This window comes from Phaenicophaeus curvirostris, chromosome 11 (assembly GCF_032191515.1).
Source record: "Phaenicophaeus curvirostris isolate KB17595 chromosome 11, BPBGC_Pcur_1.0, whole genome shotgun sequence".
NCBI classification, from domain to species: domain Eukaryota; kingdom Metazoa; phylum Chordata; class Aves; order Cuculiformes; family Cuculidae; genus Phaenicophaeus; species Phaenicophaeus curvirostris.
Genome location: NC_091402.1, coordinates 23,678,141 through 23,750,229, shown reverse-complemented (window position 1 = coordinate 23,750,229; position 72,089 = coordinate 23,678,141). Strand labels below are relative to the sequence as shown.

The window sequence follows — 72,089 nt, the reverse complement described above, 5'->3', positions numbered from 1 at the left end:
TCACCCCCACCCGCACATCAAGCATAACAAGAACGGAACCGAGTGTAGGTTTGAGGCTGAGCAGCCACACAAAAGCAACCGCTCCCACTCCTCTCTGCCTGTCAAGAGAGTGGAGAGCAATGAGACCTCCCTCCTATGATCACATGCAAGCCCATCCACGCCAGCAACTACCTGAGACGTCGGGAGACTTTGGCACGGTCAGTGGCTGGTTGCCAGATTCACTCCTACGCTGCGGTATTTATTCACGCACCGGGTTTGCCACACGAACCTGTGAAAACAGCAATCAAAGCCAAAAGGAAGAAAACGCTTGCAGTTTTGACGAGGGTGAAACTGGCAGCAGAGGAGTGGGGTTGGGGGGGATCATCGGTGCAAAGAAGGCAGGAGGCACCTGTCTGTAAGTGCGCTCGCTGCCTCGGGCACTGGAGTGAGCCACCAGGAAGACGCGAGGCACGCTTCGAGGTTGTGGATTTTACAGAGATCATTCCGCTTCCACAACCACGCTTGTAGAGCTTGGAAACCCAGCCAGCTTGGCAGAGCTGCCTCTGTCGTTTGCGGGGCTGGCTTTGGGAGCCTCTTTTCAGAGCAGCTGTAAAGTTAACGAGGAGTCAGTTTGCAACAGGGAAACTGGAAAAGACAGTCTGAAGGCAGCTCAACAGCGACACTGGCTACTTTAGTATGCTCTTGCATAATCCCTCTTGGGGTTACTTCACAGCTACCTTTTTGTTGCCGGCACAAGGAACAATTTTGTTCCTCACGTTGAAAGCAACGCTTCCCTTCGCACAGGTTCGCCTGGCGAAGCACATCGCACCCTAGTACTGTCATCTCGATCTGGCACAGACTCAAATGTGATGCCGTCACACGCTAACTCGACGTAGAGAACACTCCAGCTCGCGCTGTCAACTCGATCGACAGTGATTAGCAAAGAGGAGTGAGTCCCGAGAAAGCCATGTACCTGAATGCTGCTGGCCTGGAGGGCACCGCCATGTCGCTTCCCCCCATCTCCCTGAGGAGGGCTCGGGATCCCGCAGGGGCTCTCTCATCGCCAACACTTCTGCCAGGTTCTCTCTGCTGACAGAGCAAAAGGAAGGAGCTGTTACAGCAAAGTACTCCAAGTAAGCGTGCTTGAAATGAACCACCTCCTACCCCTGCAGCTCTTGCCACCACACACGACACCCCAGCAGCCGGTATCCTCTGAGCTGTGCCAGACGGGCCCGAGCCCACCACGCTCCTCTAGCTCTTCCTGCCACTCCGATGCAGCCGGACGGAGGACAAGCGACCGAGTTTTCCAAACAGAGGCTCTCCTCAAAGGAGGCAGGCGTACTGCGGTTGACCCAGGTACAGCAGCCTCTGAAAGGCCGCGCTTCCATCTCATCGCCCCGAGCTCAGCGCCATGGGATACCTTAGCCCTTGAGCTAACAGGAAAAATATTTTAGCAGCCGCTCTTTCTCACCTGGCAACCTCCTGAGGCACCGGTTCAGCCACACTTAGAGAAGAGGACAGATGCTGAGGGGGCAGCAATAAGCACGAGAAAATCACCGTTACTCCTCGCAACGGGACAGAAGAATACCGGGCTTTGAAAAAGCAGGGCTGTTCTGCGAGACTTTTGCCAGGTTTTCTGCAACAAGGGCATTCTCTGGACTGGCTTTTTGGGCTGTCAGGAAAGAGACAGAATCACAGAATCATTAGGTTGTAAAAGACCTCAGGATCATTAAATCCATACCTCTCAGCACCTCACCCACCCGTCCTTTAAACACCTTCAGGGAAGGCGACTCAACCACCTCCCTGGGCTGCCTGTTCCCTACGGACCCTTTCCGTAAAAAAAAAAACTCGCTCTAGAGCCTCAACATCCTTCTTGTGACGAGGGGCCCAGAACTGAACACAGGATTCAAGGTGAGGTCTCACCTGTGCCGAGCACAGATGGAGAATAACCTCCCTAGACCTGCTGGACACGCCGTTTCTGATCCAAGCCAAGATGCCATTGGCCTTCTTGGCCACGCGGGCCACTGCTGGCTCAGGTTCAGTCGCTGTCAACCAACACACCCAGGTCCCTCTCCTCCAGGCAGCTTTCTAGACAGACTTCTCCTAGTCTGTAGCACTGCATAGAGTTATTGCGCCCCAAGTGCAAGACCCGGCATTTGGCCTTGATAAACCTCATGCCATTGGACTCTGCCCAGCGGTCCAGCCTGTTCAGATCCCTTTGGAGCCTCCCTACCTCCCAGCAGATCCACACTTCCACCCAGCTTAGCATCATCCTCAAAAGTTGCTAAGGGTGAACTCAATGCCTTCATCCAGGTCATTGATAAAGACACTGAACAGGGCTGGGCCCTGGGAAACCCCACTTGTCCCTGGCCTCCAGCTGGAGTTAACTCCATTTCCCACCACTCTCTGGGCCCGGCCATCCAACCAGTTTTCCACCCAGGAGAGTGCGCACCTGTCCAAGCCAGAGGTGACAGTTTCTCAAGCAGAATGCTGTGAGAAACCGTGTCAAAGGCTTTACTGAAGTCCAGGAAGACCACATCCACAGCCTTTCCCTCATCCAGTAAGCAAGTCACTTCGTCATAGAAGGCGATCAGATTAGTTTGGCGAGACCTGCCTTTCATGAACCTGTGCTGACTGGATGTTTCTCCTCTCACCTGAATGTCAATCGCTTCTGTTTCACCATGGGCGCCCTCCTCTTCTTCCACCGCGAGCGTACAAGAGAGATGGGAAGGCTCCATAGCGCTCTGCAAGGACGAGGGACATCTAAGAGGTGCATCTGCATTTCCCCAAAACACTCGAGGTACCTTAACTCTACAGTTACCATTAAGAATGCGACAACTCCCCTTACATGCCGCTGTTACCAGACGTATTTTAACACAATTACTAAAAAGAAGTCTAAAAAGACGTTAAGCTTCAAAACAGACAAGAAGGCTAAACAAGTATTCAGTGTAACTGGAAACAGAGAAATGTCTGAACCGAGAGGATCTGCAGCAAGCGTTACGGATGTTGCACCGTTGCAAAACTCTGTGACACAGAAGAGTTTTAAATGCAAAGAAGCTTGGTTACAGAAGGGAATCAAAGAAGCGACCTCCCTCCTGGCTCTCTCTACACTGACAACATAAAAGCGCTTTCCAAAGCTCCCCTTCTCCTCCTTCCCCTCTTGGCACGCGTGCAGCGTGCTTGCAGTGTGTCTGGTGTGTGCACGGTGTGTGTGTGGCATGTACATAACACGTGCATGGCATGCGTGGCATGTTGCTTGTGTGTGCAGGGCGTGTGCAGGCTGATGTTTCATCTTCATGGTGTGTGCTAGCGTATGCACTGCCTGTGGATGGCACGTACACTTCAAGCACAAAACACGTGCATGGCCTGTGTGACATGTTGCTTGCACGTTCAAAGCACACGCGTGGAGTGTGCGTGGGGTGGTTGTGGCGCTAGCCTGGCACGTGCACGGCGTGTGCGTGGGGGCAATGGCTTGTGCGTGGTGTGCGCAGGTTCGGCTGGCTTAGCCCACGGCACCCTGGTATTGTCACCTCAATCCGGCATTCACCAAACATGATGCCAGCACTTGCTAACCCAAAGCAGAGAACACTCTGGCTTGCACCGTCAACTCGATCGACAGTGATTAGCAAAGAGGAGTGAGCCCCGAGAAAGCCACGTACCTGAACGCTGCTGCCCTGGAGGGCACCGCCACGTCGCTTCCCCCCTCTCCCTGAGGAGATGTCGGGATCCCGCAGGGGCTCTCTCATCCTCAGTCGTCAGACTCTCTCTGCTGACAGAGCAATAGGAAGGAGCTGTTACAGCAAAATACTCCAAGTAACCGTGCATGAAATGAACCCCCCCTGCCCCTGCAGCTCTCGCCACCGCACACGACACCCCAAAAAAGCGACATCCCCCCCCGCTCTCTCTAGACCGACAACACAAAAGTGCTTTCCAAACCTCCCTTTCCGCTCCTTCCCCTCTTCCCCTCCTCCCCACCTCCTTCTCTCCCCTCTTCTCCTCCCATTGTGCCCCATCCTCCCCTCCTGCTTTCCCCCTCTCTCCCCTCCTTCCCTTCCCCCCCTCCCTCCCTCCTCCCCCTCCCGAGCGGGGATCTCCCCCGCGGGGCCGCACGCCGAGCGCAGACGCAGCCCCGAAGGCCCCGACCGCCCCTGAGCCCGAGCCGGCCCCGGGAGGGCCGCGGCTCACGGACAGCGAGCCCGGAGCGGCGCCGCCGGCCACAGAGCGCTCCCCCGCGCCTCTCCGGGCGCCTCTGACTCACCCGAGCCCGGCCCCGTTCGAGCCGCTCCCGAGCGGTGCCGCTGCGGCCGCGGGCCCCGGCGGGCAGCGAGGGCGGGCGGCGCCCGGGCCCCGCGCGGAGCTCGAACCACCCTCCCGCGCTCCGCCTCGGCCCGCCCCCCGGGCGCTCTCCCGGCGCTGATTGGCCGCCGCTCGCTGAGTGACGCGCGGCGCAGCCAATGGGAGCGCTCTGTGCGGGGCCCTGCCCAGGGGCAGCCGAGCGCCGCCGCACCGAGCCGAGCGCTGCAGAAACACGCGGAGCCGGGGCACGCGGGGCTGTCAGGGCACACAGGGGACGCGGGCACCCCGGGCAGGGACAGGGGGCACGCGGGGCTTGGGGAGGACGGGGTGGGGGCACGGGGGCCCTGGGGGCGCTGTCCCTCCCCCAGCCCCAGCCCGCACCCCGTTGGCCGCAGCCGGCGGCGGGCGGAAGAGCCGAGCCGTCCCGAACGGCGCCGCGCGGAGCCGACAGCAGCCGAGCGGATCCGAGCCGCTCTGCGAACCGCCCCGCTCCCCGCCCGGCTCTCCGCTCCCCGCCCCGCCCCGCCCGGCTCGCCCGCCCCTGGGGGCCGTCCCGTTCCCCCGCCCCGGGCTGCAGTACCGCTCCGCGGCCACGGCGCGGCAGCACTTGGCACACCCTATTCATTTCCCAGGGCATCGAAAGGCTGTGAGTTCCACGCTCTGATTGGTTCTTTCTGGATTCTTCTTTGCCTGTGCCATGTTCTCATTGGCTGTAGATTCCGCGCTCTGATTGGTCACTTCTCGACACCACTTTGCCAGCGCTATCTTCTGGCTGGCTGAGAGAACCGCACTCTGATTGGTCTTTTCTTGTTTCCACTTTGCCTGTACCATGTTCTGATTGGCTGTGCGTTCCATGATCTGACTGGTCACTTCTCAATCCCAATTCGCCAGCGCTGTCTTCTGATTGGCTGCATGAACCGCGCTCTGATTGGTCGTATCTTGATCCCACTTTGCTTGTGCCGTGATCTGATAGGCTGAAGATTCCACGCTCTGATTGGTCGCCTCTCGAGGCCGCTTAGACAGCGCTGTCTTCTGATTGGCTGTGCCCTCCGCGCTCTGATTGGTCGCTTCTCGATCCTACTCTGTCTGTGCCGCGTTCTGATTGGTTTGGGCCCTTTTATGGTCATATTGCCCTGTGACGGCAATTGTCCGGGTTTGCCCCTATAGTCTCAATTTCCTTTTTAACGGTCAATCTATCCTTTTATGGCAATTGGACAAGTTTGCCCTTGTATGATCAATTCGCCCTTTTATTTTCAATTTGCCCTTTTATTACAATTTGCCCTGTTTGTCTTATATGGTAAATTTGCCATTTTGTGAGCAATTTTCCCAGTTTGCCTTATATGCTCAACTTGCCCTTATACTGTTAATGTCACCTTTTATGCCAATTGGCCCAGTTTTCCCTTATATGGTCAATTTGCTCTTTTATGGCAATTGAAGTAGTTTGCCCTTACACGGTCAATGACAGGGACCCTGTGCGCCCGCCCAATCCCCCCGGCTGCAATACCGCTCCACGGCCACGGCGCGGCAGCACTGAGTCCCCCCCGTTCTCCCCGAGCGCAGGGATCCCGCCCCCGGCCGCGCTGCCGCCGCTGATTGGCCGCCGCGCTCCGAGTGACGAGCGGCTCAGCCAACGGGGGGAGGAAGCCGGCAGGAGGCGCGGCCTTTGAAAGCCGACGGGGCGGGGAGGGGGGAGGATCTTGAACCCCTCGCTGTGTTTTGCGGAATCAAACTCTATAACTCAGGGTTCCGGGGGGGGTTGGGGCACGAGTGTCGTTCCGTGTTGTGTTGTTCCGTGTTTCCATGTCGTTCCGTGTCGCTCCTTACCGCCTTATATGGCGAATTTGCCCTTTTATGCTGAATTTGCCCTTTTATAGTCAAGTTGCCTTTTTCTGGATATTGGCCCCGTTTGCCTTTATACGGTCAATTTTCCCTCCTATGGTCCCTTTGCCCTGTTCTGGTCAATTGGCGGTTACCTCACTCAAGATGGCGGCGGGCCCATCCGCCTTCCTCCCAGTGTCCTCACTCAAGATGGCGTCGTGCCTTCCTGTTTCCCTCGTCGTGCCCTCACTGAAGATGGCGGCGACACCGACACGCCATGCCCTCACTCAGGATGGCGGCGAGAACCCTAACCTCCCGCCCCCGTGCCCTCACTAAAGATGGCGGCGAAACCGACACGCCGCTACCTCACTCAAGATTGCGGCGGGCCTGCCCGTCTCCCTCCTCGCGCCCTCACTCCATATAGGGGCGATACTGACACGCCGCGCCCTCACTCAAGATTGCGGCGACACCGACACGCCATGCCCTCACTCAAGATGGCGGCGGACCCGCCAGAGTCCCTCGCCGTGCCCTCACTCAAGATGGCGGCGACACCGACACGCCGTGCCCTCACTCAAGATGGCGGCGACACCGACAGCCTGTGCCCCCACTCAAGATGGCGGCGACACCGACACGCCGTGCCCACACTCAAGATGGCGGCGACACCGACACGCCAGGCCCTCACTCCAGATGGCGGCGACACCGACACGCCAGGCCCTTACTCCAGATGGCGGCGGGCCCACCCCGAGTCTCTCACCGTCTCTTCACTCAGGAGTTTTCGGTAATTTGCCCAGTTCGCCCTTTTAAGGCGTTTTCCCGGTTTGCCTTATATGGTCGATTTGCCCTTAGAGGGTCAGTTCGCCCTTCTATTGTTTTGGGGAATCACCCTCTCTCACTCTGTTAAGGGTTAGGAAGCAGGTGTGTGTGATGTGCGGCCATATGAGACAGGGGAAAAGCTCGAAAAACTTAGAGGGCTTAGCTCACTGAAATAGGCACTGTCTGCTAGCAAAGGCCTCCAAGACCCTGGATGGTGATAAGGGAGGAGCTCAGTCACTGATAAGGGGAAGCCGACTGCCTCCTGCTCTGCGGACTCGGAGCTCGACCAGGACGAGAAGGCGCCTGCGCACAGACTGGGCTCACGGACGATTCACGAGGAAGATGGAGGCAACTTCAGCCCTGAGCCCCAGACCACGACACTGCGCCTGCGCAAGTACGGGAGAAGCTTCTCCAATCTAATTATAATTGCAAGGGTTCAGGATGCTAGGAGATGAGTCGGAGTTGCCAGCAACATAAATGTTTATTAAATGTGCAGAGGAAATCAGGTAACTGACCGGCCAGGGTCGCCCCAGACAATGGAGGACGACCCCGAATCGGTGCACTAAGGGATGTATTTATACTCACACAGACACATGCAGTTTCCATACAGGCTTTTGCAAGCCAGATAATAAATCAGCTGAGTTTACAGAGTTGTTTAGTTTGGCAGTCTTCAAGGTTGCAGTGCTGTTCTGCGCCAAACAGTTTCTAAATCCCCCCTTTTCCTCCCTTCCGCCTTATCTCTGGTCAACTTGTTCCTTACTTGCACAGTGCTGCATTCTTTGAGCTGGCTAATTAACTCCTGCAGGGGCCCAAGGTGATTTGTGATCCTAACAATAAGAAACAGGGAAAGGTCATGAATATGTAATAGGCGCTTATGAATAGGCCTGTCTTTACACTATAACTATCTGCTTGTCAGACCATACGGTGCGCAAGTTAGGAGGATTAGCCCCTCGCACCCGCCGGCGAATAAACACATACCTACTTTATAACCCTTAACGGAGTTATAGAGTATGATTCCACAAAACAACTTAGGGAGAAAGACAAAAGCAAGTCATAGTGGGGGCTTTGCTTACCTAAGCCAGAGGCGGATGGCATTCCAGGGACAGCGAAGCACCATCAGAGTAACTGCCTTGTACAGCATTCATCACTCAGATAACTATTACTTTGAGCTGCACTGCACTTACAGGACTAGGGGATGCCCTACACTAAGCTTCCAAAAGAGAACTTCCGGCCTAAGCCCTTTAATGCCTGCAATTTAAGCCAAGCTGACAAATGCTCAAACTGTAAAAAGCTGCACCGATAAAAGGGTACAGCTAGAAACGTTATGAAATGCACAGAGCCTTTATGCACTTTGGGTGGAAAAGGAGTTTGAAACATGCCTAGATCATGCAGATGCATATATTTGGTCAGACAGAGGGCTCCTTCCCCTCCCAACTGTTTGTATGGATTCCAGAAGCTTTGCCTTAAAATTCAATGAAGAAAAAAAGATGCACTTGATATTAATACAGCCACTGAATTCCACATTTCACAATTTGTCATCATTACGGAGAAAATATTCTTCTTCCTATGGACCGGCAAGTAGGAATTTTTGGAAATCTGGAAATCTTATTTAGGCTGAGCCTAAATCCTTAGGGCCCCAATAGATTAAAAAAAAAAAAAAGCTAAAAAAAATAATCCCTACTTCTACTAATAAAACAAGAACAAAGAAAGACGACATTGACTGCAAACGTTTGTGGTAACATTTCTCTGAAGCTGCCACATTGCAAACCAGTTTTACTCTAAGACTAAAAAGCAAACCCACAAGCAAAAGCATTACCTGAAACTCACAGAAGAAACGATGACAGTAGGCTCAAATGCACCACGAAGAAAACCACATGACTGTTCAAAACCCAGCAAAGAAAGGAAGAAAGGCAGGCTTCTGTAGCCCCTTCCTTCACTGAATGCTCGAGCTGCAGGTGAGAGCCAGCTCTAAATCAAGAGGCCTTTTAAGGGGCAAACTCTTCACCTGTACCTAATTGCTGACCACAGGTGTGGCACAGACTTAACCAACCCAACTATGACCTTCAGAGGTTTTGAACAAGACCCACCCTTTTAACAGCAAAACTATAGCATCCCACTTAGGATGGGTAATAAGAAATTACTCCTAAGTATAAAATGTTGGTGGTTTACTGAAAGTTCAATGTATGACAGCCAGGCTTGACTGAAATGACATAAAATTATAGATGTTATTAAGCCACCAAACATCAATTATCATTGTTAAAAAACTGTACAGATTAAAAGATTCCTTCCATGTTCTAGCTGCTGAGATACAGTGCGTGGAAGCGTATTGGTTACAGTTACATACAATATGCTTTACATAAGCACAGTCCCATCTACCATTTAGATAGAACTGAACTTCTATTAAAATTCTTCAATCTGTCTCATGCAGTAGCAAATTCAGGGACACTCCCATTTCTCAGCAGCGGGACAAGCAGCAAACTCTAAAGGGCGTGTTCCACTGTTTCTTGTCAATCCTCTTCTTGCCATTTTCCCAGCAGTCTTCCCGTCACATTCAGCCACGTCTTATGCGTAATCATGAGGCTAAAACTCAAGTCCAATAGAGCTGTCTTAGAGAAACTAAAAAAGAGAGCAGACATAAGAGGAAAGGCTGTGTATCCCCGCCCTCCCCCCGGCCCCATGCAGCACCCTGGGCAGGGACAGGAGGGTTTCAGGGGGACGGGAGGGACACAGGGCACTGTCCCTCTCCCAGGCCCAGCCTGCATCCCATTGGCCGCAGCCAGCGGGAGGGCAGCGTGCTGCTGTGTCTGTGGTGCGTGTGAGCATGTACGAGGCATAAACATAACAAGCACATGGCATGTGTGGTGTGTGTGACATGGTGCTTGCGTGTGCAAGGCGTGTGTGTGTCATGTGGATGGGGTGGTTGTGGCATGAGCCTGGCATGTGCACAGCGTGTGCATGGGCGCAGTGGCGTACGCAAGGCTTGTGCATGGCGTATGCATAGGGTGAGCATAGCGTGAGCCTAGAATGTGTATGGCGTGTGCATGGGGCACTCACCTTTGCCTCAAAGCAGAGCCCTGCCTTCAGGTCTCACAGCCCTTTCTTCTCCTTCACCAAGCCAGGATTGGGAATCGGGTTTCAGTCACCTCCCATGACAGAACCCCCCGGCCATGTGCAAGTTCTCCCCAGAGAAACGGTCCTAGTTCCCTTGCCGGCCCCCAACAGAAGGACGCTCACGACGTCTGTTCTCATCCGTTTCAGCAGCGGAAACTCCTTTGTTCACCAGGCATCAGCGTTTCTCCCCACTTTGAGTCTAGCTGGCTGCTTGCCGCACTCTGGTTTTCTCGGCCTTGCAGCCCATCATCGGCCCGCTCTAGAGGGGAAGAGGAAGCGGAGATCGGCTTTCACATGGCTCCGAGGAGACACACCACCCGCAGGACACTCTTTACGTAAGCGCGTCACCCATCTCCCATGTGCCCCCTCCCTGCACGAAGGGTGTCTTTGGCACAACAATCCACAGGCAGCAGCAGGGGTTACTGCAGTCGGGGAATCCACAAACTTCCCTTTCTATGGGACCTGGGAGCATACGGAGCCTTCTGCGTTCCCTTGAAGGATGAGATCTGCCCAATCTGTGCAGAGAGAGGCAAAAGAAGCCACTTCAGCTGCAGACACCCTCATGCTAAGGAGGCTCCCGGTGCTGCCAGCTCTCGTGTGGCAAGGATGGCCAACACCGCGTCACCTTTCCACCCCTAGAGCTGGTCCCTCTGGCTTAGCAACAGATCGGTGGTCCCAGCACACGGCCTCCGCACGGGAAAAATTCAGACCCACGGGACGACCCCACAACAGCTTCCAGCTGCAGATCCCAACAGCGAAGCTACCCGCTTAGTTACACCACCATCCATCTCCATGCCAAGTGAACATGAACATTCCAGCCTTGCGGGGCCCTGAAGCGCCTCTGCAGGCTCGTCAGGGATCCAACTGCCTTCTGAACCACGTCGGCCGGCCTGCGCACATTCTGCTCGGCCATCGCCTTCCCCGGGGTTTTCACCCGACAGCCGTGACACAACATCAACTCGTGCATAAGCGCACACATACACACGTGCAAAGGAACGCTAAAGGGCAACAACACGAGGCCTCGCTGGGCAATGATGCCGTGAAGATGGTCCCACAGCCCTTTCGTTTAGCCGGCGGAGAGCAGGTAAAGTTCATCCTCCTCCTCCCCCCGTGCCACGCCAGCTCACTCACCATTACTCCTGAGGATAGGATGGAAGATGGAAGAATACTGGGCTTTGAAAAAGCGGGGCTATTCTGCAAGACTTTTGCCAGGTTTTCTGCAGTAAGGACATTCTCCAGACTGGCTTTTTGGGCTGTGAAGAGAGAGAGACGTGCATGATATGTTAAGGAATTTTTAATGCCACCTCGGAATACCATCATGATGCTAACAGAGTCATTTCACAGAATCACAGAATCACAGAATAACCAGGTTGGAAGAGACCCACCGGATCACCGAGTCCAACCGTTCCTACCAAACACTAAACCATATCCCTCAGCACCTCGTCCACCCGTGCCTTAAACACCTCCAGGGAAGGTGACTCAACCACCTCCCTGGGCAGCCTGTTCCAGTGCCCAATGACCCTTAATTTGTCGAGTTACAGGTGACAATCGGAACTTAAGTACGAAAACAGACAAAGCACCCACCCCCACGTACGATGAATGACGATGTGGTCAATGACATGACCACGCCACTGGCACAGAAGCCGGGCCGATACACCGAGCCCTCATCCACAGAGAAACAAATGGAGGAGCCGGAAGCCACTTCCCGAACCAGGAGTCAGCATCACGAATGTCACCCTTGCTCAGAGCTGCAAAGCGAACGTTTCTCCTCTCACCTGAATGGCAACCGCTTCCATTTCAAACATAGGCGCCCTCCTCTTCTTCCGCCGCGAGCGTATGAGAGAGATGAGAAGGCTCCATAGCGCTCTGCAAAGATGAGGGACGTCTAAGAGGTGCGTCTGCATTTCCCCAAGGTACTTGAGGTACCTTAACTCTACAGTTACCATTAAGAACGCAACAATTCCCCTTCTGTACCACTGTTATGGGAGATAGTTTAACACAAATACTAAAAAGAAGTCTAAAAAGGATGTTAAGCCTCAAAATAGGTGAGAAGGCTGAACAGGTATTCTGTGTAACTGGAAAGAGAGAAATGTCTGAACCGAGAGGATCTGCAGCAAGCATAACAGATGTTGCACCGTTGTAAAACGCTGTGACACAGAAGGGTTTTAAATGCAAAGAAGCCTGGTTATAGAAGAGAATCAAAGAAGTGACCTCCCTCCTGGCACTCTCTACACTAACAACATAAAAGCGCGTTCCAAAGCTCCCCTTCTCCTCCTTTCCCTCTTCACGTGTGTGGGGCGTGCTTGCAGTGCGTCTGGCATGTGCGTGCTGTGTGGCTGGCTGGTGTGTCATCTTCATGGTATGTGCTAGCGTGTGCATGGTGCGTGTATGGTATGTACATGGCCTGTACATAACATACGCATGAGTGCGTGGCATGGGTGGCATGTTGCCTGCATGTGGAAGGCGTGTGTGTGACATCTGCTTGACTGTTGTGGCATGAGCCTGGAATGTGCATGGAAGCAGTGGCGTGTGTGTGGCATGTGTAGCATGTACATAACACATGCATGGCATGCATGGCATGTTGCCTGCGTGTGCAATACATGTGTGTGGTATGTTGCTTGCGTGTGCAAGGTGTGTGCATGGCGTGTACCTGGTTGGTGTGTCATCTTCATGGTCTGTGCTAGCGTATGCATTGCCTGTGGATGGCATGTACACAGCATTCACATAACATGCACATGGCCTGTGTGACATTTTGCGATGTGTACAAGGGCTCTGTGGCGTGTATGGCATGCTGCTTGCATGTTCAAAGCATGTGCATGGGGTGGTTGTGGTGCTAGCCTGGCATGTGCATGGCATGTGCATGGGGGCAGCACAATGTGCATGGAGGGTGAATTGCATGTGTGTGGCGTGGGCCTGTAGTGTGTGTGGCATGTTTATGGTGTGTGGCATACACAGGTTCGGCTGGTGAAGCCCCTGGCACCCTAGTATTGTTGTCTCGATCCAGCGTTCACTAAACGCAATGCCATCACATACTAACCCAAAGTGGAGAACACTCCAGCTAGTGCCGTCAACTTCATCGACGGTGATTAGCAAAGAGGAATGAGTCCCGAGAAAGCCACATACCCAAAAGCTGCTGGCCTGGAGGGCACCGCCACGTCACTGCTCCCCCTCTCCCTGAGGAGGCGTCGGGATCCTGTAGGGGCTCTTTCATCATCAATACTTGTCAGATTGTCTTTGCTGACAAAGCAAAAAGAATCATAGAATCACTAGGTTGGAAAGGACCCACTGGACCATCGAGTCCAACCATTCCCATCAATCACTAAACCATGTCCCTCAGCACCTCCTTCACCGGTCCCTTAAACCCCTCCAGGGAAGGTGACTCAACCCCCTTCCTGGGCAGCCTCTGCCAGTGCCTAATGACCCTTTCTGTGAAAAAATTTTTCCTGATGTTCATCCTGAACCTCCCCTGGTGGAGATTGAGGCCATTCCCTCTCGTCCTGTCCCCTGACCCCTGGGAGAAGAGGCCAGCTCCCTCCTCTCCACAACTTCCTTTCAGGTAGTTGTAGAGAGCAATGAGGTCTCCCCTCAGCCTCCCCTTCTCCAGGCTAAACAACCCCAGCCCTCTCAGCCGCTCCTCTTCTTCTCCAGCCCCTTCCCCAGCTTCGTTGCTCTTCTCTGGACTCACTCCAGAGCCTCAACATCCTTCTTGTGGTGAGGGGCCCAGAACTGAACACAGGATTCGAGGAGTGGTCTCACCAGTGTCGACTAGAGAGGGAGAAGAACCTCCCCAGACCTGCTGGTCACACCATTTCTGATCCAAGCCAAGATGCCATTGGCCTTCTTGGCCACTTGGGCACACTGCTGGCTCATGTTCAGTCGCTGTCAACCAAGCATCCCAAGGTCCTTCTCCTCCAGGCAGCTTTCCAGCCAGACTTCTCCTAGTCTGTAGCTGCACAGGGTTGTTGTGCCCCAAGTGCAGGGCCTGGCACTTGGCCTTGTTAAACCTCATGCCATTGGACTCAGCTCAGCGGTCCAGCCTGTTCAGATCCCTTTGGAGCCTCCCGACCCTCCAGGACATCAACACTTCCACCCAGCTTAGTGTCATCCGCAAACTTGCTAAGGATGCACTCAACCCCTTCATCCAGGTCATTGATAAAGACATTGAACAGGGCTGGACCCAGCACTGAGCCCTAGGGAACACCACTTGTAACTAGGCTCCAGCTGGAGTTAACTCCATTTACCACCACTCTCTGGGCCCAGCCATCCAACCAGTTTTCCACCCAGGAGAGTGTGCACCTGTCCAGTCCAGAGGCTGACAGTTTCTCAAGCAGGATGCTGTGAGAAACTGTATCAAAGGCTTTACTGAAGTCCAAAAAGGCAACATCCACAGCCTTTCCCTCATCCAGTACACGGGTCACTTTGTCATAGAAGGCGATCAGGTTAGTTTGGTAAGACCTGCCTTTCATGAACCCGTGTTGACTGGGCCTGATCATCTGGTTGTCTTGCATGTGCTTCATGATAGCACTCAAGATCACCTGTTCCATGACTTTTCTCAGCACTGAGGTCAGACTGACAGGCCTGTAGTTCCCTGGATCCTCCCTGCGACCCTTCTTGTAGATGGGCACAACATCAGCCAGCCTCCAGTGCAGTGGAACTGTCCCAGTCAGCCAGGACTGCTGGAAGATGATGGAAAGGGGTTTGGCCAGCACATCTGCCAGCTCCTTTAATACTCTTGGGTGGATCCCATCTGGCCCCATAGACCTGTGGGTGTCTAGCTGAGCAAGCAAGGCTCTGACCACCTCCTCTTGGATCATGAGAGCTTCATTCTGCTCCTCTAACTCCTGGGTTTGTACACAGAGGGAGCAACCTTCCTTACTATTAAAGACTGAGGCAAAGAAGGCATTAAGTACCTCAGCCTTGCCCTCATCCCCTGTCACTGTTGTTCCTTCCGCATCCAATAGGAACTGAAGATTCTCCCTAGTCCTCCTTTTATTATTAATGTATTTATAGAAAGACATTTTTTATCTTGCGCAGACTCAGCCAATTTGATTTCTAGTTGGGCCTCAGCCCTCCTCATTTTTTCTCTGCACGATCTCACTTCCTCCCTGTAGTTCACCCAAGATGCCTGTCCCTTCTTACAAAGCTCATAGACCCTCCTCTTCTTTTTGATGTCTCTCAAGATCTCCCTACTCAACCAAGCTGGTTTTCTACCCTGCCGGCTCCTTTTCCGGAGCATGGCGATGGCTTGCTGCTGAGCTGCTAGGATTTCCTTTTTGAAGAGCTCCCAGCCCTCGTGGGCTCTCTTGCCCTTAAGGACTGTCTCCCATAGGACTTTGCCAACCAGCCTTCCGAATAGTCCAAAGTCTGCCCTCTGGAAGTTTAATGTGACTGTTGTGCTAATCTCCCTCTTCACCTCACCTAGAGGTGAAAAACCTATAATCTCGTGACCACTTTGTCCCAGGCGTCCTCCTACCACATCCCCCACAGGCCTTCTCTGTTCATGAACAGCAGGTCCAGGAGGGCACCTTCCCTTGTTGGTTCACTCACCAGTTTTGTAAGGAAGTTGTCTTCCACGCACTCCAGGAACCTCCTAGACTGCTTCCTCTCCGCTGTATTGTACTTCCAGCAGATATCCAGAAGATTGAAGTTGCCCACGAGGACAAGAGGCAGCGATCTTGAGACTAACCTCAGCTGTTTACAGAAGAGCTCATCAGCTGCTTCTCCTTGGCTGGCTGGTCTGTAACAGACTCCCCACACAATATCCGCCTTCTTGTGGGCTCCTCTGATTTTAACCCACAGGCATTCAGTCCCCTCCTCCCCATAATCGAGCTCAAGGGTATCAAAGCAAAAGGAACGAGCTGTTAGGGCAAAATACTCCAAGTAACCGTGGTTGAAATGAACCCCCCCTGCCCCTGCAGCTCTCACCACCGCGCACGACACCCCAAAAAAGCGACATCCCCCCCCGCTCTCTCTAGACCGACAACACAAAAGCGCTTTCCGAAGCTCCCTTTCCGCTCCTTCCTCTCTTCCCCCCTCCTTCCCTTCCTTCTTTCCCCCCTTTTCTTCCCATTTTGCCCCATCCTCCCCTCCTGCTTTCCCCCTCTCTCCCCTCCTTCCCTTCCCCCCCTCCCTCCCTCCCTCCCTCCTCCCCCTCCCGAGCGGGGATCTCCCCCGCGGGGCCGCACGCCGAGCGCAGACGCAGCCCCGAAGGCCCCGACCGCCCCTGAGCCCGAGCCGGCCCCGGGAGGGCCGCGGCTCACGGACAGCGAGCCCGGAGCGGCGCCGCCGGCCACAGAGCGCTCCCCCGCGCCTCTCCCGGCTCCCGGTCCCCCCCCCGCCTCCTCGAGCCGCGCCTCTCCGGGCGGCTCTGATTCACCCGAGCCCGGCCCCGTTCGAGCCGTTCACGGAGCAGGACTCACCCGCCCGCGTTACCGCCTCGGCCCGCCCCCCGGGCGCTCTCCCGGCGCTGATTGGCCGCCGCTCGCTGAATGACGCGCATCGCAGCCAATGGGAGCGCTCTGTGCGGGGCCCTGCCCAGGGGCAGCCGCACCGAGACGAGCGCTGCAGAAACACGCGGAGCCGGGGCACGCGGGGCTGTCAGGGGACACAGGGGACGCGGGCACCCCGGGCAGGTACAAGAGGGCACGCGGGGCGCTGTCCCTCTCCCAACTCCAGCCCGCACCCCGTTGGCCGCAGCCGTCGGCGGGCGGAAGGGCAGCGAAGAGCAGAGCCGAGCCGTCCCGAACGGCGCCGCGCGGAGCCGACAGCAGCCGAGCGGATCCCAGCCGCTCTTCGAACCGCCCCGCTCCCCGCCCCTCCCGTCTAGCCCGCCCCTGTGGGTCGTCCCTTCCCGCCCCGGGCTGCAGTACCGATCGGCGGCCACGGCACGGCAGCACCGAGTTCCAGCCCAATTCATTCCCGAGGCCATCGATCCCAGCCAATAGGTGCGCTCGCTGCAGGGCCAGCCCCCCCCCCCCCCCCCCCCCCCGGCGGCTCTACCGGCGCTGATTGGTTGCCGGTTGCTGAGCGGATGAACCAGTGCGCATGCGTAACATACAACATGGCGGCGCGCTGACTCGAGTCATTGCGCATGCGTGCCTTACAACATGGCGGCGCGCTTATTGGAGACACTCCGCATGCGTGCTGTACAACACGGCGGCGCCCTTAATCGAACCACTGCGCATGCGTGCCGTACAACATGGCGGCGCGCTTATTGGAGACACTGCGCATGCGTGCCGTACAACATGGCGGCGCCGTTACTCGAACCACTGCGCATGCGTGTCTTCAACATGGCGGCGCCCTCTTCTAACCACTGCGCATGCGTGCCTTCAACATGGCGGCGCGCTTAATGGAGACACTGCGCATGCGTCCTTTACAACATGGCGGCGCCGTTACTCGAACCACTGCGCATGCGTGCCTTCAACATGGCGGCGCGCCAAATGGAGACACTGCGCATGCGTGCCGTACAGCATGGCGGCATGCCTAAAGACTACTGCGCATGCGTGACTTTCGCTCCCTCCTCCTCCTCCCCCCCCCCCACTCCCTCAACGGGCGATCTGCTGGCGCTGATTGGCTGTCGCGCTTTGAGCGCCGCGCGGCTCAACCAATGGCCGCGCTCCCCGCGGGGCTCGTTTCAAGGGTGGTCTGACGGCGCCGAGCGGACCCGAACGCAACCGAGCCCAGCGCTACAGAAACGGGTCTAGCGGAGCTCAGCGCAGCCTAACCGAGCCGCATGGAGCCGAGCCGAGGGTCACAGGGCTGTCAGGGGACACAGGGGACTCGGGCACCCCGGGCAGGGGCGGGGGGGCTTAGCCGGGAGGGCTGGGGCAGGGCGGGGCGTGGGCGGAAAGGCAGCGAAAAGCAGAGCTGAGCCGTGCTGAACGGTTTCCCGCAAAGCCGAGAGAAGCCGAGAGAATTGGAGCCGCTCTTCGAAATGAGCCGCCTGCCTGCTGTCCGTCCCGCCCCTCCCCGGTAGCCGGCCCCGCGCGCCCCCCTCCCGCTGCAGTACCGGCCTGCGGCCACGGCACGGCAGCACTGAGTCCCCGCCCCATTCATCCCGACAGGGTTCCCAGCCAGTAAGTTCCCGAGCCAGGAGCGCTCGCCCCAGTGCCGCCCCTTCGCACTCTTAGAGTTTATTGGCTGTCTGTATGTGAGCGACGGACGCCCCAGCCAATGGGGGCGCTCGCTCAGGGCCCGCCCCGCAATGCTCGAGCCGAGCTGCGCCCAGGGAAGCCGCGAGGATCCGGGCCGAGCCGGGCAGATCCAAGGGGATCTCGGAAGTCCGCGCAGCCGCGGCTCCCGGCCCTCCCGGCCCCCTCGGGCCGCGGCAGCACCGAGGCCCCTCCCCGCCGCCCTCGCGCGGGACAGAAGCGGCGCTGGAGCGGCGCCGCCCGCACAACCCGCATCCGGACCCCGGCGGCTCCCGGCCCGGGGCTCGCGGCTGCCGGAGGCACCGAGGCGGCGGCGGCACCTCGAGCGATGCTGGCGACAAACAGCAAAAAGGCGACGCGCGCTTCCCCGGGAGCCCCGCGCTGGAATTTCCTCTCCCCAATAAATTGTTCGTTTCCATTTCCCCTGTTGCCCACCGGGATCGGGGTATGTGTGATCCGCGGCGGCACTGCCCATGGTGCTTGCGTGGCTCTGCAGAGGAGATTCCCCGGGTAGGGAAATGGCCTGCAAACTGGGGTGGGAAAGAAGGTCGGGAGGGGAAGCTTCAGTAAGCGGGGTGGGGGGTGGAGAAATCCGGGCTGGCCCCTTGCAGGCCCCGCAGTTGATCTCGGGAGGCTCCAGGCTGGCCCCCTGCATCGGGGGTCCCTCGGTTGACGCAGGTGAGGTTACATGTCTAAACACATGATTTATAGCAAGTGTAGCTAGATATCACATTGGTGTAAATGCCTGTGACACGTAAGAGTTTTAGAATGCAATGAAGCCCTGTTTATACGAAGGATTTAGAAACGTGACAGCCCGTACCCACCAGCTCCGTCTTTACTGAAGATATAATATTGCTTTCCCAAGCTGCCCCTTCCCCCTTCTCTTTTTCGCCCCTCCTCCCCCCGTCAGTGCGGGGCGGACTGCCCCAAGCCCCGCGGGGCAGAGCGCAGACGGGGCACGAAAGCCCCCGAGCCCCACCGGGAGGACTGCGGGTCACGGACAGCGAGGATGGGGCGGCCCGGGCCCATAGAGAGCGAGTTCCGGAGGACTGAGCGGCACTTCCGGCCGTCTGGGCAGCGGGGACCGGACGGGGTTACCGACCACAGAGCGCGAGCCCGGAGAACTGAGCGGTGCTCCCGGCCCGGGGGGCGGCCCCGCGGCCCCGGTGGCCTCTTTCGCCGCCGGAGAGTGGGAGCGTCCGGCGGCGGAGCCGCTCCAGGTGGGGCGTAGCCCGCCGGTGCCCCGGCCGGCGCGGCTCGCCCTCCATCGCGTCTCTCGTTCCCCGCTCCGCGGTGTAGCGGGGCCGGGGGGGAGGGAGGGGGTTCGGAGGTGGGGGGGCGAGGTGGTCGGGGGAGCGGGCCTGGCGGTGCGCGTGCCGTTCCAGAAAGGAGTCGGTTGGAGACGCATCTCTCTCCCGTAACCAGGCCAGCAGAACGGTACCAGTGGAAACGGGAAGGTTCTCCTGAGAAGCAAAGGTGACTTCAAATAAAACGGCAGGCAGAGAAGTTGCATTCAGTAGCAGAAGTGTTACGTTAGTGGTGAGTGCCCTCTGATACCGTCTGTTTGGGGCACTGCCCTTTATGTCACATTCTTGCTTCCTCAGCTTAAGTTGAACTTTGGTTGCCGTTCTTTGCTAGAATCAGCACTTTGTCCAGTGGAGTATGGCTATAAAGTAATAAGCCTTGCTCGGTATTATGAAATTCACTGATCAGCTCTTCTGTGCTGTAGGGAAGATTGCAATCTACTTTTTTTCCCCCCTTAAACTGGCTTCCATCAGCATTAGTACCGATGGTACCAAATGTCATCAGCAGTTTGTGATCATAAGAGCACTGTGATTGGCAAAAGCAGCTTCTTGTTCTTCATTTTGTAGTGGATGAAGAGTGTTTGTTATGTATGTACCACAGCTGAGGAACTACTGGTTCAATTCTTTATCTGTAACTCAGCTCCTAATAGAGGAACCATAATAATACTGAATAAATATATTTTAATATTTGAACAGTTGAATTTGAATCACACTGAGCCAAAACTCACTAGTACGGAACAGACTTTAAAGAAAACTGGCTAAGATCTGAGATAGCTCTTTGGAACTAAACCCTGACCTCACCTTGAAATACCTTATTTTGGTTTTAGTGTCTGTAAAGAGCTTATTTTACAATGAAAATCAGCAGTCGTAAGTTGTTAAGGGACAGTGAGAGTTACAAATTAATCTTTTGCTATCAGACAGGTAACCAGTCTGACTTGTAAAGCCTTTCATTCCTTGTTTATATGATGACTCTTCCTTTGTGTGAAGAAACTCTTTACCAATACATCTGGACATCTGTTTGTCTAGTTTTACATAAACTTTTGTGGCATGCATCTCTTGGCAGAGAATTTTCAGTGGTTCTTGATGTAAGTGCTGCCTTGGGGAAAACGAAGCCAGAGTGAATGTAGCAGATGAACACTACTGCAGATGTGCTGAAATCTGCTTTACAGGCTAGTCTGCAGAGAGAAAATTGCTGTGTGAGTTGCTGGATCAGTGAGCTGCGTACTGATTTCAGGAGCTGTACATCCTGGGAAACTATGCAGGCCTTTGGTGTGTCAAGGATGACTGGTAAGAGTGCTGTTCCTGGGGAGGTCAAAGGCACGCAGGCTATTTCTGAAGCCTTCTCTACACTTTGACGTCCACAGAGAACTTATGGTCCAGTGCTGTAATTGATGCAGTTCTCTTTACACTCCTGGTTCATCTGCTTGCCTAAACATTATCATGAATAGGCTGTTTACTTTCAGAGCAAGAACAGAACATAACAGCAGGAGTAGTGTGGTTGCATCCACACATCCTAAGACCTATTTATTCAATTATCTGTAGGAGTTCACATGACAGCTCATAGATTCATAGAGTGGTTTGAGTTGGAATGGACCTTAAAGATCATTAATTCCAGCTTCCCTGACGCGGGCAGAGACACCTTCCACTGGATCAGGCTGCTCAAGGCCCCATCCAATCTGACCTTGAGCGCTTCCAGGAATGGCGCATCCACAAATTCCCTGGGAAGCCTGCTCCAGTGGCTCACCACCCTCATTGTGAAGCATTTGCTCCTTATGTGTCATAAATCTGCCCCTCTCCAATTTACAGCCATTCCCCCTAGTCCTGTCACTACATACCTTTGTAAAAAGTCCTTCCCCAGCTTTCTTTTATGCCCCTTTCAGGTACTGGTAAGTTGCTATAAGGTCTTCTTGGAGTCTTCTCTTTACCAGGCTGAACAAGCCCAACTCTCTCAGCCTGTCCTCGTATGGGAGGTACTCCAGACCTCTGATCATCCTTGTAGCCCTCCTCTGGACCTATTTCAACAGCTCCACGTCTTTCTTATGTTGAGGATTCCAGAACCAGACACAAGCTCCAGGTGAAGTCTCACAAGAGAGGAATAAAGGGGCAGAATCACCTCCCTTGGCCTGCTGGCCATGCTTCTTTTTATGCAGCTCAGGATATGGCTAGCATTCTGGGCTACAAGTACACATTGCCAGCTCATGTTGAGTTTCTCATCGACCAGCACTCCCAAGTCCTTCTCTGCAGGGCTGCTCTCAATCACATCATTCCCCATTGTGTATTGAAACTGCAGATTGCCCCAACCCTGGTGTAGGGGTTGCCCTTGGCTTTGTTGAACCTCATGATGTTCACACAGGCCTACTCAGTTCAGGACCAACTTGGATCAGGTTGCTCATGACCTTGAAGAATTCAGTGTTGAGTAGCTCCAAGAAAATTGATTTGCACAATGTCTTGGAGCCCGTTTCCAGTGTTAGATGCTGAGTAAGGGCATTGTGATCCCATGCGGTCACCAGTCCAATTCAGTAATAGTGTTATGACAATGGAGGTGTGTCACTGAATTTGTCATTATTAATGAGGAAATAGTTTGTTCTGAGAGAAACGTTTCCTGAAACTTTGCAAAATCTTCTAAATATCCATCTGCCTTTTAGTCATCTGAATATTTTTATGTGCAGTTTCCACAGCCTCGTCAGAATTCAGTAATTGAAGCCTACACTTCTTTTTTTTAAACTTTGTCCTTTAATATCAGCAACTGTCAGGCAGCTACTGCTTACAGGAACTTGATGGGATTAAATTTTCAAACGTAGCTTCAGAAAATGCATCTGCAAATGAGGCAGCTGGAAGTGAGGTATATGGAGAACCACATATAGAGCCTTCCGTAGCACGTGCAAGTGTTAGCTCGTGCCTTTGCATGCACTGACCCATCTGGCTGTCAGCCGAAAGCTGCTTTTCTGCTCATTGCATGAGTTCTGTCCCACTTTTGTAAAACGCTATTTTACAAGTGTGAAACTAAAGCTCTTTGCTGAAAAATCCAAGCCATTTTCACCGCTGCTTGTAAGCTGTCTTGTAGAAGAAAGTTTTAGGCATTTCTTATGAACTGTTACGTGTACATACTAGGCTGGCTACCAAATACTGAAGTGTCTGTAGTGTGCATTCGAAAATGAGAGAAGCACAAGGGTGGCAGTCTGAGATGAGCTAAGTAGCCCAGTGAAACCTGCTTCGGTAAAGGCACAGAGGACATATTAAAGTCTCTGAACTTCTCGTTGGTTTGGTGCTCACTGGGGTACATACTGTGGTCTTTCTGGCATGCACATTGGATGTGTGTTTCAAGGAGCACTGTTTGCTTTCCAGTTTAGAATCAGTTGCAGAATGTCCAAACTAAATAGCTTTGAAATAAGATTCCCTAATGTCTGGTGTTTAGTCATCCTCAAAATTTCTTATTCCTTGCTTATTATGGAGTTGCTTTCTGATTTTTCTTGAGGCTGTCCTGTGCCATATTCAGAAATATTTGTTAGTGCTCTCTTGAGAACATCACACAGAGCTCTGTAATTTTTTTAATTTCATCTTCTGAGTCGTATGAGAGTGATTTGTATTAGACAACTACCAAGCTGTGTGGGGAATTTTGTCTTTTAGATAATTTATAGTATGTGGTAGCTGGGGTATAGTGTGTATTTGCCCTCATACTACCACACTGACGTGTAGAAGTGTAGGACTATCCATCTGTTTAGAGTATTTGGTTTGCATTCCGCTTGTGTAAATACAGCTGGCTTCACAGAGACAGTAAGATTAACCTTTATTTGTTCCCAGAGTGGTTTTTGTAGTATCCTACTTACTTAGTCTTTCTCAAAGTTTTCTGCACTTTGGCATAAATATTTTTTATGGTGATGGTGGAACAAAGTTGCACAGGAGCACCTTTAGGGACTGTTGGCTTACGTAGGTATGTAGACACATTCTTCTGTCTCTTTGTGCTTACAGCTTCCTCAGTGCTGCTTTACTGTATCCTGCTGATTAGATTGAGGGCTCTGTCAGGATGTTGTCCTGAAGCTGTCACACTCATGTTGCATTGGTGGCACTATGCTCACTGTAAGCATGCGTGTATAGTTCTGTTAAAAGTAAGTGGAACCTAAAAGAAAAAATACAGAGAAAACCTGTTTCAATAATATTGGTTTCATTTTCATAAGCTGCTGCTCTGCTGCTCACAAATGCTAATCTACCTAACATATTTTAGGAAAAAAAAAAGGGGGGGAGAAATAGTACAAAGAAACTTACAGAATATTCTGTAATTCAGGACAAAAGTGAATTTGTTGGGAGGAGAGTTAAAAACAGCAAGAGAAAAAACAGGACTAATTTGTTTTTGAGTGATCAGCACAATAAGGAATAGAGGTTTGACCAAAAAATTGATATATTTTCCTTAAAACTGACACCTCTTGCTAAGGAAGATATCCCAGAAAACTCTTAAGGTGAGAGTGTGGGGGTGGCTATGGAGGTGGGTAGACAAGTGCCCCTGCAGCTCAGATGGTAGCGGTGTGTGTCCCTCTAATCAGTGGGTGGATAGATATTCCAAGAGAAGGTTTTCTCTAGAGGAAAAAGCTGAACTAGACTTGTTATTACAGCCAGCACTGAAAAAAGGGTAAACTGCAAGATGAGCTGAGAAGTAGTTGAACTGAATATAATTGTAACTGGTTTGGAGCAGCTAAAGTTTCAAAGATTGTGCTTTTCCATGTCATCGGGTTGAGACTGATCTTTTCTGTGATGAGTTATGAATAGCTGAAGAGGATTTCTCAGCCTGCTTCTAGTGGTCAAGCGTTCATTTTGGTTTTCCAGCCTTCAGTGTAAGCTGGGACAGACTCTAAGCTACCTTGAGTGTCAGACTAGTACCAGGAAAATACTAGCTGACCTTAAACAAGGAAAATTTAAAAATGCTTTCAACTGTCAAAACTTGCTCTGATGAGATTCTTCTAGCTAGGAGCTTTTATGCCTGCATAACCTTTCTGCTGTCTCATGTAAAATTAGAAATGTGTGTGTAGCGGGAAACAAAATTAAGTTGTTAATTTGCCCATGTCCTTTTGAGGCCAGACAGTACTGGGAAAATGGACAGGATTTGTTAGTGGGTATTTACACCACTGTTCTTCCTGCCACTGGATGGCAATGTTTGACCATACAACCCTGATCAAATATTAGGAAATAATAAACCAGGAAACTGATACCCTTTTTATAGACAGAGGTACAATTCTTCCTTTGAGTAGGCTTTCTGGAATCTGAAGAAGAGGAAAATATTAAATTATACTAAACTGAACTACATTTGTTTACCTATTTATTATTATTATTCCAATAGTCCTTAGAAACCTCTTGGGTTCTGAACTCCAGTGTGTTAAATGCTGTAGAAAACACGTAAACCACTTCATGCCTACAAGAATTCAGTAACTTCCACTGTATCCAAGCTCATTTAAGAAGAAGCTTCTTTTAAGATTATGGATATTTGACTCCAGATCCAAGTAGTTTTTTTAACAATGTGTATTTTAAAATGTATCCAGCTTCGAAAAAAAAGCAGAAGTTTGTAAATTACGTCGACTATGATGAAACTATATAACAGCACATTAATTTGGATTGTGAAGCTTATGTTGGTGAGGTGTTTTCTTAGTGTCAGAATGCAGATTGAGATGAGACACTTGAAACACCTGTGGCTGCTCTGTTTAACTGCAAGCAGCTCTGTGCATTGCACTTTGTAAGTCGGGTAGTGACTCAGTCAAGTGTGGGAACTGGAAAATAAATATTATAATTAGATGACAGCTTGTTTCGCAGATTTTTCTTCAACTAATAAGCCTAGGAAAAGTAGTAATGTTGTCTTGAATGCAGTTGTACGTTATGCCCTGTGTGTGCCAGAGAGGAGTACTTGTTACAATTTGACCTCAGTTGCTTTACTTTAAGCATTGGTTGGTTGCGGATGGCTCTCTGTGAGCTTAGCAATATGGAAAGCATAAATCTCAGTATTCATTTTATCATACCTGACTCTTGCTGTAACAAGAAATTGAGTCATTATCATATATTAATTTTGCTACAGTGACTATTTAGGCTTCAAATCACACATGTGCATTAAATACTACAGCACTCTTCTATGTCATGTGAGGTAGGATAATCTATTGAGTGAAACAGGTATATGTTAATAGAATTACTCCTGCTTAAATTTTGAATGTCTAATTTATGGCTAGGGCTTGGAATGTGTTTAATTGGGTGAGACAAAGGGGCCATTTAACTTGATACTATATTTCCAGCAAAGGCCAGTGGCAGATGAGTGGGAAAGAATGTAAGAATTAGGTAAACAAGATACAAAGATCTCCTCCTGTGAAAGACTTCTTCCACAAACTTGGTTGTTTTTTTTTTTAAATTGGATCTATTACATGTGGTGTAATTTCTTCATTTCATTTGGGTTTTGGACCTAGTGTGGCATAAGAAAACATGTCAGGACCTTAGAAAAAATCTCAGTCTTTGTAGTCCTGCTCTGCCATCAGCCAGAAATTATATGCAATTTGTGCCAAGTCAGTAGTTGCTTGGGAACCCATTTTGTTTGGTTTATTTGAAAATGATCAGTGTGGAAGGAAAAGGTGGATTGCAGTGGGGACAGGATGCAAAGGTCTGTTATTCTGTTGGGATCAGTGCTCGTTTGCATGCTAAACTTGAGGAGGCTGGACATGAAGGAAGAGGTAAGCGTTAAGAGGGCACATAACTAACTGGCTGATTACATTTATAAGTTGATTCATAGTTACTTTAACAGGCCATTTCTCTAAAGAGGGGACTCTTTACCAGTGCTCTATGCAAAGACCTACTAATTTAAACCAGTAACTAGACATATATGTGGTTTATTTCCAAAGATGAAATGCTGGCCATCCAACCTGGCTCACAAATATAGAATACTTGGTAGTTATCCTGTCTCAGGAAGTCACTCGCTGGTTGTATACACACATGCTTTGGATGTACCAGTCCTGGCAGGCACAGTACATTGTTGTAGGCACAGCAGAATGCAAATCATGGAGCTGGTGTTGCTTAGCTTCCACATAAAGCACGTAGAGCCTTGTTCTGCGTTAAAATTGTTATTGACTAGTTAAGGCTAATCTAAGGCTAATCTTGTTTAAGCCAAGGATGGAATTCCTTTCTCCAATTGAAGTAAACACTCAGAGGGGTTTAGGTTTTATACTGCAGTGTAAAAACATTGAAAGCTTTACTTTTCCAAGATTCCTTTCTCCTCTTTTAACCATATATAAACTCTACATGTATAGTTATAAACTGAGTTACGGCAGAAGTGTGAGTGGGGAGAGGTGTTGCAATGGAGAGCTTGGAAATGGTGTTTCAGAAATTCCAAGTTGTGGTTCTAAGCAGTGCTGGCCTACTACAAAAATGGTTGCAAATGAGGAATCTTGCTTCACCTCTTTCTGTTTCCCCTGGCTGCACTTTTATTAAATAATCTAGAATGTAATGGGTAGGAAGATGTGCTGCCTTTCTTTTTTTTATTATAATTTTTTCCTTTCTTTTTCCTGCTACACTAGCATGTTCACACTGTCATGGTAGTTGCTGAAGAAAGGAAATTATTTCAGTGAGAATGGAGGTGATTTAGGGGTCAAAAAAAGGACAGAGGCTACAGAGATCACAAACTGGGGGGATGGATGGCAATACCTGCATGTGAGAAATCTGTATACAATTTATGAATCTTTAAAGTGTAATATACTTGATTGTCACAGGGAGAGAGAGATGAAAGATTTAAGATCATTTTGCAGCCATTGTTTTTTCAAAAACCTCCAAACAGTAAAACTTGACAGGCTTTTCCAAACTGTCTGGAATGACTGTCTAATCCTTTGCATGCACAAAATTACCAGCTACAGACATAAAAAAACCCCTTCATAAATCCAGTCTTGCTCTCCAGGAGGCCTAAAGACACTTGCAGATGAACAATGGGCTCTTTCTTCCTTACTTGATGTTTTGAGTCTTATGGCATTTTCTTCCTGACCTTTACCTACAAACTTAACAGTAATTTTCAGATATATTTGTCATTGAATGCTTTCAAGTCTTGAGAGTTGGCAGAGTGCACATCCTCTACCTAGTTCCTGGCTGTGAAAGAGTGTATTTGATACTTGATAATACATGCTTCCTATCCTGTTTCTCAGGAGCCTAGCTTGCTCTACTTCAGTTGGCTACCATCCAAACACTTTTGCCTAATGTTTATGAGCTATAAAAATATGTTTCTTGGAATAAATTCTCACTTCGCTCATACTTCTGAGGAGGGCCAGATCGGCAAGGCGTTTGTAACAGCTTGCAGACTGACTTCTGAGGTTGTGTTCCAACAGTGTTCAGTGTTCTGTAATACAGTAAAGCATCGATACACTGATGTCTTCATTTAAAGCTCATTTGGGTATTCCTACCTTCTCGTACCATTTACAGTACAGTAGAACCCAGAACAGCTGTGGGCTCACAGCAAGAATTAATAGAAGAATAGGATACCAGAGCTATCATGTTGCAATCTTTTCCTTTCCCAAGCATGCTCTTCAGCACTTCCTAGCATTCCACTGTGCTGTATTTTCCTTAAGAAGAGGTATCTGCCCAGAGCTCTGTTGGTAAACATGCCCCACCACAAGCAAGTTAAATTTTGTTTGTCAATTGTTTTTCTTTTCTTTCTGCAAATTGCTTTTCCAACATTATTTTCCTCAGTCCTGACAGTAACATAAATGTTTGGTAATATGTAACCTGATACATATTCAGTATCTGGAGCTTTGGTTTGGATTTAGACATTGTTTCTCTCTCTAAAACGGAAATATTTTTTACTTCATTCAAACAAATAGCAGATTCCCACACATGTGTAGCAGTGTTGAAGACACTCTTTAGTAGAGGAAAAAACTTTTTGTCATTAAATCTAAATGTGAAAAGAGAGCAAGGTGCCAAAAGTGGTTCGAATCCCTAGGCTGGCATCTGCAGTGAACTTCTGTAGAAGTGATAGTACAAGTGTAGGAATAGCAGTGGAGGTAACTCCATATAAAATTAATTCAAGATGATGGAAATTGATTCAAGGTGGTGGAAATACAGAGGAGTGAAACAAGTGCTAAATAAACCAGATGAACATGTTACCTGTCTCCTCAGAGTAATAAATAGTAGAAAATGCACTGTATGCTTTAGATGGTTCAGTGTTTTCCATTGCAAGTTAGTTGCCTAGAATTTGGCAGGGAAATAAAAACAAAACCAAAGCACAACGTTTGAGGCTGCGCTATCCGGTAGAGTATGGACTCAGGTAAAACAAGGAAATGGACCCTTTTACATGTCTGACCTCCGTTAAGGGTAATGTTGACATAAAATAGTTATACCACTGCATTAATGGAGAAGTCACAGTACCTTAATGGTTTGGTGCAAGGACTTGTAGTTCCTTTGAAACGCTGCCTTAATGCCAGAGCCTTTTCACTTCCTTGCAGTAATCTGCTGAAATATAGCTGAATTATGTGTCTCAGTAGAGACGGGGAGGTTTGGACAGCTAAATTATCTTAAAACGCCATCTGTGCTGAGCAGGATCCAAAGTACATGTGCCAGGGTCTGCTTTTGCTTGCCTCTGTCAGCTGTTGCATAGCTACAGAGCCATCTAGCAGGGAACAGAAAGAAAAGCAAGGGCTTTTATTTGCTACCTGCTATAACACCGAGGTAGTATTTGTGTTTGAAATCAAAGGTTTTAGGGGCGGAAAATGAATAGAAAAAGAAAAGGTACATCATGAAAGATAGTAACACTGAATTTGTGTTTTGTCTTTTTTTAAGAAGATTTTTTAATTGATTGATACTGTACTTAGACATTCTTATATTAATCCTCATACATCTACATCTGTATCCTTTACGATTCAGATGTATTTGTTTAAATATCAGAGGTTGTTTGGTGGTCTTTCTTGTTTACTTGTTGGGAAATCAGGTCCCTTTCTATTTGCATTTAAAATTTGCTTGCATTCACACTGCAAAGAGAAACTTTTGAAGACATTTCAATAGGATGTTCAAAGATTACTGCAATGACAAAGCAAGGAAAGGAAAACTACTTCTGAAGTTCTAATTATAGTTTTGCTCAGGGAAATCACAGAAATGTTATTCCTTTAGATTTATTTTAATCTGTGCCTGTCCAGATCAAAGTGCTACAGTATTTACAGAAAGTTGTTCTGTGTAGATGCTGCTTGCAGTGCTGTGGCATGTCAATTTTAAGTTCAGGTTACATGCCACCTGTATCATAGAACCATAGAATCATAGAATATTTTGGATTGGAAGGGACCTTAAAGAACATCTAGTTCCAGCCCCCCTGCTTTGAGCAGGGACACGTCCCACTAGATCAGGTTGGCCAAGGCCCCATCGTACCTGGCCTTGAACACCTCCAGGGATGGGGCATCCACAGCTTCCCTGCGTGGCCTGTTCCAGTGCCTCACCACTCTCATAGTGAAGAAATTCTTCCTTACGTCTGGTCTAAAACTACCCCTCTCCAGTTTATACCCATTGGCCCTAGTCCTATCATTAACAGTCCCTCCTCAGCTTTCTTGTAGGCCCCCTTCAGGTACTAGAAGGTTGCTATAAGGTCTTCTCGAAGCCTTCTCTTCTCCAGGCTGAACAAGCCCAACACTCTCAGCCTGTCCTCATATGGGAGGCGCTCCAGTCCTCTGATCATCTTTGTAGCCCTCCTCTGGACCTACTGAGCAACTTCTTGAAGAGCTGGAAGTCTGCTTTCCTGAAATATGTAGTCCTGACTATACTCCTCACTCATCCCATATCCCTCAGGACCTTGTATGGGTCCCTTCCTTTGTGTCAAGGTGTCACAGAGACACAGAAATCTTTTTGTTTTCCATTTCTTCTTTATGTAAGCCATAACTGCATTTTGGCTACAAATATGGGAAGCATGAGGTGAGGGAAGTAGAGCATTGGCAAACAGGTTTGCAGTACTAGATGGTGTGAAGAAATGGAAGAAGCAGGATCAGATAACTTTTTCTGTTTTGAAGTAGTGCTTGTCACAGTGCTTTTTCTGCCCACTACCTTTTTTTTTCACGGGAGTCTGGAACACGTGCCTTGCTAGTTTGAGCAGAAGTACAGGCTTCTAACCTTGGGAAATATTGTTAAGATGGGTAAGGAAGGTGCCAGACTTCACGGTCAGCCACAAGGGAAAGCTTTTAACAGTTCATCACATGCACAGTAGTGCTGGGATTTCTGCTGCCGTGCAGTATAACAGTTTGTAGGTTGCTTTTCCAAACCTGAGCAACTTTCTTAGGGCCATTTATCGTTAAAGTCACTGAAAACATGCATGTGTGCTATAGGCTTTGTCAAACTATCACTTTTTACCTCTGAAGAGTTGTAAAGACTTTATAATTAGGGAAAAGTAGCTGCTTCCTCTCCACGCACTTTTTTTTGTATGAGACAGAATTTACTTGTTCTGAACTTTGTTCCCAAAGAGAAAAAAATTCTTTTTAAAGAAGCCTTCTTAAGAAAAGACTCAATTAGATTAATTTCAGTCAAGCAAAACAGACAAAAGAAATTACTAAACAGCTGACCGAATCCTTAGAATGGAAATATTTACCTAAGAAATCTCTATAGGTGTCACTACTCGCTGTTCTTGTTCTATTTCTATCACAGCTGTATAGTGAGGATGTACTGGTGTTACAAATAATCTGAAGCTATTGTTCTGTAAATACCAAATACAATCTTTCTGACTATATGCATGGAAAAATCTGAAGGGAGGTTTCTGTAAAAATTTTATATTTCTTTGATCAGCTTCTTAATTGCACTGTTCCTTGTTTGGCTGAAGACTTTATTTGCTCCTGATCATAGAACTGCTAGGTTGGAAAAGTCCTTTGAGATCATTGAGTCCAACCATACCCATCCACTATTAAACCATATCCCTAAGCACTTCATCTACCTGTCTTCAAGATCTACCTCATCTTGATTGTTGGTGTGGGAACAGAATTCTGTTTCTTTTACATGTAAAACAGGAAACATTGACTAAGGATATTTGGAATATTGATGTGAATGTAAAAATCTATTCCCCCTCCCCACAGTAAGTGTACTGTGAACATAATAGAAGTCTACTTTAAAAGGTGAAACCGTAGAAATGCAACAAGATGTCTCATGAAAAGTTTTTCTATCTAAAAACAGATTCTTTAACTGTAAAGGTGTTTGCAACTCATCCTGTTTTGTTCATTCATTATCAGATATTATTGGTTGTATTGTTCATACCCCATAAAGTGTTTATTTCTGAGATGTGTTTGTGAACTTATTCTACTATGTGAATGTATTTTTTGGAGATGGGAGAATTTATCTGGGGAACAGCTAAACGAATCAAATTCCCAAGAGCAACCAGAGCATTGTGTCTAATAATGAGCCTGACACTGAAAAATACTGGCAATGTAATTTGACTATCAATCACTGTCATCTCTGGAGCATGTGAAGCTTATAGCAGCTGCAAGAACAGCTGTAACCCAGGTCTATTGTCCTTGTGACCATCCCATATATTTCTGAAGCCTATTAATGGCATTTTTAGGGCTTGAAAACTGGATGGTAGTGATATAAATCTGAATATTCTAAATGACACTGGCTCATTAGGCAGTGCTTTCTACAATAATATCTAATTTTTGAGAGTTCATTTGGCAAAAGAAAAAGACATTTGAAATTGTACAAGCGCTACAGCTTTACAAACGCAAGCAGCATTTTCCCATTTAGCACAAAGAGAGAGGAAAACACTCAACAGATGTATCTAATTGCTCCTTCCAGTCCATGTACTTTATTTCTTTAAAATGCCTGAGGGAAGACTTTGCCTTTATGTTAGGGCAAAGCAAATGGAATATTGCCTGGCATAGAGATCAGGCCCTGCACAGATCCAGATGGATCTATGTATTGCATATCTAGATAAGGAAGGCGTATAGCTTTCTGTCTGTTTACCTGCTTCCATTAACAGCAATATATGATAAACAAGATCTTTGTTAAATATGCTAGTCTTGCACTCTCAGAATTTCTGGATTTAGGATCCATCTTTTTCCTGGTTGAATTTTCCAGTTTGCTAATGGTTTAATGGTTTTGTACTTCGTAGATTTTGAAGTCTTCAGAAGAAGAGCTGGACGTTTCCAAGACATGTCAAAACTAAACCAGTGACTATGTTGCCTAGGGGATTTTTATTTCCTTTTAAAAAAAGTGGGCAGGAGGGAGAAGTGTTAGAGACTGTTGGAAAGGAAGATTCATGGGAAAAAAAAAATTCAACTCCTGGGTTACTAACTTTTGCAATGTAAGTGTCATGGCGTCAGGAGGCTTAGCCCTGGTTTACCTCCTTACTCTTGGTTAAGTGAATTGAATATATTTAATATATTTTAGGTCTCTTCTTCAACGCATAAGCAACTGCTAACACTTCTGTAGGGGTTTTGTGCTGTATATTGAACATAAAACTTCATATAGTCACTTCTCATTTGCCAAAGTTCTAGTCATTTTGATGCAGTATATTGACTGCAAAGTTGGAGTGGTTTTGATGGATGTATTTTGTTGTAGGCATGTCAACCAATATGGAGCCCTTTAGAAAGCAGAGACAAGCTCAAAACTTGTAGTGAAATTTAAAAAAAAAAAATCTAACACAGCTTCTAGTTCTGCATGGAAACTGGAAGGAATCCACTAACTACTTTCATCTATGCCCCTGAACCTCTAAGGTACCTGACAGTTCTGGTGGAGAAGTGTATTAAAAAATATGATGGGGCACTCCATTGCCAGTTCCTCCGGTCAAAGATGCTCCAACTCTTTATGCAGCTCTCATGTGTGTATCATAATTGCATGCAGTCTTCATTGTTTTAATTCAAGCAATCACAGAATTATTTTCTGCTTCAGATAATTATACAGCATGGACAGCGTTGGATGACAGTGGTTTTTGTAAATTTGTTTCCTCTTAACTTTTTTTTTTTAAGTAAACGTTTCTGGCTTAGAAAAAAAAGAGAACCTGCTGAGTATCAAAGACTCTTTACTAGTGTGTAGCTCCTTTTATCTGTTCCGCCATACTGTTCTCTGTGATGGCAAAATGCTCTGTTACACAGTAATGTATGGTTTGGGTTGTTAGTGTCAAAGCAGCTCAACAAGGAGGTGTTTGTAAGTAATGTAAGGAGAAAGGAAGTAGTGACGCTTTGGGATTTCCTGTCATTAACTTGTCGATAATCTCCTACTGCCTCATTGTCTTCAAAAGAATCTTTCTGAAGACTGAGCAGAGATGAATGGTATATCTGGTGATTGTTTAATACTGTTAAGGTGAGAGAATGACAGTTGTTTAGTACTTGCATCTGCTGAAAGACAGTAGGCAGCCAATCGCATTCAGGTAAGCTCATCCATGTGATGAAGTTAGTTATGTTTTCACACCTCCCAGTAGCAAGATTACTTCTGTTGCATAATGTTTATGTTGTATTTCACATATTTGGCAAAATAACAGCTGTCGTGTCCTCTAGTGTTATGGGTATTAAAATGAGTGTAATACTTTTGGTCTTCTGTAATTATTATAGCCTATGAAATTATTATGAACAGAATTCAGAGTTACAGATTTGTAATTAGTCTTCTAAATTTAGTTTTTCATTTTGAGCAGACAAATGAATTTTTAAGAGGGCTGGCTTTCAAAACTCAGATATTTAACTTCACGTGACAGCAACCAAGTAACTAGTGAAGATCTAATAACATCTGAATATAAGTATATGTATATCTAATAGAGAGACATAGGATATTTATGATACAATTTAGCTGAGCTGCTAGTCTAGACAAAGGTAATCATAAAGATGACATGAGGTTAGCTGGTTTTAGTACTTCAGAGGATGGTTTACTCTCAGAGGCATGGGATATGGAGCAGCTGACGTATACTGCAATCATTGAGTAATGTTTGAACAAGAGTGCAAATGGATTAGTGTGTAGAATTGTGCTGAGTGTTTCCATCTGTGATAATTATTATAAGTTGTGGGAAGAGAGTTCATGAGGCAATATGTTAAAGGCTAGAAAGTTGTTTCAGAACTAGAAGAGTTAAGTAATTTGTGAGTCCCAGCAAATCTCGAAATTCTTGAAGGAACTAATAAACATACAAAGGAGAGTTAATTCCAACAGACATGTATATTTTTAATGTTTGGATGTGTTAGAGCTTAAGTAATAGGGAACTGTGTTACCAGACACTTGTGAAAGTGAGGGCATGTATACAAATGCATTTACGCACAGGCTGTGTGGATAATTCTGATGAAACAGTGTCTGTAATGTTTACATGAAGTTTATCTTGTAAGGCATTGCAAGTAACAGTGAGAATATCTGGTGTGTAGGACAGCTGATTTCTGTTTTTATATGCTGTAATGCTTGTCTCAGTTTTCCCATTTCTAAACAAAAGGAATGATGTTCGTCTGTCTTGTGGACTGCTTGGACATGGACACCTGAAGAATACAATAGAAAAGATAAATGCTTTCCCCCTTACTTACTTTCTGTCACATATTTTCCTTCTGCTACTTGGCATTCTGATCTTTCTTTTTCCTCATCCCTGAAAGCTTGCATTCCTTTGCCCCCACCCTTATTTTTTTCTTACAATGGAAAGTGTTGAAAAAACTTCCAGAGGTTCTGCCACTACATAGCAATATATAGTGATGCTCTTCTTTCCCATTTCACTGTACTGTTTTATAATTGTTTTCCTTCACATTCAATATTTTAATAATGAGCTCTTTGAGAGGCACCTGAATGGACCAAAATACTGGGTTCTGTGTAGATGTAACTGATCAGTATATACAGTCTCTGCTACACTGGAGGTCAACCAGGTCCTAAACTGTGTGTCTTTCATAGAATAAATGAGTAAATTAAATCTATTTAACAGAATATGTCTGGGAATGTTTCTCTTCGCAGTCATGCTGTGTTGCAAACCAATGTGTTAAAATATCTGGTATCTACCTGTTGTAGGGAAGGACTTTAATTTTACTTACTTGATTACGTTCTTTAAAGAGAGTCATTTATGCCAATATCACAACAATATTATTAAGACAAATTAGATTTGCAACATTTCCAGTTAGCACTAATAGATGAATAAAGCAGCAGGAAATTACATTGCAATAACTGTCTTCTGACAGTTTTACATTAAAACTTAATGAACTGATTCTGAAACTTCTTTGTTTTGCTTTAGATTAAACTAATGTTGAGTCAGAACTGGATTTCATCAGCGGTTTCTCCCTCCTGCTGATCTTTTTTTAGGAGACACTGATCTTAAAAGTATTTGGGGAAGGTTGTTATTCTGGATGAAGGGTCATAAGTTTGTGGAGTTAGTGGAGCTTGGATAGAATACATTACCTGTGAATCTGCCTTTTTGTATTTAAGTGTGATAGTGATGTTTAAATCTGTTTTTCTGAACAGCAAGGCTCTTGGCTATCTTAAGGAAAGTTTGCTGCACTCTGCTCTTACTGTCACTTGCAGTGAAACCAGTAAAATTCCACCTCACACGGAAGGAAAAATTGGGCTGCAAGTTATGACTGGGCAGTGTGGTGTGGCTAATAGTGGCTTTGAATTTCAAGAAATGACACCGTCAGTGCTAAGGGTAGTGGCGCAATCATGTCATCCTTCATCTCATGCTGAATGGAGATTTTCCTATTTTTCATCTGGCAGATAGTCATATTTGGAGGCCTGCTTGGAAAGGAACTGAATAACATCTTGGGAATTCTGCAACCCTTGATTAAAATCTCTGATGGCTGGCTGATAGGGTAAATAATGAGATGTTGCAAAAGGATGTGTGATGATACATATTCTGTGCAACATAAAACACATGTTGGGTGAAATTCTGGGGTATCTGTCCGGCAGAAAAGAGTGGTGTCAGTGCTGCTTAATGAATTGTGTTGTGCCTGACTGTTCCAAGCTATTGTTATGTGTAATGCAGTGCTTGGTAGCAAAACCTGAATCAAAAGGCTGTTACTGTGATTAGTGTCATTCTGTGTTGATTGCAGTGCTGTTCACTAGCTGTTTGTAAGGTTGTGTTATGGGGGTATGATTGCCGTTAAAAAGCAAAGAACTGAGTTATCTGACTTGGCTTTCTGGTTTGGGTTTTCTGGTTTTGTTTTGTGGGACCATTTTTTGCTGTGTGGGCTTGCTTTGTTTTTAAAGATTAATTAATTCACCTGGCTAATCATTTTCCCACAGGAAGCGATTCCTCCCCTGATGCAACTGTTTAGCTTTCCACTGGGAACAACTGTAGATGCTCTTTCTAGAGACTGTTTTTAAAAGGACATGTTTTCAAATGGGTATAGTAGCAGGCAGGTATGGTTGGACTTGATGATCTCAAAGGTCTTTTCCAACCTAGGGGTACTATGGTTGTATGAAACCACTGTCTTTTTCATAAAAGCAGGCAAAGAATCACTCCTCAGCCTTTTCCCAGGTGAGCACTTGAGCACCTCAGGAATAAGACAGAGCCTACTTTTGATCTCAGGGCACTTATGTTGCTGACGTGAACGTACATACCCCTTGAAAACATACCATCTGTACCCAGAGGAGTGGCACACTTTGAAAGATGCATAACTAATTTTGATTCTCTCAGTCAAATATAGCTTTATAAAATCTTGTATCCTCTCCAAAAACAGTGCTTTTGGCAAAGAGTTGTTGTGCAGGAGGGGGAAATAAAACCCAGAAAATGACAGCTAGAGCATCAGGGAAAAGTCTTTCGGGAAGTATTAGTTTTGCAACTAGTTTTGTCCTTCAGATATATTTTTCTTCATTTTTATCTCCAATTAATAGTTATGAATAAAGACATTCTCTCATTCTTGCATACTATGTTAAACCTTCACCTTGATGTTTTTTGCTTGCTGTTTTTTTTCTGTATTTCTGATGGAGATCCATGCTTCAGTTGCTTGGGAGAGTCTTGCTATACTCTATATGTTCATTTTTCATTTTTTATAGTTGTGGAGTCTGAAATTTCCTTTGGCTAACACCTACCTGTTTCAATCCATCTGGGCAGTGAACGTTTTGTTCTGAAGTGAACCTGTTCTGACAAACTGTGCTAGGGCTACAATATCATACAGAAATCACTATTGCATTCCTTGGAGTATTATAATAGTCAAATACTACAAAAGTCAACATCATTGATCCCATTCATGTCATATATTCTAATTGTTTGAACGTCTTGTGGTATCTTGAACGAGGCAATAAACTACCCAACCAATCCATGATTTACCACTCTCAAAACCCAAGTATATCTTCTTCATTAATCAGCCTCTTCTGAAGTTCCTTATCTGAGTGCCTGACAGCATTGTCAGGCTGCTCCCTTTTGTTGAGCTAATAGACTCTCTTTAGACACTAATAACTTTAGTAATTAGCAGAGCTGTTTACACAGATGTTAGCATTGTACAAACGATGACTTGAATTTCTAAGGACTAAAAGGTGGAATTAGGGAGAAAAACAAGAAGAAAATGACAAATGCTTCAGTCTTTTTGCTTGCTGGAGCAACATGCTTGCTAGTCTGGAGAAAGAAAGAAGTTCCTGCTATTGCTGTCTTGCTCTTGCTTATTTGCCCAAGCTAATGCAAATGTCATCCCCTCATCACCACTCCCAGAAGGAGGGCTCCTGAAGATGTAATTTTTAGGAGTTCATGTCAGAATTTGTAGTTCATTGAAGATGAAACATCTGTGGGCACTCTGAAGCAGTGTCCTGATTCAGTGCCTTTTTGGTATGTTTCTTATTTGTGTAGATAGTAAGTATACAAAACCAATGCTGTGCAATGTGACCTGTTCTATTAGCATGAGTTGTGCATGGAAAGGGAAGGGCAGAGTTGGTGAACTGACAATAATAAATTGGGAAGGCATAGGACAATGGTGGATCTCTAGTCTATTCAGATCAAAAGCTCTGGTAAAATCTGAAGCAAACGCATCTCCTGGCATCCTTTGGTCAGGGAGGTGGGTGACTGTGTCATAAAAGGAAATCAGTTGTTTTCCTGGAGGAAAAGCAGGACTTTCCTCTTGTGAACCTATGCTGGCTATGACCATTGACTGTGTTGTCTCGCAAGTGTTTTTCAGTAATGCTCAGGACAACCTTCTCCATAAGTTTACCAGGCGCTGAAGTGAGACAGACAGACCTCTAATTACCAGGGTCTTTCGTCTTTCTGTTCCTGAAAACTGATATTTGTTCGCTTCCGATTGACTGGGACCTCTCCATACAAACCATATGAAATAGTCCTGTGTTCTTGAACCTGTTTCTTTTGTGCAATAGAGGCCATTTCACTGAGTTTTCTCTGACCTATGTATTCCACTTCATATAATTCCTTTGTTGCCAGTTAAGGCAGTTTTTAATTGCCTTGTAATTCCTGATTAGGACAGAAGGAGGTCCCCAGTGATCTAAATGCTGGTATGAGAAGTCAGTTGCAAAGGAGGAGGAAGATGTTTTCCTTTGTATGGAGTTCCAGCCCTCATTTCTATTGTACTCGCCTCATATTTAGAGAGACAAAATGCAGGTATGCCAGCATGATGCCAAGAGGCACAAGTGAAAGCTCAGAAAGTTCTTTGTTTTGTATTTGATAGTACAGGGAGAAAAAATAATCCAAAATTAAGAGCTGTGCTGTAGACAACTAGGGCAACAAGGCAGCTTATCAGTAACTGTCACGAGTACTGGTAAGAGAGATGTTAATTCCTTCAGTTGAATTCCTTATAAGGCAGTGGCTGCCAATTGTGTCCAAGGACAGGCAGCTAAGATGGGCAAGTGCTATGCTCTGATTATGGCAGATGAGAGATATGCTAGCAAGGAAGACATCACTGTCAGGAATCAGCAAAATTACGCATAAAATCAGACTCTGTTGCTAAAAAGAATAAAAAGCAGTTCCTATAGAATGCATTATTTGCAATACAGAACATGCAAATCCTTTGTAATGCATCACATTTAAACTTCTGGAGCTGTTTAAGCAGAACTCGAAAATTTGTAATGCCATGTTTTTGAAGCCCAGCACTTCCCACTGCAAAGTTGAGCCATTGCTCTATAGTATTAAAAAAAAGGCATCTAGCAGAGAATGTAAGAATCCCTCTTCCCTGCCCCATTTCCCCAAACTTGTGACTGTCCTTTAGATAACTGAGAGATGAGTAGTGTTCCTTCTGGTATAAAATGTCAGAAGAGCTACAATCGTGTAAAAAGCAGGAAATTGAACTTGCATCCCAGAACTATTTGTGACTCTTATTTATTTAAACTGTAAATGGAAATCAAGTGGCTGCAAGCTGCTCTTAGTTATTTTTAGGTTGCTTTGATGGTTGATTATTCAAAGTCCCATCACTGCCTCCACTATTTATCACAGCAATCTATGTTCAATTTGATTAGAGATTGTAAAGTCCTCCAGAGTTTGTTCTTATGTTATTTAGAAGTTAGTGGGCAAGGTGAGAGGCTGGCTGTATTTTCAGTCTCGCTGCAGCAATGTGTTTAATGCCAGTGGTACTTTCAGATAAAAACCTCACTGGTACGGGCTTCCACATGTTTCAATATGCAATGGATAGTTGTGAGATTAGAAATCCTTCCAGGGAGGTGATAGTAAAGCTAGTAAGGCTGCTTTGGCTACATGCAGAATCCAATCTGTAAGAAGATGTTATGAATAGGGAAAGGTAGGGAAGGAAAAACAGCCAGAGTGTCAGAGAACTCATGAAGTTACCAGAATGTTTGTCAGACCTTCAGTGGAAAGATCAGGATGACAAAGAAGGTAACAGAGGTTGATGAATATGACAGAGCCATAGAACAGAGAGCAGTAAATCAGCAGTTAAGATAGGCAGTGGGGTCAGAAACGAGGACGTGTCATCAGTAGGAAGCCATGCCCAAGAATCATGCTGTCAGTAGGTTTCATTTTCCTGAGACTTATGAAGAGACAGATTTGTTAGTATGAGCAAATTGTCCAAAGGTACAGTAGTTAGCCATAAAAGTACTGTGTCTTTGCAAGGTGCTTTTCAGGCCACTTTCAGGTTTCCTTTCTGTAATGTTTTCAGTAAGACCGCAATGATGTACAAATCTTTATATTCATATGAAAACTATATAAAAAGTAGCTTAACAGTTTCCAACTCTTAAGTTTTAATAACATGACTTGAAAATAAACCGTGAGAATCTTATTAAAATGATAACAGTTTTACTTATTCCTGTGTTTAAGCATCACAATATGCTCAGATTGAATTTTCAAGCTCATTCCACATCACTAGCCTGAAGCTAAGCCTTGTTTCAAGTTAGATTTGTTTTTGTTACAATCCTGACTTCAGAAGCCCAAACTTTCTGAAAACCACCAGGTACTGTGTTAGCCACTGTTGAACTGTTAGTATAGGCAGCACTTATTTGCCTTTGTCAATAGGCTGCTTGCAGTCTAGTGGCTTGTTGTGGGAAAATATGATTCAGATTTGTGGTGGGCAACTCCCCCTGTATTAGTTAAGGATTTTTTTTTCTGAAAAGGTTCCATGTAAGTTGTTCAACAGGGACTTTTACAATAGGTTAAAATGAAGCATTCAAATTCGAGATGTATTACAATAGTTATGGGTCCTCTGTTTGCATGGCACTTTTCATACTAACGGTATGTCTCTGGCTGAAGTTAATCAAATTGCTGAAGAAGGTTTCCATTTATAAATTATGCAGCCAGGTATGGGCTTCCTCTGCAATACCAGGTGTGACTTGTCTCTGAGCCCGCTTGAATGTGCCTCATCAAATCAGTTTCTTACCATTGCAGGGCCTGAGGCACTGGTTGAGTTTTGGCACGTAAGCGCCGATTTTCTTGATAACTAACAGACTTTGATCTAACCACAGTTAGGGCATTTAGCGTGAGTTGTCTTGATGTAAACTAATGGCCTGTGATATCTTGAGCATATACTGGCATACCTTAATATGTCTTTTTGGCAGTAGGCCCCATGAAAATCCCAGAAAACCATTATGCTCAAATTATTATTATACTAAAAACAGCCATCAAGCTTATCATATTTTTCTGGTTGCAGAACTGTCATGGATAGCTCCCTTTTCCCTAACCTGCCATCCTAAAAGTAGCCTTTTCAGTTTGGCCCAATCAAGCTGATACTACTCAAAAATGGCCATTTTGTCATTTGTATCTGCTGAAGCCTGTGTTCAAGCTAGGGAGCAGCTGCTCCAATTTTTCCTTTTCATGTATTATGGCAACTGAATAGCTGACTTCCACCACGTGCTTGACTGGAGGCAGATTCTTATTTTACTGCTTTTGCATAGCTGAAGTATGTATAATGAAAGAGTCATGATGGGTCAGTATAAAAGGTCAGGAAATAAATATTTAAAGAGGCATTTATCAGATTACTTTATGGTTGGCTTCTACATGGGCTGGAAAACTAGGAAGGAATCCAAGGCCAGAAGAGATCATTTAGGTTCCATTTATAAATTATGCAGCCAGGTATGATATCTAGGCACTAGATATAAGCACTAGGGCTTATAAAAAGAAAGATGAAATAGAGATTTTTTTGCTGTAAGTTTTTGGCTGCAGGTAGTTAGACTGAAGCTTAGTACTAGTTTGGACCAATTGCTTTGGCTTGGTTTTTTAGTGTTCGGGAAACCAGGTTGATTGGTTGATTGGTTTGTTTGTTTGCTTGTTTAAAATTATAAGTGGAAGCAGAGTGGACAGATTTTCAGCTTTTGGAATACATCTCTGAAGGATATGGAGGAGAAAGTTAGGGTTTTGATTAAAAAAAAAACTAGAGGTGTAGAGGATTTAGTATTCATGATTCTTCCACAGCTTGTTGTATGAAGATCTATTCAGCAGTACCCTGTAATTGCTTTAGATAATGACAAGGACACTCTTGATGGGTGGGTGCCTTGAGCAGAATTTTTTTGTGACTTTATCAAGTGTTTCCATGCTCAACAGGCTGCAATAAATGATTAAATTTGGCTTTCTGTGTTCTTTTTCACACCAAATAACAAGTTGGTGTTGAATGAAATACTTTCTTTTCAGTTATGGCAGAAAAGACAACATTTAATGTGATTTAATTAAAAAAAAAAAGAACATATATATATATATGTAGAACATATGATAAGAATTATTTAACCTTTTTTGTCTTATGTAGAAATTTAATTTGGATTTTAGATCTCAAAGGTATTTGAGTATTGCTATTTAATGAATGAAAAAGACTATGAAATCCTCTGGAAATAAATGAAAAAATGTTTGTCCCCTGTAACTTAATATGTTCATAAATATAATTGTAATATTATAGAATATGAGAAATATATTTTGCATGAGAAATAGAAAAAAGTAGACTTGATGCATAAGGACGTAAACAGTTTATTGTCTACGTTGTCCAATTTTGCTTCTGAAGAGAATTCTAATATCTGCCATGCAAATCTGATTCAGTCATGCCCTGATTATTTCACTCCAGCCACTGTCTCTTTCTTTGAGGTCAGAATTTATTAATTTAAGAAGATTATTCCTTTAATTACCATATGCATTCTTAGAGCTCATCAGGACGCAAATGTGCTTTTTGCCCATAAGTGGCATCAGAGCACGTATAGTGCATGTTCAGGCCAGCATAAATTGGTTATGGTGTGGGGGTTTTTTTTTGTTTTCTGCCATATCAGATGATCTGTTTGCAGATACCTGTGTGAACGGTGTTGACTTGGATGCTAAGGTCATGATTTGTGTGACATCAATGTAGTGTTGCTAAGCAACAGTTAGCAACTTACTCACACATTTAGTTCCTTTGATTTTGTGTTTTGTATCTGTTCATGTTCATGTTCAAAACCTGGGAATGCTGGTTAGTCATTGTGCGTGTTTCTCACATAGGGTCACCATAAACAGTCAAACCTATTTGGCTCAGCCCTCTGGAACGCATTGGACTTGAGCAAACCTTTCTGAGCCAGTCAGGCAGATATACCAATACAGACTGTGGGGAAAAGAAACAGAAAATAAAGTCATATGAATACTGAAGATGGTGAAATAAAGTGATATGGGAGAGTAGAGAGGGCTACTGTATTACCTCATGGATAATGTGTCATTTGGTCTCACAGATACCTCTTTAAAAACTTGTGTTTATTTAAAGCATGGTATTTGTCCTCCTCTAATGGCAGACAAAAAATATACTTTACATTTTACCATGCATAAGTGGAAAATAAGGTTCATGTCTATATGCCCTACATTTTGCACTCAGCTTTGAATTTTTATGTTCTTTTCAATATTAGCTCTTTCTCCCTTTCATTCCACATGTATATTAGGCAGTAGCTTATTAATGTTAATTAAACTTTACTATTCGTCAGTGACAGAAAATGAACACAAAGTGGAAATGGATTAGTATGACCTGTGTAGGTGGAAACAGTTGTCCTTTTTTTTTGGTTAAAAAATCGCCACTGGCAAGTGTCTGAGATCTCTCTGATCAGAGAGAACAGCAAATTTTAACCAGCTCCAGTGAGGTGAATTCCTCTTTCCCGGCTGAAGCCTAAAATTCTTAATTATTCTCTCCTGCATTGGTATGTTGATTTCAAACACATACGGTGGTGGTTGTCTAACACTGATAAACATGACAGGAAAAAAATGAATCTGCACAGGTATCCAATGTAATAAATAAGTAGTGTACTGTTAGTTCTGTAGGGTTCTACTGTGACAAGATGCATCAGTGTTATCAGATATCAGTCAGGCTATCTGTAATGTCTCCACAGTGCCTTACAGTCGGCATGAAGTCACCATGAATCGAATCTCATCTGGCTTCTTCAGCTAAGCCATTCAAGCCTGGAGCTTCCTTTTGTGACACCCTGCAGAAGCAATAGCAGTTGATTATTTTCATGTATAAATACTGCAAAATGCAGTTGTTCGTGAAAAGTATACATCTTGAAATACTGCTGGTTTGGATACGTTTTTACACTGTAGACTGCCATGCAGTAGATTGTTCACCAGTAAGATAGGTGAACCTTCTGCTTTCACAAGGGAGCACTCTATATGCATTTTTGGTAGCGATATAGTGCACAACTAACAATCCTTTTAGATGTGAATCTGCTTATTGTTCCCTTTTGGAGCCAAGCAGTGTGTGTTTATGTGCATTACTAGTATATTCAAAGTGGTTTCTTTCCCTGTTGAGCAGACGTGGGGACTTAGTCAGTACTACTGCATCAGTCCATAGCTCATTTAGCTACCAAAAAATAATATTGTGTCCTTTGGTAACTTTAGTAATTTAGCAATTTTTTTCCAAGAAACAGATGAGGCAGTGGTACTTCTTTATCAGAGCAAACCTGGGTTTATCAGTCAGTTAAGAGTATAGAGTTTGGTTATTAGGTATGCTCCTTCTTCTGAGATGCTGTTAAAATCTACTAGGGCAATATAATTCTGGTTTTTAGGTTGCTGATTATCCTCTTACAGACGATTTCTCATTATTATGTTTCATCTTTGCTTCAAACAAATGTCTTGCTTTCTTTGCATTTTCTGTCTGCATTTTCTTTGCATTTTCTCTGCATTTTTTCTGAAGAAAAAAAGTTATTTTCTTCACATGCTGGTGCACTGAACGTGTGATCTTCAGTGGAACTGGAGGCCAGAGGGAATAAAATTTCAAGGAAGCCAATTGTTCTGGAAGCCTAAAATTGTGTATGGTGGTTATTTGCCCATGCTATTTGCCCATGCAAAGCATTTGAACAGCATCTTACCAGAGATCTGAAAACCATTGTACCATGTGCGCATAGGTTTCTGGAGGAGGAACATCTGTAACTGAAATTATACAGTGTTGTCAGTCTGCAATCTCTGTTCTATTACTATTTGAAACATTCTGTTTGAAGTCTAACCGGGTAAATTTACCTCAAGACCTGGTGCTTGTTAATACTGAACCTCAGTCTGGTACTTGAGGTTGTGTATCCCCACTCCTGTGATTCTCTTGGAGTGCAGTAACGTGAGGGATTTGTCTACATAGTCTGCTTTTAATTATGGAATGTGCTTCCTAGTGCGTTCTGGGATTCTCTCCTTTAGAAGCTTTTGAGGACGAAGAGACTTAATTCTAGCACAGCAGAAACGTAATTAAGAATTATTATTATAAATAGGAAATTGAAAGATAACAACACTGAACATAACCTTCAGTGGGCAAAGAAAACTAGAGAAGGAGGAGAAGCACTCTTACTTCTCTTACCTTAGAAAAGGTAACAAGAAAAGTAAGGATGCACATCACAACCTCTTAGATGCCATTTCAATTTACAAGCACTTTCAATTTTTCACTTACACCATCCTCCTCCTCCATAGTCACTGGAAACTACCTGAGATGGTTGTTGGGTATGTTATAATGCAATTACAAGACTATCAAATATAAGTAGTGTGTAATTAGCAATGATAGTAAAACTTTGCCTATCTTAAATGGAATGTATTTTACTCTTTGCATAGTTGCTAAATTAATTCTTCTCTTGCAATATCTTTTAGTTTGCTTTTGGTTTTATTGAAACGTTTCAATGACAGCTGTTTTTTACATAAATTATACTATGCTTTTTATTTATAGCAAGAGTAGATTGAATTTCTCATTGCTATAAGTATTTACGGGTTTACCTTTGCCGTTATAACTGTCATAATTGTGAATAGCCATGAGTACATAGAAGTTCAATGGAGAGTGCTGTAAACTGTAAATCCTATAGGAGGAAGACTGTGACAGGAGTAAGAGTAGACGATATGTTTCCTGAACTCCAGTTTTATGCCTTAATCAAGAAATCATGTGTGTCACGTACTTTCTTAGTCTTTTTTTCAGGGATGTGTTGGTCAGAGACAGTGACCACCAAACACGTGCATTATCTCTGGAGGGAAAGCTTTTATTCTCTTTTTTGTTTGTTTGTTTTTGTTTGTTATCTGCAACTAAAAAGTTATTCCTGAATTATGTTACTTTGGAAATGGTCTATGAAAAACTGGTTACAGGGAAGCCTGCTCTGGAGTAAGTATCCATATAAGAAGGTGAAGACAAATAATAATTTAATGTGTTTTGGGGAGGGGCGATTTAAGGCAGTGAGGTATGTGCTGTAAAGTAATTATTGTATGGTAATCATTTAGTCTCACAAATCATTAAGTATGGTTTAATTATTTGGATGATTGAAAGCAATATGACAGATCTATTTATTTTGTGTTTAATTGGGTAATTATGACTAGGTGATGTTTTGTGGTCTCTTGTCATTTTCATTTGTCAAAAAATGGAATTTTGTGTGCCATGAAAAATGGCCAAAAATGGTAGCTGGTAGCAGATGATATGGAAGCCTTTGCTTGGAGAAACAGGGGAAGGTGGGGAAGAAAAGAGAGAAAAGAGTCAGTTGGGGGAATAAAGGAATAAAACATGCTGGGCTTCAGTCCAGCATGCTTGTAGAGTGTTGTTTTTTTTTTTCCTTTGAGAGGCATAATCAAAAGGTTTTTGAATGGCAAAAGGAGTCGTATCATGAACTATTTAGACATTAAGAAGTTTTGACAATATCTGCTGCCATTAATTCTAGGACATTTTGATAAGTTGGGGAATGACAAAATTGGTTTTCATCAGAGTTCTACGTAAAAGGACAGCTTTCAAATTTAAAGCACATATTCAGTCTGTATTTATGTAAACATAGACATTGGTGTGAAATACCAGATGAATTCTCTGACCTCTCCTGTTTCAGCAATGACATTGACTTCCTCTGAGGAAAAGTGTGAGTGTATCCAGTCCATGCTTTTCATAACTCAGCTGAGGATTGCTAGCAGACAAGATTTTCAGAGCAAGATAGCTCTTAGTCTCACAGCTCAAGCAACATACAGTGAGCGGTAATATTATTTAGCACTTGAAAAAAAATAATTATAATCACTGGTGGGGGGAAATCTATTCAGAGCTCTAAAGCCTCAACTGCAGCAGTACTGTACAAGGTAAAACAACACGGGACAAACAATTAACAGAGTTCTGCTCAGCAGAAGCACAGAAGTTGTGTACACAACTGGTAAAATAATTTGGCAGCTAAATAGGCTCTGGTTATTGAAAATCTACAGTTTAAAGACAGGCTCAACTTGAGTTTCCCTGTCAGCAGCTCACGTGTATTTCTGCCTTAATAAACTAAGATATAGGGAGATTCACCAAAGATGCAGGCAGACATGTGCTTGCCTTTGGCAGTAATTGCTTCAGGGAAATTTCCAATATTATGGGAAATAAATTTATTATGTAATATATGCCAGGGCTTGTCGGAATCCAAAGCTATCTAGAAAAAAGATGGTAAAAGTCTGAAACATGTTTAGAATGATGTGGAAGTTGGAAGAGCATGTAAAAGTAGTTGATTGAGAGAATCTATCCATTAAATAGCACTAAGAGGAGAAAAACTCATTGAACTCCTACAGCATGCCTAGGACTGAACAGTAGAAAGAGAGACATGTTGCAGAATGGTGCGGCCCATTAGGCTTCCTGCAGCAGTCGCCAAAGAACTAACGTAAGAAAGATTTCTTTTTTTTTTTTTTTCCTGTCTTTATAAACAGGGTACAGGAGAAACTTTCTTCAGTGGTTCTGGGGGACACTGGTTATCTGTTGTTTGAAGACCTAGCAGAGACAATGAATGACCCAAACCCTCGTTCAGTAGCTACTTCATATGCACTTTAGCTGCTTCTTTTTAGTTTTGTTTTATGAGAAGAGAGTTAATCCTTTTGGGTGTTACAAGGCTCAGCAAGCATTCTCAATTTGCATTTTGCTTTGAAGACAACTTCCTCTATTCCAGTGTTAAAGAAAGCTTTATGTGTACAAAATGAGCAGTTTTCCTCATCCCAACTCCATTGGTCTAAAAACAAACAAAAACCCTATATATAGTACCTCTCCCTAAAAACGTTCTTCCATTTAATCCTTAAATCATCATGGATTAAGCAACTTTATTATATCAGCATTATGGGATTTCTGCAGAAGATCACATTATCAGTCTGATTTTGAGTAGCTGCTGTGTATAAAACAAACCAAATCATTATTTGTTTAACTACTGGTGACTTTTGCACTTCGGTTTTCCCAAATCAAAGAAAACTTACTAATTGTGCATCATCTGCGAATGAGTTTGAGTTTTTCATTTTTTTATGTAAACTACCAGCTCTGGCATCAGCTAATAATTCAAAGTTTATGTAAATTAGTTATTTCATACTCAATCGCTCTGTCCCTGTAAGTGAGCAATCAGTTAGCTGTTTATTTCCCAAAACTGATTTCCAGGTCTTTGTCTTTCTTTTGCTGGTTTAATGTGTCAGTTCAATCCCTTAAACTTTGGAACTACCTGTGAGCATACCTGAGTTTTGTGCCTATGCTCCTCTGTGTGTAGTGCAGGAGAGAGACACGCACTAATTAAAATTGAATTGGGGAACTTTGACTACTAACCCAGAAAAAACTCAGTTCAACTTATGTCTGACTCTGTAACCTTGTAGGATTTTCGACCACTTAATTAGAATTTATATTCCTTGTGGTTCAGCAGTGGTTTCCCTTCTTTTCTCAGTATTCACACCAAGTGCTGATAACATGGTGGCAAGCAAGAAGCTGTTGTGTGTGATAGAAAGAGAGGTCAACTGACTAAGTGAAGTAAACGCGGTCTGCCAAAATCAAAATATAGGCATTAAGGAGAGATTATGTTAAGGAGACTGTTAGTGTTTTCATTGTTCGGAGTACATTTAGAGGAAGTGGCCGCTTCGTAGCTAAACCCTCATGCGTGCATCTAGGTTGTTTTTCGAGAGTCGTGGAAGGAGGGCATAGCATCTAATTTGTAGAAAAGAATTTAATACTTCTGCAGTTTCTCTGGAAGAATTAAACCTTCACTGAGAAGTCTCAGGTTGGAATTGTATTTTAGAATGTGCAAACTGTCAGTGCACATAATGCTGTGACATGTAAAGGCTGATTTTACATGGGGGAAGTTTAGGGAAGTGAAGTGATTTATGAGGAATAATGTTTGCATCAGCAGTTTGATGTTATAACCCAAACAATCCATCAGATTTTACTTTGGTCCATTTATCTTGTACTTCCCTTGCCCAGGGCATTGTTTCTTATTGCAATAAATGGTCAACTTCCAGCAATGAGCTTAAGCAAGAGCTGTACAGGAGAGAGTTCAGAGACAAGGTAACACACAAACCAGAAGAATCCAGGTGAGGGTTTATATTTAAAAGATATTAATTTAAAAGATATAAAATATTTGAAAAATAACTGGATGTAAAAATCAATACTTGTGTCTAAATCTCTTTTGTGGCTTCTCAAAATACCTCACTACAGCTTCTATCTGGCACATCATCAACCAGTTTGAATGTTATGTATATTTATCAGCATCAGACATTGTCAGGTATCAAGGATTTTGCTTAAACATGTGAAGCTGCAAGAATCTGTGAACCTTCACTTCAAAAACTATTTCTTAAACATGAGCTGAGGACAGTGGTAGTGTCGGCCTTTCACAATGTTACTATACACATCAGTCATGCAAATTCAAGTCTTTGATGAGCACTGCTTGAAACGAAATAGTTGAAATTGTGAAGAACATAGAGTTTGTGTTGTATGGGAAGATCACGCAGTTATTTCTGCTGCTGCATTTTCTGGTGAAGATGCTGATTAGGATTAGTATTATTACTAGGGACGACTGAGCTTGAATGGAAGGAAATTTCAAATAAGTCTTAAGGGAAAATACTTGTATCACATTTTCTTGATTTGCACATTATTAGAAAACATCACAACTCATAGAATCATAGAATAACCAGGTTGGAAGAGACCCACCGGACCATCGAGTCCAACCATTCCTATCAAACACTAAACCATGCCCCTTAGCACCTCGTCCACCCGTGCCTTAAACACCTCCAGGGAAGGTGAATCAACCACCACCCTGGGCAGCCTGTTCCATTGCCCAATGACCCTTTCTGTGAAAAATTTTTTCCTAATGTCCAGCCTAAACCTCCCCTGGCAGAGCTTGAGGCCATTCCCTCTTGTCCTGTCGCCTGTCACTTGGGAGAAGAGGCCATCACCCTCCTCTCCACAACCTCCTTTCAGGTAGTTCTAGAGAGCAATGAGGTCTCCCCTCAGTCTCCTCTTCTCCAGACTAAACAACCCCAGCTCTCTCAGCCGCTCCTCGTAAGACTTGTTCTCCAGCCCCTTCACCAGCTTTGTTGCTCTTCTCTGGACTCGCTCCAGAGCCTCAACATCCTTCTTGTGGTGAGGGGCCCAGAACCGAACACAGGATTTAAGGAGTGGTCTCACCAGTGCCGAGTACAGAGGGAGGATAACCTCCCTGGACCTGCTGGTCACACCGTTTCTGATCCAAGCCAAGATGCCATTGGCCTTCTGGGCACACTGCTGGCTCATGTTCAGTCGGCTGTCAACCAAACTACAGCACAACTCCTTTTCTTTATTATATGATCCGTTGTACAAAATCATTTTTTCTCAGCAGGACCACATCAGAGAATCAAAATGAGACAATGAAATTAGTTGATCAGTGAATGAGGATGAGCTGAGAAAAAACTACTGTGCAGCTCACAAAAGAATATGGAAAGTGTCAAAAGAGGTATTCATAGTATTTATTGACAAATGAAATAGTTCAATTAAAAATAAAAGCTTGGTGGATTTATGTGGATTGAGTTGAACTTCTGTACTACAGTTTTCTGGTTTGCATGTTGAGACGTACTTGGTACTCATGATAACTTATATTTTTGTTAAACTTAGTGTGAATAATAGTCAAAAAACCTTCTAATTTCAACCGTTTTTAAGTATTTCAAGTTGCTCTGTGAAAAGCAGCATTCCTCCAAGAGAACAAGCCTAATACAGTGAGATTTTAAATAACCAGTTGAACAACTCACAGTAAAGAAGGAGATTGAAAAAGCTTTGCATCCACAATCTTTAGGCTGGGAATTAGTTCTTTAAACAATTTTCAGATCAATTTACAACCAAAATCAGGAGTCATTAAAACAATACATAAGAAGAGTGTATTATAACTAGCATTCCTTAGGAACAGTTTGCCTGAGCTTGATACATAGATCATCTGGACCTACTCTGGAAATATGAGATGTGCTGTAGTTGCAAATGTTTATTTGTAGACAAAGTGATTAAAGAAAGCGGAAAATGCTGTCAAAATAATCTTGCCTGTGAGTGACTCCTGATATCTGGTTGCTCCTGATGCCTCCATCTTGCTGTTGATTTCAGACCTACAAGGTTGGGTACATCAGTCTGCCTGTATGCAGTACTTGGCAGAATGAAGCTGTATTCGGAGTAAGCTGGCTGAAAGTAGTAGGATTTTAGTGGTGTTCAGGAGTTAAGTCTGTCTTCATATGTACAAGTTGCAGTAATGGAATCTGACCTTTGTATGACACCCTTGATAGAAAAATGCCATCATGTATTAATAGCTGATACTAAATGAAGTGTCATCAGTGAATGAAAGGGCAGCCCTTGCCCGTTACATACTACACCACCATCACCCAGCCTTTGCTGGGCTGTGACATGTCTTGCTGGGACAATGAAAACTCTAATTTAAAATGCTGTCTGGAGGGGAAAACATATTGATGCTTAGAGTGTGTCTTAATTGTTACCAGAGTTTGTTCCAAAGGTTTTTCTTCTTCATTGTCTTTGTGTCTCAATCAGTTCTGCCTGCTTGTAGGCCAAGGGAGACGTGCACATGCTAAAAAACTGTCTAGCAGTATCCCGTACTCTTTTGTTTTTCTTAAGTGCAACATGAATACAGAAACGGTAAGAAAGTAAGAGCTAAAAAAGTCTTTAAAAACACAGGTCAATATGTCAAAGGCCAGTGAGTTTTTTGCCTGCTAGTTTTCTTGGCCAGCCTTCCAAGCCTTAATTATTTTTAAAGCATTTTCACTTTCCCCATTATATCTGGCCATTCATCTGTTAGCGATATTTCTTGTGAGATTTTTGCTTTGTCTACATTCGTTGCTTTACTGTCCTTTGGAGACCATATACACAGAGATGCTCTCTCACTCACTCACTCACTCACTCACTCACTCACTCACTCACTCACTCACTCTTCTGTCCCTGTGTAATGCAGGAAATCCATTAATGGATACAACAGCATAATAGAATAAGACAAAGATAAAAGTCTTGAAGGAACCTGAGGAGAACCCTCCCTAAATATAATGTCCACATGATTTTGCTCAAGTAAGTGGAATAATTGCATGGAAGTACGGAATGTGGAGTCTGGTCCATGATTTTCTTGATTATGTGATGTAAACAAGGTTATAGACATATATTTAGAGTGAATTAGCCTCTAGGTTCTCTGTAATATAAAGAGAAATTCTATCTGTCCTTGCTATGGCTGCACTAAAATTGTCTGAGAATAACAATTACCTTAGCTCATTAAGGGCTTAAACTTGCAGGTCCTGACGATTCTGGTCTTGAACCCCCAACGTACTTAAGCAGTGAGCATTGCCTGACTCTGCATATTGCACACGGTCTTCGGAACCATGCTGTTTCACCATTGTGGTGTTTGGCCTATCAGATAACTGAAGGGATTTTGGTTTTGGAAACAGAGTTGGTTACAGCTGGAGTGGGATGAGAGGCTGACATCCAAACGGTTATATCATTAGGCAGCACCCAAATCTGTGTGTAGTGCATGGTAGAGTTTGACCTGCTAAGAAAATGAGGATTTTTTTTATGCCTTTTCCACTGTAGTCTCCAGGCTTATGGTGCTGCCTGCAAGCACTGTAGCAACAGAAACAAATGAGAGGGTCAGTTGCTGCTGCTGCAAGCACACCTCCTCCCACCCCTGAATTTGGAGGTTGATACTAATTTTCTTCTTTTTCATTTTGGCTTTCAGGCTTGTTTCCAACTACTATTGATTGTTGATTTTGAACACAGGAGATGCTTTGCTAGGCAAGATATGGTTATAATGGACTTTGTCATAGAACTAAGTAGAGAGAAGACAATTTCATGTATAAGTAAAGGTGCTTTCCTTCAATGTGTTTTGGGGTGGAATACAAGATTGAAGACACCTTCTGGCTTGGTTTCTTTGATCCGTAAAATGACTCTCCCTTGTGATGTACATTATGTCAGCAGACCTGCTTGTGTCCTTTTGGATGATATATTTCTGATATGGTTCTTACAGAAGATGTACCTGTATAGAGGAGTCTTGTAGAGTTCAGATGCTATAGGAGTGGCTTTGCCTAAGAAATTCAGCAATGAGAGATTCTTTTGCCTTCTAAATTTCTTTTTATTCATTGCTTGTGAGACATCTGTGTGAGGAATGTCTCTCAAGGAATTTATAGAATAGTTCAGAAAAAAAATTCATTTTTTGTTATGCTCATATGGATGATACTTTTAAGATACACTTTTGCTGTCTCAAAACCTGATCACTTTCAGTTAGCTCTGAAGGTCTTGTTTCTCTGCTGAGGAATTTTGGTGCTTTTAAATAGCGTTCTATCGGGAGTGTACAATGGATTGCACTCCTACTTTGAAAGACTGGCTGTGAAACAAGTTTTTCCTGCAAACATCAGTTTTAACCACTAGACTGTTAGAACTGAATCCCTATTTCTGTTGTTTCCGGTGAGATTTATATTCCGCTTTCACAGAAAAAGCAGGTGAAACAGACTAGTGTTGCATTGGAGAACTATGACTACTGTATAACTAAATACTTCTCTAGGCCTGCAGGCTGAGACCACTATCTAGAACTGAAAACAAAATATATTTCTTTTACCACTGTTGGCAAAACACCCTAAATCTTTTTCCATTCCTGTTTTCCCTATTGTTCATGCTACACAGAAAATCAATTGCCTGCTATGATACAGTCGCAGTTTTTGATTATTTTCTCCACAAGATTGTTTCCTATTACTTAGATTTTTTTATTTTTTTAAATACTGTGAATGAATATAAGGTTACATTTAGTCTGTTTTGATGTGATGATGTCACCATGCTACAAGAAAAGGACCTATGCTGTCATGGAGGAACCATTATCAGTAGACTTAGTGAAGTTTCTTGGAGCACAGTAACAGCTAAATGTCTTACGAACTGTAAATCCATTTAAGATTTGTGTGTCGAGTGGGGTTAGATACCTGTAGCTGGGGTTTGGTTTTGAGGAGCTTCAGGCTAAAGTTAGGCACTCTTAGGCAAAGTGAAGGCAGGAGAGGTAGGCTCCTGAGATCTTCAGCCCACATGGACTGTAGAATCCCTACTCAAGTGCAGGGACTCACAGGTTCCTACTAGAGAGGCATCCTGGTCATCAGTTTTTTGAGGGTCTTTCCATACTTCAGGAATGGAGAGATCTTCCAGTTAGTTGCAGTAAGAGGCAAAGGTGGTAGAAAGTGTGCCATGGTTATGCTAGACTGTAGAGAAGGGCTCGGAGCATGGGGCATGTCTTTTGTTTTGAATTCTGCATTAGTAATTGTATCTAGTCATCACAGTATTACACACATCTAGATTGTGAAACTAGTTTAGTACTGGTATGTTACCTAAATTTGCTGCACTGTATGCTTTTCTACTCTTTCCCCAGCAAGTAATTTAGAGCCAAACAAAATGTTTCATTCAACTGTGAATGACACTACCTTCAATTTTCAAAAGATTTGAAAATCTTTTTCTTGAATTATTAAATAACAATTTGAATTAGATAAATTTGGCTTTGATGCTGTTTCATAGGTATGCTCTGTTGGTTTCATTCAGAAATTAAATGAGCTTTTTGAATCTTGTTTTTGATGTGGCGGAAACTTGTCACCAAGTTTTACTTTACTGTATAGGTAGTTTGCATGGCAAAGATATATTATCTGTTGGAAACGTAGCTGTCTGCACTGATCACTATATTTAAATAGATGAATTAGGGAAGCAAAGGACTCAAGGACTCGGTCTGTTTTACTGATGGTAAACTGAGGCTCAGAAACAGACCTAGAGTCTGTTTCCCATTGATGATCTATGAGGCAAGGGAAAGCGTTCTGCTGAATGGATCAGAACTGTAAACTAAAGTAGGAACTGAAGTGCAGTTCTGTGTTGTATTTTAATGGAAGCTTGACACTGTGCTGGTTCATGGGAAATGTTGGGTGTTGAGAGTAATCTGTAGACCAAAAATGTGGGAATTGGTATTGATAAAGGAAAGCAGAACATTGCAGTTGCTCTACTAGAGGTATGGGCTTTGCTCTAAAAAAACCCATTTCTACGTATAAGGTTGTAAACGTACATGTTTTCAGAATTCAGTCCTGTGAGATTCTTCTCAAATGATTGTACTGTATAGGAATAGCGTGACATACAGAAATGTTATCTTCAGATTTGCTGATTAGCTTAAGTGAGTTCTATTTTTATTATTTCTTTAAAATGTTCATAGTTTGTGGGTGGATAACAGGAGAAAAAGAGTCAGGCAGCACTGAGACGTTGCATTTGAAATAAATTGCAGCCTGGAGGATTATGCTTTATGGTCAAATTTTAAAGCCGTTGATAACAACAAAAGTAAAGAAAATGGATTTTATGTCACTGCAGAATACATAATGTTCTGTGTCCATAACTTGTCCTAGATTACAGTGGCATTTGCAGGATTTAAACATTCCTAAAAGCAACAGTCCTTTGGGAGACTTGCTACTTGTTCAGAGGAAATCTCAATACTTTTCAGCAGGAAAGAATATGGTTCATGAACTGATAGCCTTTCTTCTGCTTTTTTGTTAACAGTAATCCTGGGAGTATGCTGCGGTTAACCAAGGATTGTGCTGCTTGCTTTAGTGGTGAACGGTGAGATGAGATTTAATGTAGTGTGAAAGACACTGAGCACAGGAGAAAAGGGAGAGAGGAGAGGAAAAAGTTAATGCTTCCTTCTTGTCAGCATAATGTTGCCCCTGCAGTGTTTTTGTTTTCCTTTTTACCCATGCACTAAGATGTAGAGCATGTGAGACAAGCACGTTGCTTAGCAACTGGAGGTGAACAACCTGTGTAGTGTAAGGATGTAACAGCAGGAAAGAGAAGGGGGCATGAATATATATGGCCCTTATTTCAGTTGCTCATTTTAGAAAAGAAACAGTGAATCTTTTGCTTTTTTTCTTCTCCATTTCTTTCCCCAAATAAGTGTCTTTTCTGACTTTCTCATTGAGCAGGATGCACCCAGCTGATGTATTATTGTGGTAAAGGAGTTTGGTCATCTGGAAGTCATAAAAATCTAAGATTCTCAGAGTCAGTAACATGCAAAAATGCACTGGCAGAAATTTTTGTTGCTGCAGTGCGGAAGGTTAAGTTGCTTCGGGTGACCTCTGGAAAGCCTGGAATGAATTGGGATAATGAGGGAAGGAGATCTCTCCAATCGGAAAGTGGATGATGTACTTTGGAACCTATCCTGCAGATACTAGAGGAGATAGGACCTGTTAACAAAGTGCCATATTAAGAGCCAGGTGTTGGGATCTGGCTTTCATGAAGCTATCTTTGTCAATCTGTTCTAAGAACCAAGAAAAGGGATGGTATATCGCTCTGCCAGGTTCTCTGGGCAGAGGAAAAAGTTCGTTTCTTAAAATTAGTTCAGGAGAAAAGCCCCGGGACATATCTGTTCCAGATTTCTTATCATCAGGTAGTTTTAACTGTAGAATCACATCTGAGATCATCCAAAACAGACCTCAAAGCAACCAATTCCATCTACTTAAAGCTTTATTCTACAGGTGCAAGCAGAAACTATGGATTTAAGTTGGCTTCTGATTTCACAGAATTCCAAGGACTGTATGTAAAAGCTGAAAAAATAATGGTAAAACTGATTTCTGTCAATTTGCTATATGGGCAGTGCAGTCCATGACGCACAGCCCATATGGTGCTGTTCGGTGTTCATGTCCGTTTTTAAACGCATATGCTGAAATGCAGGTCTTCTACCTCATTACACAGAAATGGCAGATGGAAGAAAAGACCTTGAATAGCATTTGTACGCAAAACACCTAGTGCCGGCAGAGCTTGTGATGGAACACTGAGCAGATTAACAGCTAGTTCTGGCTGCGATAATGGTGGGCATGAAGAAAGATGACCTAATACTGAGATCACAATACCTACCTAGCCCATGACATTAGACCTATTACTTTCTTGCCTGCTAGAAAATGTCAGAATAAATATTTGGCTTTTTCTAGTCATCCTGTAAAATACAAGAAGTTTGTCATATTTCCCAAAGTCCTTGCCGAAGCCCACTGCTCAAGTGGAAATTGAGGGGGTGGTGGTTCCTAAAGTATATTCTCATGGTGGCTTTATAAGTCAAATCTGAAGTGAACTGATGAAAAAACATTACATCAAACATAGAGCAAAGTTCTAACTTTGTAGAGTCAGGTATTTCATACAGGGTTCACTGCCAAGTGAGCAGCCAGAGGATTTCTAAGATTTAGATCCACAGAAACAGATTCCTAATTCACATTGATTCCAGCAGAGATTGGCTGCCTATGTATTTCTGGTGAGCTGAGCCAAAGAACCTTGTATTAGCTGCTCTGCAAACGGCACATGAAAACCTTAGATTTGTTATTGGTCACTGGGGGAATTTTGTGACTAATTTTTGTATCTTAAATACCCAGCAGATGTTCTTACTGTTCTCTCTAAACTATATATTCATTATGTGTGTTACATGGCTGCCAGTGAGCTAACTGGACTCTGCCATTGAGGAAGATTTAAGAGCTCCTTTCTCCCTGCATCATTAAGATATATACAGTGTAATCAGTGCCTTTGGTTGCTGACTTGTATGGAAATGGCAAGAACCTACAGTTCCTGAGCAACTGCAGAAGCCAATGAGTTTCCAAGTCCCTTTAGTTCTTGGGAAGTGTTAGTCACTAGTATAGCAGCAGCCGCATGGAGATGAACCAATGAAGGCTGATGGCAAGTTGCGTATGTAAAACATTTGTATTGCTGTATGATACTAGAGGTAGAGAGACAGTGTCCATTGCTATGCAGAAATACTGACCTCTATTCATTTTGAAGGAATCCTGCAATTATGAAGATGGGCTGCATGTTATGCCGTACATTTGGATGGATGATACCCAACATGGGGCAAAATCCACACCGAGATATTTCAAAGAATATAATTTTGCAGAAAGCTTCCAGTTCTGAGAAGACAGTTACTGGAGTTTCTTATATTGCATGCAGTTTTGGGGGGGCAGGGGGAGGAAGAGTAGGATAATATTGTGCTAAGTGCTATACCTAGACTTTGCTGAGGCAGCCCTACCTCTGCTTTGGTGCTGGAAGACTGGACAGGATGTATGGTGAGGTAAAAGAAAACTCCGTGCACTGTGTTTGGTGGGAGAGCTGTGGCAAAACACCAGAGCAGCCAGCCAGCCTGCTCTTCCTCCACAGCCACTTTTCCTTCTCTCTCACTCACAGTTTTTTTCCTACAGACTTGATTTTTGAAACCCAGATGACACTATGAAATCCTCACTGACAGGAGCCATTTGATTCAGGATTTGCTACAAAGACAATGGCATTTAGTTCTGCACTGACATTATTGTGAGGATTAAGGACTTAAAGGAGGCTGCTGCATTTGTATGTTTGCTTTGTGAGGAAGGCAGAGGTGCGAGAGGCAGGAAAAGGACATGCTGTTACCTGCTGTTTGATTTGCACATTTGATTTGTTGTCTGCCTTGGAGCTCTGAGCAGAGGCAATGTTAGAGCTTTGAAAAGCTGTGAGGAACTTACTTAACTATGGAGTGTGAGAAAGGCTCCTTGTACCTGACTGCCTCCTGGAGTGCTCTACCACCACACTTTACTTTGTCTTTTGTGAGATTTTTTTTTTAAATCCTATTATCTCAACATAAGGTCACAAAGTAGCACATGCATATGTTATCTCATTAAATCTGGGCTGTTTAAGAGCTGTGATGTGATATCAAATTTCATTAATGTCTAATGTTGCAAATGTTTGTTGTTAAAATATTTTTTCCAGTTTTACATATAAACAATTTAGATTTCAATTCAGTGTATTTCCCTCAATAAATTCAGTATCTCTTCTTAAACCCCAGTATGTACTGTTTAAGAGACAGGTTGGGTTTTTTTTAAAGTCGATGCTGATATTATTAACAGATTTAGGTAGGTGATGTCATGCTCTGCTTTATCTAAACTTCCTTTTTAATTGAAAATAATTAAGCATGGAAATTTTTTCTCAAAAGGCATACTGCATCTGATAATATCCATATATATTTTATTTTGTCTGGGTTTTAGAATGGTTTGTCTGCAGTTAAATCTTTTAACAGAAAGCCTCACTGGCTGTTTGGTTGGGGGTTCTTTCTTTCTTTCTTTCTTTCTTTCTTTCTTTCTTTCTTTCTCTCTTTCTCTCTTTCTCTCTTTCTCTCTTTCTCTCTTTCTCTCTTTCTTTCTCTCTTTCTCTCTTTCTTTCTCTCTTTCTTTCTCTCTTTCTTTCTCTCTTTCTTTCTCTCTTTCTCTCTTTCTCTCTTTCTCTCTTTCTCTCTTTCTCTCTTTCTCTCTCTCTCTCTCTCTTTCTCTCTCTCTCTCTTTCTCTCTCTCTTTCTCTCTCTCTCTCTCTCTTTCTCTCTCTCTTTCTCTCTCTCTTTCTTTCTCTCTTTCTTTCTCTCTTTCTTTCTCTCTTTCTTTCTCTCTTTCTCTCTTTCTCTCTCTTTCTCTCTCTTTCTCTCTCTTTCTTTCTTTCTCGTTAAGCTTTGCTAGTGATGTTGTTGAATTGCTTGGAGGCTAGTCTCAGCAAAGAGCCCCATGTATGTCAGCTCCATGCCAGAAGGCTCCCAAGGTGAACACTTAACTGTATTTTGCTCTGAAAGACTTTCTGGAAAATGGTCATTTGTGATAACAACAATTCCTGTTGCTGAGTTTTGGATTTTGTTGAGGTTTTTCTAGGGAGTAAGGAGAAAATCAGTGGCAAAATGGAAGAGTGAGATAAAAGGTTGGTAAGGAAGGATTTGAAATTAGTCTCCAATTTATGATTTGCTTAGCAGATGGAGGGTATAAAACACAAAAGGCTTATGATTAAAATTTTAAAAAAGATTAAAAGAGATGCAGTAAGAAGCTGCCAGTGTTATTATTTGAGGTTAAGTTGACTGATCAAATAATGCGAGCGAAAAAATGTGATCTGCTCTGCTTATAAACCTATCTTGGATTAATTAAATCTGTCATTTATTTAAATACATGTCATGTTGTGATGTTAAGGTTTCTACCTAAAACAAAAGAGTTGTCAGAACAAATAGAATACTTTGGTTTAAAATCAAAGGCATTAACATAAGCTGTAAGTCAGTAGATTTTATAAATTCCATATGAAGGCTTCCTGTGATCTCTGATCAGGTGGAATTTATTATCCCCTGGAGATCAATTTTATGGGCAGTATCTTTCTTGTCCTTAAGGTCTGTAGGAAATTTTTAGGAAATTTCATTTTAGTTTAGATGAAGGCTCTACTTATTAATGCTTGACTCCACAGTATTAGTTCTACTGAGCCAAATGACTTTCCTTTCTACATCCAGACAAGTTCTGACAATGTGAAAACCTTAATTTTTGATGAACTGTGGGGAGCTCCCTCTTAGTGAGCAAGATCACAGATGACAACGGTAAAGAGTTCTTGTGTCTGAATTTTGCAGAGTTGGCAAGAGCAGCAAACTGAATAGAAAAGTATTTTTTACAGTGCGTGCTTCCAATGACCGGAATACCAGCATAAGCAAACACAGTCTGTTTAGCTGGTGTAATTCCAGGGCTGTTAGAAAAAGAAGGTATATTCAGGGCATAGTATGCATATTCACAGAGAAACTCAGGGCATATAGGATTTTCAGTCATCTTTATTGCATGTTGCTTGGACATGGGTTGTGTGATGCAGATACATGATGTGATGCAGATACAAACAGCTCAGTGTGTTTGGCGTAAGATTTGCAGCTGAAGCAGAAACCCATGCAGTCAGGGGAGGAAGGGAAGGTTTCTTTCGAACTGAGGCCTTGGGACCTGACCTGTGGGTGCCAGATAATGCTTTGTAAGTTTATTTCATATGAAATTTGTTCTACAGTCTAGTTTCCACTGACTGCAATAGTAATGAGCTTGTAATGGGGAAAACTGCTTTCAAATGTATCATATAAACACCCTGTATTCTGGTAAGGCAATGCCTCGGTCTGTGTAGTTGGGTAGCTAGACCTACCTACTTGCTCCAAAATAGCCTCAGTGAGGACTGTGTAATTAGGAACAGCACCCAAACTCTGAAAGCTTTAAATAAATGGTGAAATATAAGTCCTGGTACATGCTTGAGAACTTGTCATACTTTACAATGAGAGTGGGTAACACAGGAGTGTGTACTCAGCACTCTGCAAACACCACTGATGGTAGGCTGACATGGAAGAGCCAGGCAGTTGGGCATAGCTCATTGCTGGAGCTTTGGAAGACTATGCTTTGTCAGCTCCTCGGAGGCTAGTGTGGAAGGAGGCTTTTCCGAGCGGCTGCCTCCTGCGGCTGTGCCTGTGCTCACTCAACAGGGAATGGCCATGCCCATTAGAGCCATGGAGGTTGTGACTAGAACAGACAGTACTGGCTTGATGGCGAATTTTAATTTCTTTAAGAGCTGTAAATAAAAACATTAATCACTAGATCTGCTGTCTAAATTTAAATTCATACTGTGCATAGCAGGTTCTCAAAATTTAAAATATAAATAAGGGCCTTGATAGTTTGATATTCTTGAAGGAAAAGTGGCTTAACTTTAGCACTTAGAGTCGCCTCAGAGCACAGTCTTCCCCAACCACCACCTCTCAAAGCTCAAGCTCTGATTCTTCAAGAGAAAAGCAAATAACTTGTTTTTTTAAACTTTGAATACACCTAAAAAGAAAAAGTATGTCATCTACAATAATTTATTCACAGCCTTTTCATTCTAATTAATTTCTGTAGTGTTAGGAAATATTTGCATAAGAAAATCTTTGTAATATTGACTTTAAAAATAAAATCATCCATTCTTGATGTAATAATTAGTAAGCAGTACAGAGTGATCTAATATGCATTATTCTGTATCAAACTGGCTTTCATTCTTAATCATAAATGCTGCCATTCTTAGCTCTTGAATAATTACAGTTTACATCAAGCTGCCTAGGGGATGTACTCAGCCTTGGCAGAAGGAGAACAGATCACTTCTTTGTTCTCTTTTCAAGGGCCATGTGAAGACTCTTGCACTCTTGCACATGGCAGGAAAGGTGTTGAGAACTTCATCACACAAATGCAGCAGGGCTTCTGCTGATATCTTTTGAGTTTGCTACTCTGCATCCTTCTGTGGCGAGTGAGGGCCATAGACAGCAATGATGGTCTAAGGAATACTTGTCCACCAGAATGAATTTATCTGCTTGTGATGGTTCATAGATGAGTTCCTTATCCATGACACCCCAAATCATTCCACCCTGTTTCACTTATAAGCACCTACTAAAGGCACTGAGTCAAAAAGGAAGGTATGAAGGAAAACCATGTACAAAGTTTAGCTTAAGTCTTTTCAGCTCAAGTCTTTTTAGTTGTAAGTGAAGTCTATCATGTATGTTTTTCCTGGGAAGAACAGCTCAGCTTTTAATACAGTTTCTTTCTTTGACTTTTAACATCCTATTAACATCCTGTGGGAAGTGATAGTTCTGCACATCAGAAATATCAGAGCTACTCTTTAGAACTAGTCAAGAAGTTTCATATTTTCCAGCTTTTCTGTTTTCAGGACTGAATTACCTACCTGAAGTGACTGTGGTGGCTCTAAGTTACAGATAGGTAAGTAAGAAACCTTTACCCTACAGCTTTTAATGTTTTTGGGTTCTGAACTGCACAGAGACTACTTCCATAAAAAACCTCCCTTCCATACCTACTCCAAATTTCATCTATAGATAGCTGCTGTTTAAAAGTTATGTGCTTTTATCAATCCCATGTTCTTTTTAAAGCCTGTTGAGTACTTTGCTTCAGTGTTTGCAAGGATTTTATGTCCTTTTGAAATTGTTCATCCAGTTATGACCAGTTGTGGTGATACAGAGAAATACAGTGGTAGGGATGGTAAGAGACAGATGTGGAAGCCTCAGTCAGCAAAATGAACGGTATGTATTTTATTGTGACTTAATAGCCTCTCTGAGTTGAGCCGTTTTCTCCTCAGGTGGGCATTTTACATGTGACTCTAGCACCTCTCTAGAGTTCACAGCTGTTCGGAAGTATAACTGATGTTAGGAGATACATTATGTGATGCCTGCCTTTCTTTACCGCTTGCTCTTTCAAGAATTTCTTGTACATAATTGTCTTTAATAATATAATTCTAAAGTCCTACTGTTACCTTCATTGAAAGTTTATACCAGCTGAATTTTGTTCCCCAAGCACTTCTTTTAAAAAAACCAAAAACCCAAAAAAAGTAAAAACCAAACCCATAACAGCAAATCTGTCACTGACAGAGAGAGAAAAAACAATGGAGGAGCTCTAATTACCAAACTATGTATTGTGCTATAGAAATGAGGAGAAACTCTCCAGGGAAGATTCAACTGGTGAGATATGATGTGTTGTTCGCTTGTGTACATCTCCCGCCAGTGTCCTGCCAGTGCGTTAAAGGGATAACAGCTCTGGTGTTAATTGAACATGCGTTTACTGGTCTTGACAGCGCTGGACTTCTGCTTTATGCTGTTTGATTCTGGGCTGTCCCATGACCCTGAAGCAGCTTTGTCTTAAAACAGAATCGCATCAACTGTCTGTATGTTGTGGCATTACTTGTAGCTACATCCATTTTAGTTTCCACTGAGTGCATTGGAAATCAGTAATGCCAGGGTGTCTGCTAAGTGCCCAGGCACCTCACTGCTATGAGATTCTCACAGGAAAAAAAACTCAGGTGCCTTCTAAATTTCAGTTATGATGGTTTCAGTGTAAATCATCAGCCTGTGGGCTATGGACAGAAACAGTTTAAACTGCCTGCCTGCTTGCCTGCCTGAGATGCCTCCAGGTCGTAGTCCAGTGATGTGCTGGTGGATGGCTGGGGCTGCTGGCTGCTCCAGAGTGCATGTGGCACATCCAGGCCAAAGCTCTTGTTTTCCTTCTAGTTTAAATAGGAAAATACTTCATAGCAACTTTTCCTCTGAAAAATACTAAATGTAATTGAATAAATTATTTCTAACGTACTATTAAGCAGAATTCTTCTCCAGACCTGAACAATCTTGGACTCTAAATAAAGGGAGCCTAACTTGATGTCTTTCAACTCTAGAAAGGTTTTGTTTAGTCTGCTAACTTTTTTAATGACTACATAATGTTTCTTTGTACATAATGGCTCTTGTGTCCCAAGGCAATTGTGCTTTTAATATCTGGCAGTAAAGTAAATTTACCGTGTTAAAATCACAGCCTAATCAGGTATACCTGGCGTGTACAGATGGGAGGAAGCGTACAAGATACTGAAAGTTTTAGTACTGTTTTTAGCACGTGTTAATGTTGGTGAGCTTTAGTTGTTTGTTTGAGGGATGAACAACACACTCCTGACTTATTTATCACAGGCTTCTTGACAATTTTTGAAGCATTGTCTGTCTTAAAAAGTAATTTATCTTCTGGTGCTCTTCATGTTGTGTTTTTCAGAGAGGGAATGGATAGAGTAGCCACATTAGGCCTTGAGGTTGAGAGAAGTACTTCAGTTGTTATCTAATTGATAAGACCACCTGTAGATAAATTTTGCTGGAGGAAGCTAGCGTTATTCAAACAGACGTTACACCTGCTGTTTCCTCTAGCAGAATTCCTGTTGCTTAAAGCCGATTTGTTTGCATGTTGTCTGTAAAATAATCAGGCTGTAGAGTCACTGTTAATTGCTGAATTTAGGGGCCAGATGTTGGCAGCTTTTTGGTAGTCTGCTATGCAGCCTTAGCAGCTTCTGCAGAAAAAACTGATATTCCATTTAGAGCAATCACAGAAAGGGAAAAGGAGCTATAATGTCAGTTGAGTCATCAGAGATGTCCCTAGAAAGGACACATTGCCCTGAACTGGGAGGTGCACAGTAAAACTGAGTGTTTACCAGTTACGATTGCATAAATCCTGTGGGTTTTACAAGATTTATTGGAGGATGTGTGTGAAGGTGATTTCTTGTCTGTGAGTTGTGAGATTGTCCAGAAGTGACTGTTGGAAGGGAGAAGAAGAAAATGTGGGGAAGATTCGTATGAAAAACAGCACTGGAAGTTGGATTTGGTGGGACCCATTTTAGATAGAAGCTGAACACCTCCTGTGTTAAGGATATTCTTTTCCTTTTCGGTTAGGATGCAGCCTTCCAAGAGATGTAGTCTTGTCTCATCTCTGCTTGAACACTAAAGTAGTACACAAAGTACTGCTCTTAGCTTTGTGTTTGTGCAGTGTTCAATATCATGAGATTTTTGGCCTGGCTGAGACCCTTGGGGCTGCTCCAGTACCGGTGAGAAATAATGATAAACTGCACTGAACATCTATAGATGATTAGTTTAGTGGGAAATGATTGTAAAGTTAAAATAAGTACAACTAATGAGCTCTAATGATATCATACCAGTTACTTTTTTTTATCCCCTTTAAAACTCATGAGAATGTTGCCAGGGCTGGTGAGGGCAGCATCTGCTGAGAAAGTCTGAACAAGGACTTTTTATATGGTGAACATTGTCCCCTGCATCAGGGCTGGGGCGGTTAATCTCACTTTACTGAAGAGACAAGGCCCTCAGACACAAGCTACAGGCTGCAGGCCACCCAGGTTCCCAGCATATGTATTTATTAGTGATTGTAAGGAAAATGAATTTTCTTCGTTTTTTGTCTCCCATAACTTACATCAGTCACTAACAAAATGTACGTGGCTTGTTTGAAGACTTAGCCAGTTCTGGCATTTGTACTTACACTGACAAAACACTAGTCTGTCCAGAGCATTGGAGGAACATTGTTCTGACAGCCCATTGAATTTCACATTTCCAAACTTTTCTGGTTAATGTACCATGGATTGCAGTCTGCTCCCTCCTCCTCTTGACTCCCTTTGCTGATGCCATGGCCCTTGGAGCTGCTCACTGCTGGCATGTGTGCTCAAGGAGTGCTCCATGCAGCTGGGAGCAACCAGGACCCTGGCTGCAATGCCTCCAGCAGCAACAGCATCAGAAGGACCTTTGTGTATTTCCGAGTCCACTTTGCCAAAGGAAATCTGCAAATGGCAGGATGCAGGATTATAAAAGGTGTCTTTTACAAAAATTGTGTTAGGAACCGTGCTAAAAAAGAGACAATAAAACGCTGGATGGGGCAGTCATATGTTCACTCTTGGTTCAAAAAAACCTGAGTGGAAAGCTGGTTGGATGGCCGAGCCCAGAGAGTGGTGGGAAATGGTGTGAAATCCAGCTGGAGGCCAGTGACAAGTGGGGTTCCCCAGGGCTCAGTGCTGGGTCCAGCCCTGTTCAATGCCTTTATCAATGACCTGGGTGAAGGCATCGAGTGCACCCTTAGCAAGTTTGCAGATGACACGAAGCTGGGTGGAAGTGTGGATCTGCTGGAGGGTCGGGAGGCTCCAAAGGGATCTGAACAGGCTGGACCGCTGGGCTGAGTCCAATGGCATGAGGTTTAACAAGGCCAAATGCCGGGTCCTGCACTTGGGGCACAACAACCCTGAGCAGCTCCAGACTAGGAGAAGTCTGGCTGGAAACTGCCTGGAGGAGAGGGACCTGGGGGTGTTGGTTGACAGCGACTGAACATGAGCCAGCAGTGGCCCAGGTGGCCAAGACTCTGGACTCGGCACTGGTGAGACCGCACCTTGAATCCTGTGTTCAGTTCTGGGCCCCTCACCACAAGAAGGATGTTGAGGCTCTGGAGCGAGTCCAGAGAAGAGAAACGAAGCTGGTGAGGGGCTGGAGAACAGGCCTTATGAGGAACGGCTGAGAGAGCTGAGGGTGTTTAGCCTGGAGAAGAGGAGGCTGAGGGGAGACCTCATTGTTCTCTACAACTCCCTGAAAGGAAGTTGTGGAGAGGAGGGTGCTGGCCTCTTCTCCCAAGTGACAGGGGACAGGACAAGAGGGAATGGCCTCAAGCTCCACCAGGGGAGGTTTAGGCTGGACATTAGGAAAAAATTTTTCACGGAAAGGGTCATTGGGCAATGGAACAGGCTGCCCAGGGTGGTGGTTGAGTCACCTTCCCTGGAGGGGTTTAAGGGACAGGTGGACGAGGTGCTGAGGGACATGGGTTAGTGTTTGATAGGAATGGTTGGACTCGATGATCCGGTGGGTCTCTTCCAACCTGGAGATTCTATGATTCTAAAGGGTCTTTTCCAAGCTTTTGACAGTGTTATGGTATGCAATAGCATTCTTTTGATTTGCATTTTTTTGTTAATGTAAGCTGCTAATGAGGCCATTCCTATAGCATTAATTTATCTTGGAAAATTATAAATTAAATGTTTCCTGAAAAGCCAGCAGTAAATAAGAATAACCCTCATCCACTAGTCCTAGTTGCATAATCTTGGAGAATTTACTTTCATAAGATACAATCAAAGCAGAAAATGAAACTAGAAAATAAGCATGCCCTGCCACAGCCTGTGACTTACAAAGCAAAAGGGTGAGCCCCAAACATGTAAAACATGGGCTGTTCAGTTACACATAGTCTGTAAAGAATTAAGAAAAAAAATTTCCCAGCATATTTATGGAAGCTTTTTGTGAAAGTGAGAAGCTTAAAAGTAACACAGAGACATGTTTCATGCTAACAGTTGAATTACTTTGAATGGTGGAAGTGAGTACATTCTTTAATGGCAAGAGTCAGGAGAATTGATACCTTGATGTTCTCTAGACTTACTTTATTTTCTGCTTATAAGCTTGCGTTCTGTCATTGCAGACATTCAAATCTGTGCTTGTTTTCTCCTCAAAACCACAACCAACAGTCCCATAAAATAGTGCTTTAGGGCCAAAATCCCTGTCGGGTACACTCTGGTTTTCTTTGCCTTACCTTGACTGGCCACAAAAAAGTAAAAAAATAAAAAAAGAAAAGAAAAAAGGAAAAAACCATAGATACTGCTAGTTTGTAATAATAAATCTTCGTTAATTCATTTATTAGATGATTGAGAACGTCTGCCCTTTATTTTCTCATTTTTAAAGGACCATTTGCTGGCATTTCATTTATTGCTTGAGATTAGTGGTACCTTGTTCACTCACTCACTTGATCAGAGCTGGAAACTTTGGACTATCTTGTCCAATACATCACTCTTGGAATGAAAAATTGTACAGGGCTGAAGGGAGCCGATTTGATCTGATAAAGTGTCAAGTTAACACTATGGAGTGTTAGGGAAGAGTATCTATGTGTTTCAGGTTGTTTTAGTGTATTTACATTTGCTGCAGAAAGCGCCAAGTTTGTTGCTGTCCTGACAGCCATCTGGAACCGTGGACTTGGCTGCTGTAAGACACTGGAAGGAATAACATGTTGTGAATGTTGTTGGTATATCTTAATTACTGGTAATCTTACGTTTGGGTGCACATTGTGCAATGTAATATTTACCTCAGGTGATTATTCTGTGAGTTAATAGTGAAAATGAAACAATTCAGCATAGATGACAAAGTGACTCCCTGGGAGCACTGATCCAGCTGTCTCCCTGTGTGCATGGATCTATCTCCACTTACTTATTTTCCTGCAGACCTTGACCACAGGTGAGCTGGAACAGTGAAGATTCAGCTGTGCAAGAATGAATCTTTCTTCTGCCTTGTTTCCAGCTTTCATTTCCTTGTGTCAGATGGGACATTGGACAGGGTCAGCCTTTGGGGGTCAGTTGTTGGAAGAGGTAGAGTTGTTTTTAACCAAAATCCAAGACTGATTTTGTAATTTTGAAGCAGATCCTGACAGGCAAGTTCTGTCACGATACAGCATGCTAACAGCAGGAGCGCCTACACTGGGAAACGTCACCCTCATCCCCTTGGACTGCGAATAATTCTGAGGTAGCTGCAGGAGGAAAGGTCATTTGTTGCTGCTGTGTGACAGTTGGTAAAGGGCAGGTTAAAAACCGCTGAGCTCTGTCACTTTTAGGGCAAAGTTAGTTGCCTGCAGTGTGAGTTGGTGCTTCTCTTCGGTGTTTTGATTAATTATTTTGGTCATCCATTCAGTTAAATATTTGCAGTGCAGTGAACTGAAATGACCTAGAAATAATTCCTCAACCCAACCTGACATTGTGGCTTATATTCAGAGAGAGATTTATTGTCTTACTCATAGAAGATCTTCATCAAAATGCTTCTCAGCCATTCTAGGGTACCTGCTTCCATCCCTACAAGACCAATAGCTTGGTCACACACTAAGACACACACACACACACACACACTAGCATTTAGTGGCTTCCTTCTTTGGAAGCTAAACATGCTGGGACAGGAATTCTGCTTGTGAAGCTTCAGAGGAGACGAGCAGGCTGTTGCCCAGAGGTCCAGCCCTGGCAGCAGGAATTGCAGCTGTTTTTTCAGGAATAGGTGCTAGCAAATTGAGAACCTCAGGCACAACCAGGCTGTGCTGCACTGATGCTGCCCACCCCTGTGCTGCTCTCGAGGGGCTGCTCACCTGGCTGCTTTGAACTGGCACTGCTGCTCTGACCACAGTGCCAGAGCAGGAGGTGGAGGTGGGCTCAAAGCCCTGCCCCCATTGTTTGTAGTTAATTTTAATTGATTGCATATGGAGATAGCTGTTCATCTGTGGGGAGGTTTGGTATGTGGAAGTCGCTGTATGTTTGTATACGGTAGTGCCAGTAAAGGGTAGTGCCAGTGATGTCTGGAGAACCATTTTTTTTCAGACTAAAACTAGCCTCTTTGGCTCTGTTATGATGTCCCCAGGTTGCTCTGGAATAATTATAATGAACAGAAATTGCATTGATGTAATGTAACATGGCAGTGAGTTCATCAATTCAGTTTTATTCCCCTTGCAGCGCTAAGTGGGTGTCCACTTTGGTAATGTGTAGAGAAGACTCCAGACACAAATTTAACATGTATATTTTGGCTGTTTTCTACTCACTGTTATTTTAAAATGTTTATAAACACCTCTCACTACTTATCTCCAAAGACATAAGGCAGTGATTCCAATTGGACTAAAGCACTGTTGCTGGCAAAACACATTAATTTTTGTCCTTGCGACAATGCCTGATCCATCCTGGCCTTCTCTTAGGCGGTGTTGGAAACGTTTAGCACCATCACGTACTTATGACTCACAAATAACTCAGAGGATTACTTCAGCCTGTTTGACATTCAAAAATTATAACTGAGTATTTGCCACTAATTTTAGTATGAGACCATTTACAAACCTGGGGAAAAAAAATCAGGTGTTAGATTGCAAAATAGTTTTAAGTTCTCCTCCACAAATTCATAAATTTTAATATAGGGGGCAAATCTTGAATGAATGCAATTGTAAAGAGAGTGTGAGTGTGTGTGAGTGCCCACACCTGCGTGCAGCCACATCTGTCCACGTGTACAGGGGTTGGTGACTCGGGATTATTGGTTCCCACTGCTGGAATCTCCTGCTGAAAGACATTTGTATAGTGAGCTCTGGAGCTGTAGGGCTGCTCAAGGTAATGACTTCTGAGCTTCGTCAGAATAACAGAAAAGGCAATGATACAGCCCTGTAGTCCTAAAAATTAATTAAATTTCTGTGAAAATAGAGGGGAAATAGCACATTGTCTGGAAATTGTGGGCTGGGAGCAGTAGCAGAATTATTGACTTTCCTCACCTTGTAGAGGCAGGCATGAGGAGGGGCAGGACTCGCAGCAGCGTCATGGGAAAAGGAAGCTTTGCAGGGGTACTATGTTTCATTTCCCTTAGTGCTCTGATCCTTTAATTTTTTTTTTTTAACCTCATAGGAAGAAGAGAGGCAGTAAAGAAGTAATTAATTTAAACCAGGGAATAAAAAACCCTTGAAAAATTGCATGTGGGTGAATGCCTCCCTCCCGCCCCATTTCTATCTGTTTAATTTTGAACATCTTTCTCTTCAGTCCATGCCATTTGTCATCAAGATAACCGTGACTGCAGTTCTCCTTCCTTGTCATCACTTTTCATCCATGGATGTGCTGAAGGGCTGCTTAGTCTGCCTGGAGGAGGAGGGAATTACACCTGGTCCATCCCAGCCACCCCCCACTTGCTGTGGCTGCCAGGAGAGGATGGGAAGCTGCAGTGAAAATGGGGTGATGTCGGAAGGTAGGGCAGAAGGAACCACGGTCCATTCAGGGCAGTGTCCGGACACTGGAACGAAATGGCCATATACAGCTTATGGCAGAGGGTGAGGGTGAGCATGTTTTGGTCTTCTGGCGGGGAGGTTTTTGGTTTGTGCTGGTGGTTGTTCTTGTTGTCCTCCAGCTGATGATCCTCAGTAGTGTGAGAAACTGAGGAAGGGGCAAGAGGAGTAAAAAGACCCTTTAGGGTATAAAGCCTGGTGCCTTGCTCTGATCAGTGAGCAGTGACAGTGGTTAGTTGATGGTTTGGCATTCACATCCACAAAGGTAAAGAGCAGCAGCTCTGGTGAGTTGGCAGCTGCTGCAGTAAATGCTTAGCTCCAAGATAATCAGTTCAGATTCCTGGAAAATAAGGTTTTTATGTTGTCACTTTCCTTCTCCTGTCTGTCTGTGTAGGTAGCCATACAAAGGACTTCAGCTTCCTCTTCTCTGGGAATCTTCACTGAAGTGTAAGGGACCAAGACAGAAATGTCCAAATCTTTTCAGTGTAGGCTACTTGTGCTGTTCTCGGCTGGGTTCAGCATCAGCTGCCAGAGGTGATTCCTACTGCAGGGGTGAAGGAGGCGCCACCCTGCACTCACTTCTAGGTGAGGCTGAGCCTGAGACCCTCTGCACTCAAGGGCACAGCCATACTGCTGGGCTGTAACCTAGCCCCCAGGAACCGGCCAACAGTGGGAGCCGAGTAACTTCAGTGGCTAATTGTAATGCTCGTGTGGCCTGAGCAGAACAAAACAGAAATAATC

General features: G+C 44.2%; 1 long non-coding RNA gene across 1 annotated transcript; it reads left to right on the top strand.

Annotated features, from left to right (window-relative positions):
* Positions 1-19,539: 19,539 nt before the first annotated feature.
* Positions 19,540-71,262, top strand: LOC138725026 (uncharacterized). Its single transcript, XR_011338173.1, has 3 exons — positions 19,540-19,710; positions 65,435-65,487; positions 71,110-71,262. It is a non-coding gene; the product is annotated as an uncharacterized lncRNA (long non-coding RNA).
* The last annotated feature ends 827 nt before the right edge of the window (positions 71,263-72,089 follow it).